Source organism: Lithobates pipiens, unplaced genomic scaffold, assembly GCF_037356315.1.
Source record: "Lithobates pipiens isolate NorthernLeopardFrog02 unplaced genomic scaffold, aLitPip1_a1.2 Scaffold_8, whole genome shotgun sequence".
Lineage (NCBI taxonomy): Eukaryota > Metazoa > Chordata > Amphibia > Anura > Ranidae > Lithobates > Lithobates pipiens.
The window spans coordinates 686,229,124-686,295,881 of record NW_027507903.1 but is presented as its reverse complement, the minus strand read 5'-3'; the positions used below and the strand labels follow the sequence as shown (position 1 = coordinate 686,295,881).

The following is a 66,758-nucleotide window of genomic DNA, read 5'->3' as shown; positions in this document are numbered from 1 at the left end:
CCGCACCTATCCTTCTCAAAACCCTCCCCTGCAGTGCACCTATCCTTCTCAAAACCCTCCCCTGCAGTGCACCTATCCTTCTCAAAACCCTCCCCTGCAGTGCACCTATCCTTCTCACTCCCCTCCCCTGCAGTGCACCAATCCTTTTTGAGAACCTTCCCCTGTAGTGCACCTATCCTTCTCCCCCCACCACTGCAGTGCACCTATCCTTTTCCCCCTCCACTGCAGTGCACCTATCCTTCTCATTTCCCTCCCCTGCAGTGCACCTATCCTTCTCCCCCCTCCACTGCAATGCACCTATCTTTCTCCCCCCTGCACTGCAGTGCACCTATCCTACTCACTCCCCTCCCCTGCAGTGCACCTATCCTTCTCAGAACCCTCCCCTGCAGTGCACCTATCCTTCTCCCCCTCCACTGCAATGCACCTATCCTTCTCCCCCCTGCACTGCAGTGCACATATCCTACTCACTTCCCTCCCCTGCAGTGCACCTATCCTTCCCAGAACCCTCCCCTGCAGTGCACCTATTCTTTTCAGAACCCTCCCCTGCAGTGCACTGATCCTTCTCAGATCCCTCCTCTGCAGTGCACCTATTCGACTCAGAACCTCCTCTGCAGTGCACATATCCTTCTCAGAACCCTCCCCTGCAGTGCACCTATTATTTTCAGAACCCTCCTCTGCAGTGCACCTTTCCTTCTTAGAACCCTCCTCTGCAGCGCACCTATCCTTCTCAGAACCCTCCCCTGCAGTGCACCTATCCTTCTCAGAACCCTCCCCTGCAGTGCACCTATGCTTCTCAGAACCCTCCCCTGCAGTGCACCTATCCTTCTCAGAACCCTCCCTTACAGTGCACCTATCCTTCTCAGAACCCTCCCTTACAGTGCACCTATCCTTCTTACTCCCCTCCCCTGCAGTGCACCTATCCTTCTCAGAACCCTCCCCTGCAGTGCACTGATCCTTCTCAGAACCCTCCTCTGCAGTGCACCTATCCTTCTCAGAACCCTCCCTTACAGTGCACCTATCCTTCTTACTCCCCTCCCCTTCAGTGCACCTATCCTTCCCAGAACCCCTTCCCTGCAGTGCACCTATCCTTCTCACTCCCCTCCCCTGCAGTGCACCAATCCTTTTTGAGAACCCTCCCCTGTAGTGCACCTATCCTTCTCCCCCCACCACTGCAGTGCACCTATCCTTCTCCCCCTACCACTGCAGTGCACCTATCCTTCTCATTCCCCTCCCCTGCAGTGCACCTATTCTTCTCAGAACCCTCACCTGCAGTGCACCTATCCTTCTCCCCCTCCACTGTAATGCACCTATCCTTCTCCCCCCTGCACTGCAGTGCACCCATCCTTCTCCCCCCTGCACTGCAGTGCACCTATCCTACTCACTCCCCTCCCCTGCAGTGCACCTATCCTTCTCCCCCCTCCACTGCAATGCACCTATCCTTCTCCCCCTCCACTGCAATGCACCTATCATTCTCCCCCCTGCACTGCAGTGCACCTATCCTACTCACTCCCCTCCCCTGCAGTGCACCTATCCTCAGAACCCTCCCCTGCAGTGCACCTATCCTTCTCCCCCCTCCACTGCAATGCACCTATCCTTCTCCCCCCTGCACTGCAGTGCACCCATCCTTCTCCTTCCTGCAGTGCACCTATCCTACTCACTCCCCTCCCCTGCAGTGCACCTATCCTTCTCCCCCCTCCACTGCAATGCACCTATCCTTCTCCCCCTCCACTGCAATGCACCTATCCTTCTCCCCCCTGCACCGCAGTGCACCTATCCTTGCCAGAACCCTCCCCTGCAGTGCACCTATTCTTTTCAGAACCCTCCCCTGCAGTACACTGATCCTTCTCAGAACCCTCCTCTGCAGTGCACCTATCCTTCTCAGAACCCTCCCCTGCAGTGCACCTATCCTCCCCAGAACCCTCCTATGCAGTGCACCTATCCTTCTCAGAACCCTCCCCTGCAGTGCACCTATTATTTTCAGAACCCTCCTCTGCAGTGCACCTATCCTTCTCAGAACCCTCCTCTGCAGTGCACCTATCCTTCTCAGAACCCTCCCCTGCAGTGCACCTATCCTTCCCAGAACCCTCCTCTGCAGTACACCTATCCTTCTCAGACCCCTCCCCTGCAGTGGACATATCCTTCTCAGAACCCTCCCCTGCAGTGCACCTATCCTTCTCAGAACCCCTTCCCTGCAGTGCACCCAATTGTATTCCATTCCTCCTCTGCAGTGCTCCTACCTTACTTAGATCCCTCTCCTTCAGTGCACCCCATGTCAGGACAAGGTAATCGCAGTGCCCAGGGTAAAATTGACAAACTGTGCACCCCCTTCCCCAGCAGTTTTGAAATGTATGTAGTGGTTCTAGCATGTGCTGCAATATTACATATGGAAGAATAAGAAATGTGTTTTTTTTTATTTGTGTTGTAAATGATGACATCTATAGTTTTGGATTTAGACGTATGCCGCGTACACACAACCGGACTTTTTGACAGCAAAGGTCCAACGGAACGAATCCACCGGACAATTCGATCGTGTGTGGGCTTCATCGGACCTTTGCTGTTGAAAAATCTGACGGATTTTAGAAATAGAACATGTTTCAAATCCGCTGAGAAATCCGCTCGTCTGTATGCTAGTCCTACGGACAAAAAATGACGCGAGGGCAGCTATTGGCTACATTGGCTATAAAAATGAAATATTCCTTTAAATATTGTGCCTGGGGGGTGTCTATAGTATGCCTGTAAAGTAGCACATTTGTCCTGTGTTTAGAACAATAACACAGAAAAATTACATTTCTAAAGGAAACAAGGTCATTTAAAATTGCTTGTAATGTATTGTTGGGTCCCGGTAATATACATGAAAATCATTGAGAAAAATGGCATGGGTTCCCCCCCAGTCCATTACCAGGCTCTTTGGGTCTGTTATGGATATTAAGGGGAACCCCGCACCCAAATTTAAAAAAATTCGAATGGGCAGCCCCCAGGCACTATATACTCTGAAAAGAAGTATATATACTATACGGCCTGCCCTATATACTCGTAGAAAATTAGGCCTTAGGTGTTGGTGGTACCAGAACACTGTAAGCCCTCACAGTTACTCTTGACAAGCGCAGGAACGGGCCCTGCTGTGAAATATTAGATCAAAAATTGTAATTACGCTCCCCTGTTAAACAGGGGCAGAACAATTGGGCCTTTGGTGGTGGTGCCACAACACTGAAACCCCTCACAGGTTCTCTTGTTGAGCGCAGGTATGAGCCCTGCTGTGAAATATTAGAGCAAAAATTGTAATTAGATGCCCCTGTTAAACAAGTTCTGTCCAGTGGTTCATCCTCAAGACCCAGTAACCCAGTGGATGGTCTGTTGGAAAGGTATCCAAGTCTGCTCTTGCCCCTAGATATTTCTGCACCATGTAATGCAGACGCTGGCAGTGGTTGCTTGAACCAATCAGACCTTGCCGCTGAGGACTGAAAAATTGTCTGAAGGCATTGGTCAGCCAGCCACCTTCTCCAACGCTCTTCCTCTGACTGAACGAAGCCTCAGCAACACGTTGTCCAGCACCAGGAAATCCTAACCTCCCAGGGTCTGGAAACGCATTGCACAAACCTTTCTTCAAGGCCTCCTGAAGATGTTTCATCCTCTGCTCCCTCTGCGAAGGCAGGATGAGTTCTGCTACCTTACCCTTGTAATGTGGATCAAGAAGTGTTGCCAGCCAGTAATGATCCCTCTCCTTGATACCACGAATCCTTTCGCAGGCTTTGCAGAATCAGGGAGGCCATGCAGCGTACGTTTGCAGAGGCATTCAATTCTGAGTTCTCTGGGTCACTGAGGATCACATGATCCGTAACAACATCCTCCCAGCCACCTACAACTCCTTGGGTTTCTGGAGACTGAAAACCATCCCTTGAAGACTTATATAAAAAGGGGTTAACTAATGCGCACAACCTCACTATAGGAAATAATGGGAAGCTGCCAACATATAAAGTGATCTCACACAGTAAAGTAAAATTATTTAAAGTAGTATGTGGCACCACCCACTCAGGAGAGACCCCCGAATAGAAATATCAAGACTAGATATATAAAATCTATGGAATAAATAAATAAATAAACGTTCTAAATCAATCTTGCAAATCAATCTTCAAAATATTAAATAATTAATAATGCAAATATATTATAAAATGCAAAATATGATGTGCAATAATCCATAAAATGTGCAATATTCACAATGTAATTCATCCAATATGTACCATAAAGTGCAAAACTCTTCTAATAAATTCCTCCAATATGTATCATAAAGTGCAAAACTCCTCTAATAAAGTACAATGATGTTCTAATTCATATAAACACAATATAGTGCAAAGAACATGAATTAATGTGCAAATGATCCAAAATGTGCACTTTATTAGAGGATTTTTTCACTTTATGGTACATATTGGAGGAATTTATTTTAGAAGAGTTTTGCACTTTATGGTACATATTGGAGGAATTACAGTGTGAATGTTGCACATTTTACAGATTATTGCACATCATATTTTGCACTTTATATCATATTTGTATTATTAATTATTTAATATTTGAAAGATTGGTTCGCAAGATTGGCTTAGAACATTTATTTATTTATTTATTTTATATATCTAGTCTTGATATTTCTATTCGGGGTCTCTACTGGGTGGGTAGCGCCACATACTACTTTAAATAATCCCTTGAAGACTGCTGCTGAGTGTTATCCTCCACGTCCATACTGACACACACGGACTACTATCTGGATAAAGGGGGCCTTGAGAGGCAAGGAAGTCCTCCTCTTCCTCCCACTGTTCCGCCTCAAGTGCCCTGTCCATTATTCCACGAAGCCTGTGCTCCAACAGGAAGACAAGAGGGACAGTATCACTGATGCATGCATTGTCACTGCTCACCATCCTTGTGGCCTCCTAAAATGGTGACAGGACAGTGCATGCATCCCTGATCAGTAGCCACTGGTGTGGCAAAAAAAAAAAGCCAAGCTCCTCTGACCCTGTCCTGGTGCCATAATCACACAGGTACTCGTTGATGGCCCTCTGTTGTGAGTGCAGCCGCTGCAGCATTGCCAACATTGAGTTCCACCTGGAGGGCATGTCACAAATGAGGCAGTTGTTGGGCAGGTTGCATTCCCTTTGAATGTCAGCCAGCCAAGCACTGGCATTGTATGACCGGCGGAAATGACCACAGACTTTCTGGCCTGCCTCAGGACATCCTGTAAGCGTGGGTACCTGCTCAAGAACCGCTGCAGCACCAAATTCAGGATGTGTGGCAAACATGGGAGATGGGTCAAGTGTCCTTGTTGGAGAGCGGAGAGAAGGTTGGTGCCATTGCCACATACATTCCTGGCTGAAGCTGGTGTGGCGTCAAACCACCTCTCAGCCTGCCCCTGCAGAGCTGATAGAATCTCTGCCCCAGTGTGGCTCCTCTCCCCTAAGCAGACCAACTCAAGCACCGTATGGCATCTTTTTGCCTGAGTGCTTGCGTAGGCCCTTGAATGCTTACGGAGCACCACTGTTTCAGAGGACAAATCTGCAGAAGAGGCCATAGAGGAAGAAAAAGAGGAGGGGGTGGAGCAGAGAGCTGTGGCAGAATCCCCACTAGCATTTTGGTGGCGTGGTGGCGGAACAATCTCTAACAATACTGAACCCTGTCCTGCATCCTTCTCAGCTGCCAGCAGAGTTACCCAGTGCACCATGAAGGAAAGGTAACGTCCCTGCTCATGCTTGCTAGACCATGAGTTAGCAGTAGTGTGCACCTTACTGCTGACCGCCCTGTCTAATGAGGCCAAAACATTGCCTTCCACATGCTGGTAGAGAGCCGGAATGGCCTTCCATGAAAAGAAATTGCGTTTTGGCACCTGCCACTGAAGTACAGCACATTCCTCAAATTCACAAAAGGGGGCAGAGTCCACCAGCTGAAAAGGCAGCAGTTGCAGTGCTAGCAATTTGGCCAAGCTAGCATTCAGACGCTGAGCATGTGGATGGCTGGGACCAAATTTCTTTTTACGGTTTAGCAACTGGGTTAGGGAAATTTGCCTGCTAAAATCAGATGGAGGTGTACTGATAGAAGATTGGCTGTAAGTATTTGTGACACCTATTGCTACATCTTCATTCCTCCAAGTTCAGGTTTTTGAGAGGACTGGAGGTATAGTGGGGTTGGAGATCCCAGATGAGGAGCAAGGAGAAGTCCACCTTTTTCTTTGAAGTGGGTATTTCAAAAGCTGTTGCCACGGACTGCATGGGAGGTCATCATATGTCTGGTCAAGCATGTGGTGCCCAAGTGGCTGCTGTTCTGGCCACACTTGATCCGCTTCAGACATCGGTTGCAAACAGCAACGGTGCGATCTGCTACACACGTATCAAAAAAGGCTCACACCAAGGAACTTTTAAAAATCAGTGGGGAGTCAGCAGTGCCCTGCACCTGCGGAGCTCTGTGGTGTGATGCAGTAGGGTGACTGCCCTTAAGCTGCCCCCTAGAGGACTTTCTGCCTTATTGGAGTTGTGCCTCTTCCTCTATTCTATCAGGCACCCAAGTAGAGTCAGTGACCTCATCATCCCCTCACTGGAGCAAACTTGGCAGTATGCTGAGGCTGGGGGAACATGACTGCTGTTTTCTTGTCCTTCTTGGCCACCCCCCTCTCTCTAGGCTCACGTTACTCCCTTCCTCAACCTGTGAACCAACATCGGAGCCTTCTAATCACTGTGAATCCTCCAGCAGCATGTACCTGACACCGTGGTCGAATAGTTTGGGGGACTCCTCCTTGCATGATGGTGGGGCTACGGAAGGAGTGACTGTGGACAAGGAGTTGGAGGAAATGGCCCACATTGGCAGCTGCATTGGAAGGCAAACTACTCTGAGCCTGGGTGACAGAGGATGAGGAGGATGAGGATGGCTTTGTTATCCACTCCACCAACTCTTCTGCATGTTGTGGCTCAATAACATGTCCAGCTGCAGAAAAAAAGGACAAGTGTGTCCCACGGCCACCTGCACTATGGCTGCAATGTATTGTGAAAATGTTCAAAAAAATTACAGCCCTAATCTACTAAATAACACAAGTAAAGCAGCTACATACGAATGTTACAAAATTCCTAAATGTGAAAGAGCAAAAAAATGTAGCACTAGATAAAAAAAGGTAAGACTGTATAATAAAGTGCATAAATCACAAGTGATAATACCAAATATTATGTGAAAATATATGAATAAACATCGGCATATGACAACCGAACTAAAAAAACACGAGTCTGTGAGGAACTATATAGACATAAAACAGTCCCGAAAAAAGAGATCAGTCCAAATAATCAATAATCAGTCCAAATAATCAATAAATCTGTCTCAACCACGATGATGCAATTAGAGCCAGAAACGATTAGTGGATCTCTGAAGAAACGACTTTGATGGTATAAAGAAAAAATGGGTACTCTTACCAGAGCCAATGGACCTACGTGTCAGCGACAGCAGGTCAAACGAGTGTAACTGGATAAACACACGATGAGGTAGAGGCAATGCAGCAGGCCACCAGGGGTCCCCCAATCGATGTGGAATGGTCCACAATGACTTCAGGGAATCCAGTCTTCTCTTGGTGAAATCAGGATGGTGGAAAGAAGGCCGCCAACCAATGAATCACCCACCGAGGGTCCAAAACCAGCTCATAAGAAGGTGATATATAAAACAAAAGGAAGAATGCTTCCAATGGTGTAGGTCAAAAAAGGGTGGCCATTTGATTGCATAAAAACCACATACAAATAAAACAAAAAAATAAAATAGTGATCACAATGTATAAAAAAGGCAATATGAAGAGCGGAGAAACCAAGCCCTATGCGTTTCGTCCACAAAGGACTTCTACTGTGGCATCATGTATGATGATGTTTTTTTGTATCATGTTTTTTTTTTTTAGTTCGGTTGTAATATACGCCGATGTTTATTCATATATTTTCACATAATATTTGGTATTATCACTTGTGAGTTATGCACTTTATTATACAGTCTTACCTTTTTTTTTATTTAGCACTACATTTTTTGCTTTTGCACTGTATTGTGTTCCCAGGAACGCCCCATAATGTTCGTTCTTTCGGCGAACGGGCAAACATCCGATGTTCGAGTCAAACTTATGTTTGACCCAAACATCGAGCTCATCCCTAAGTCCATGTACACCATGCTGGACTTGTTATCTGTCTATGGGGCTGTAATAAAGAATACGGTACACCCTCTGGAATATAAACAAGGTTGCCTACAACTTGCTTGAAGATGACATTCTCCGTCCTTTTGCCGTTCTACAGTTCTATACTTCACAACACTGATCATGTGACCAGTGACACAGACCGGGGGGGGGGGCTGCAGATTATTTAGACAAACCATCCCCACATATTGCACAACAAGACATTCCAAGGACAGGAAACCACAAGTGATACTAATAACACATTTCTGCACAGTCCTTCTAATACATAATCCTGATATTATATAAAGAAGATAAAAATAAAATAACACAGAAAATCATAGTTAAAGGGAGAAGGGGGAAGAAGGAGTTAATTAGAGTTGGGCAGGTTAAAAAAATAAGGTTAATAAGGGTTTAGCTAGGAACAAATGTTAAAAAGACAAGTATGTTTTTTTCATTATTATATTTTTTATTTAATCGTACTTACCTAGGTGGATGCAGCATCGATCAGATGCTGCCTCTGTCCCCCGCCACTTTTAAGACAGTGATAGTTAATTTCTCAGCCTTCACTGAACAGAGAGACAGTGACTGTCAATCGGCGGCTCTCTGCTCTGACCCTCCAGCATTCCAATGGAGCGCCAGGCTGTGAAGGGGGTGGAAGTGGCTGGCTCAGGCTCTCAGTGGCTCGCTGACAGGAGGAGCTAGTTGCCAGTCCAGGCACCTGAGTGGATCTTGACTTTAAAGTAAGGATCTTTCCACAGCCTGGACCAGCTGAGTGACGTCATCTGACATAAGGCTTTAACCCGCTGTCAGCTGCAAAATGGGTCACAGGAGTGAAGAACGAACTGAACTACTGTTATCCACAAGAGAAGAACAACCAACCAAGCTATATCTATAATTCTCCTTTAATAATAAAAAAAAACTTTTTTGCTTTAGCTAACATCATATGAAGATAGAAGATAATATCTCTATCTGATCAATGTTTATAAACAATATTACTTTGTATCTCTATCTCCTGTCTTATTAATGTTTATAAACAATGTTACTTTGTATCTCTCTATCTCCTCTCTGATCAATGTTTATAAACAATGTTACTTTGTATCTCTCTATCTCCTCTCTGATCAATGTTTATAAACAATGTTACTTTGCATCTCTCTATCGCTCATCTGATCAATGTTTATAAATAGTGTGATGCTGCGTCCACACGACCGGTTTTGCCATTGGCGGAAAAGAATTTTCAACGGAAAAAGTCAGAAGGGGCATACACACGGTCGGAATATATACGATGAAAAGTTCCCGTCTGACTTTTTCTGTTGGAATGTCCAAAGGTGTGTATAGTAGGTGACTACAATATTGTCTATATCTCACCACTTTTATCGGTGAGAATGACACCCTGCAAGCCCTGTCGCGGGAGCCAGTGTCGAGCCGGCTTGCATCAGGAGTGGAAAAAATTGTTTTTTCCTTTCCCAATGAGCGGCAAGCATTGCTGACATTGATGCCAGGTTCACACTGCTGCGGTGATCCGACTTGGATTCCCGCCAATACCAGGCACTGTGTTTGGTATGAATCTTGAGGGAGAACTCCACACAAAACCAGCATGGGTTCCCCTCCAGGAGCATACCAGGCCCTTAGGTCTGGTATGGATTTTAAGAAGAACCCCAATATGCCGAAAAAACGGCATGGGGTCCCCCAGAAATCCATACCAGACCCCTATCTGAGCACGCAGCCCGGCCGGTCAGGAAAGGGGGTGGGGACAAGTGGACGCCCCACTCCTGAACCATACCAGGCCGTGTGCCCTCAACATGGGGGGTGGGTGCTTTGGCCAAGGGGGGCACCCTGCGGCCCCCCCCACCCCAAAGCACCTTGTCCCCATGCTGATGAGGACAAGGGCCTCTTGCCGACAACCCTGGCCTTTGGTTGTTGGGGTCTGTGGGCAGGGGGCTTATCGGAATCTGGGAGCCCCCTTTAATAAGGGGGCCCCAGATCCCGGGCCCCCCACCCTATGTGAATGCTTTTGGGGTACATCGTACCCCTACCCATTCACCTGGGGAAAACACACAACACAGGTTTTCAAAGTAATTTATTAGCTTCAGGGATCTTCTTCCAACTCCTTCGCACTCTCCGGTTCTTCTCTCGCTCTCCAGCGTCTTCTTCCGCTCTCCGGTTCTTCTGCCGGCTCCTCCACTATTTTCTTTCAGCTCTTTTACTAGCGGTGGCCCGGTCTTCTGCGCCCCTTTTCCCTCTTCTCTTCTTCCGATGTTGACACGATGCTCTCTCCTGCTGTAATGCCGTGTAAGCGGTGCGCAAACACTTATATAGGCACGGGGTGTGGTCACGTGCCTATATAACGAAAATGTGACATTTTCCTATTGCAGCCAGGGCAAGATGTACAGTGCCCTGTCGCCGAGAACACAATCTCGCGGTCTGGTACTGTACACGGCATGACTTTGTATCTCTCTATCTCCCGTCTGATCAATGTTTATAAACAACATTACTCATTACTTTGTATCTCTCTATCGTCTGTCTGATCAATGTTTATAAACAACATTACTTTGTATCTCTCTATCGTCTGTCTGAATAATGTTTATAAACAATGTTACTTTGTATCTTTCTATCGTCTGTCTGAATAATGTTTTAAACAGTGTACATTGGGGTTGATATCCTAAAGAGAAATGCACTGTGCACTTGGAAGTTGCTCTAGATCTGCGGGGAAGCTGTGTTGATTTCTATCATTCAATCATGTAAAAGCAAAAATTCAGCTTTTTATTTTCTGTACATGTTCCCCTCAGAACTACTGCACTTGCAGTGCACAGACTATTTACCTTAACAAATCAACCCCATTGTATCTCTCTTTCCTGGTAATTCTCGGTATCTGTTCTTATTCTGTATGTATGGACTCTGCACAGTACCACTTCTCTTGTCCTGTATGTCGGGTGTAATTCTCGGTATCTGTTCTTATTCTGTATGTATGGACTCTGCACAGTACCACTTCTCTTGTCCTGTATCCCGGGTGTAATTCTTGGTATCTGTTCTTATTCTGTATGTATGGACTCTGCACAGTACCACTTCTCTTGTCCTGTATGTCGGGTGTAATTCTCGGTATCTGTTCTTATTCTGTATGTATGGACTCTGCACAGTACCACTTCTCTTGTCCTGTATGTCGGGTGTAATTCTCGGTATCTGTTCTTATTCTGTATGTATGGACTCTGCACAGTACCACTTCTCTTGTCCTGTATGTCGGGTCTAATTCTCGGTATCTGTTCTTATTCTGTATGTATGGACTCTGCACAGTACCACTTCTCTTGTCCTGTATGTCGGGTGTAATTCTCGGTATCTGTTCTTATTCTGTATGTATGGACTCTGCACAGTACTACTTCTCCTGTCCTGTATGTCGGGTGTAATTCTCGGTATCTGTTCTTATTCTGTATGTATGGACTCTGCACAGTACTACTTCTCTTGTCCTGTATGTCGGGTGTAATTCTCGGTATCTGTTCTTATTCTGTATGTATGGACTCTGCACAGTACCACTTCTCTTGTCCTGTATGTCGGGTGTAATTCTCGGTATCTGTTCTTATTCTGTATGTATGGACTCTGCACAGTACCACTTCTCTTGTCCTGTATCCCGGGTGTAATTCTTGGTATCTGTTCTTATTCTGTATGTATGGACTCTGCACAGTACCACTTCTCTTGTCCTGTATGTCGGGTGTAATTCTCGGTATCTGTTCTTATTCTGTATGTATGGACTCTGCACAGTACCACTTCTCTTGTCCTGTATGTCGGGTGTAATTCTCGGTATCTGTTCTTATTCTGTATGTATGGACTCTGCACAGTACCACTTCTCTTGTCCTGTATGTCGGGTCTAATTCTCGGTATCTGTTCTTATTCTGTATGTATGGACTCTGCACAGTACCACTTCTCTTGTCCTGTATGTCGGGTGTAATTCTCGGTATCTGTTCTTATTCTGTATGTATGGACTCTGCACAGTACTACTTCTCCTGTCCTGTATGTCGGGTGTAATTCTCGGTATCTGTTCTTATTCTGTATGTATGGACTCTGCACAGTACTACTTCTCTTGTCCTGTATGTCAGGTGTAATTCTCGGTATCTGTTCTTATTCTGTATGTATGGACTCTGCACAGTACCACTTCTCTTGTCCTGTATGTCGGGTGTAATTCTCGGTATCTGTTCTTATTCTGTATGTATGGACTCTGCACAGTACCACTTCTCTTGTCCTGTATCCCGGGTGTAATTCTTGGTATCTGTTCTTATTCTGTATGTATGGACTCTGCACAGTACCACTTCTCTTGTCCTGTATGTCGGGTGTAATTCTCGGTATCTGTTCTTATTCTGTATGTATGGACTCTGCACAGTACCACTTCTCTTGTCCTGTATGTCGGGTGTAATTCTCGGTATCTGTTCTTATTCTGTATGTATGGACTCTGCACAGTACCACTTCTCTTGTCCTGTATGTCGGGTCTAATTCTCGGTATCTGTTCTTATTCTGTATGTATGGACTCTGCACAGTACCACTTCTCTTGTCCTGTATGTCGGGTGTAATTCTCGGTATCTGTTCTTATTCTGTATGTATGGACTCTGCACAGTACTACTTCTCCTGTCCTGTATGTCGGGTGTAATTCTCGGTATCTGTTCTTATTCTGTATGTATGGACTCTGCACAGTACTACTTCTCTTGTCCTGTATGTCGGGTGTAATTCTCGGTATCTGTTCTTATTCTGTATGTATGGACTCTGCACAGTACCACTTCTCTTGTCCTGTATGTCGGGTGTAATTCTCGGTATCTGTTCTTATTCTGTATGTATGGACTCTGCACAGTACTACTTGTCCTGTCCTGTATGTCGGGTGTAATTCTCGGTATCTGTTCTTATTCTGTATGTATGGACTCTGCACAGTACTACTTCTCTTGTCCTGTATGTCGGGTGTAATTCTCGGTATCTGTTCTTATTCTGTATGTATGGACTCTGCACAGTACTACTTCTCTTGTCCTGTATGTTGGGTGTAATTCTCGGTATCTGTTCTTATTCTGTATGTGTGGACTCTGCACAGTACTACTTCTCCTGTCCTGTATGTCGGGTGTAATTCTCGGTATCTGTTCTTATTCTGTATGTATGGACTCTGCACAGTACCACTTCTCTTGTCCTGTATGTCGGGTCTAATTCTCGGTATCTGTTCTTATTCTGTATGTATGGACTCTGCACAGTACCACTTCTCTTGTCCTGTATGTCGGGTCTAATTCTCGGTATCTGTTCTTATTCTGTATGTATGGACTCTGCACAGTACCACTTCTCTTGTCCTGTATGTCGGGTGTAATTCTCGGTATCTGTTCTTATTCTGTATGTATGGACTCTGCGCAGTACTACTTCTCTTGTCCTGTATGTCGGGTGTAATTCTCGGTATCTGTTCTTATTCTGTATGTATGGACTCTGCACAGTACTACTTCTCCTGTCCTGTATGTCGGGTGTAATTCTCGGTATCTGTTCTTATTCTGTATGTATGGACTCTGCACAGTACCACTTCTCTTGTCCTGTATGTCGGGTCTAATTCTCGGTATCTGTTCTTATTCTGTATGTATGGACTCTGCACAGTACCACTTCTCTTGTCCTGTATGTCGGGTCTAATTCTCGGTATCTGTTCTTATTCTGTATGTATGGACTCTGCACAGTACCACTTCTCTTGTCCTGTATGTCGGGTGTAATTCTCGGTATCTGTTCTTATTCTGTATGTATGGACTCTGCACAGTACTACTTGTCTTGTCCTGTATGTCGGGTGTAATTCTCGGTATCTGTTCTTATTCTGTATGTATGGGCTCTGCACAGTACCACTTCTCTTGTCCTGTATGTCGGGTGTAATTCTCGGTATCTGTTCTTATTCTGTATGTATGGACTCTGCACAGTACTACTTGTCTTGTCCTGTATGTCAGGTGTAATTCCCGGTATCTGTTCTTATTCAGTATGTATGGACTCTGCACAGTACCACTTCTCTTGTCCTGTATGTCGGGTGTAATTCTCGGTATCTGTTCTTATTCTGTATGTATGGACTCTGCACAGTACTACTTGTCTTGTCCTGTATGTCAGGTGTAATTCCCGGTATCTGTTCTTATTCAGTATGTATGGACTCTGCACAGTACCACTTCTCTTGCCCCGTGCTCTGGGTATAACTGATGTTTTCCATCAGGAAGTTGTAGTAATGTAATTAGTTAAAATGTTACTTTGCAGCAATAGGGAGGAGAATCGTTGTATGTTACGTCACTCACATTCTTCACATTCTTCGTTCTATTTCATTAACTTGGCTCGACATGGGGGAAGAGGAAGAGAAACTCCACTAATATAGTATATCAGACCACAGAGGAGAGACAGCAGAGAGCGGAGGAGACTCCACCAGGAGACATCAGACCACAGAGGAGAGACAGCAGAGAGCGGAGGAGACTCCACCAGGAGACATCGGACCACAGAGGAGAGACAGCAGAGAGGGGAGGAGACTTCACCAGGAGACATCAGACCACAGAGGAGAGACAGCAGAGAGCGGAGGAGATTCCACCAGGAGACATCAGACCACAGAGGAGAGACAGCAGAGAGCGGAGGAGACTCCACCAGGAGACATCAGACCACAGAGGAGAGACAGCAGAGAGCGGAGGAGATTCCACCAGGAGACATCAGACCGCACAGGAGAGACAGCAGAGAGGGGAGGAGATTCCACCAGGAGACATCAGACCACAGAGGAGAGACAGCAGAGAGCGGAGGAGACTCCACCAGGAGACATCAGACCACAGAGGAGAGACAGCAGAGAGCGGAGGAGACTCCACCAGGAGACATCAGACCACAGAGGAGAGACAGCAGAGAGCGGAGGAGACTCCACCAGGAGACATCAGACCACAGAGGAGAGACAGCAGAGAGCGGAGGAGACTCCACCAGGAGACATCAGACCACAGAGGAGAGACAGCAGAGAGCGGAGGAGACTCTACCAGGAGACATCAGACCACAGAGGAGAGACAGCAGAGAGCGGAAGAGACTCCACCAGGAGACATCAGACCACAGAGGAGAGACAGCAGAGAGCGGAGGAGATTCCACCAGGAGACATCAGACCACAGAGGAGAGACAGCAGAGAGCGGAGGAGACTCCACCAGGAGACATCAGACCACAGAGGAGAGACAGCAGAGAGCGGAGGAGACTCCACCAGGAGACATCAGACCACAGAGGAGAGACAGCAGAGAGCGGAGGAGATTCCACCAGGAGACATCAGACCACAGAGGAGAGACAGCAGAGAGCGGAGGAGACTCCACCAGGAGACATCGGACCACAGAGGAGAGACAGCAGAGAGGGGGGGACACTCCACCAGGAGACATCAGACCGCACAGGAGAGACAGCAGAGAGCGGAGGAGACTCCACCAGGAGACATCAGACCACAGAGGAGAGACAGCAGAGAAAGGAGGAGACTCCACCAGGAGACATCAGACCACAGAGGAGAGACAGCAGACCACAGAGGAGACTTCACCAGGAGACATCAGACCACAGAGGAGAGACAGCAGACCACAGAGGAGACTTCACCAGGAGACATCAGACCACAGAGGAGAGACAGCAGAGAGCGGAGGAGACTCCACCAGGAGACATCAGACCACAGAGGAGAGACAGCAGAGAGCGGAGGAGACTCCACCAGGAGACATCAGACCACAGAGGAGAGACAGCAGAGAAAGGAGGGGTAGGTTGCCCCAATACATCAGAGAGGTAGGATGGAGTAGCCCTATGAATTATTCTACATGTCAGGCACTTTATAGGGCTGAAATGTATTGTATTTTGTGGGTTGGGATGTATAGCATGGATGGGGGAATCTATTAGACTTCTTTTGTTTAGCCTGGAGGGTATGTATGGCCCCCGTTAGGTGTAGAAATCATTCCGTTGAACGATACAATTAAAAACAAATAAATAAATAAAATCAAAGTTTAGGGAAAAACATCAGAAGGTTGAAAATGATTCCAGGTTAAAGGGGACCTGTCATCAGGTCAACCTCCTTCTGCTTTCAAAATTGTTAAGGAATATGGTCCACACCCTTAGCAACACGGGATGCCACCCAGCTCCACTCATTTGCTAGCCAGGGATCTCTGGCCATGTAAGAAAATCAGCTTAGATAGTTATGGAAAAAAAAATGGCGTGCCACCCAATTTATACCCTTCAGATATGGTATGAATTTTACTGGGGGACCCCATGAGAAAAGTGTTTTATAACCCCCCCCCCCCCCACCAGACTCTATACCAGATCCTTCGGGTTTTGTATAGATTTTATAGGGGAACCTCAAAAAGAAAACAAAGCATGGGCACCCCCCAAAATCCATACTAAATACAAGCATGCAGCCTAGGTGCAATCCGCCTCCTGATCCATGCAAGGCCAACGCATGCCCTCAACATGGGAGTTATCTTGCCAGGAGGGGTATCCCTGGCAAAGCAGCCTGTGCCCATGTTGTTGAGGACAAGGGACTCTTCCCCACAACCCTGGACATTGTGCGGAGGAGTGAGTGAGGAGTGGGTGAGGAGCTCTTATCTGAATCTTGAAGACCCCTATAACAGTCAGGGGGTTCCCCAGATACTGCCCCACCAAACTCATTTCCAAAAAAAAAAAAAAAAAATTTAAAGTGACACGTACGCTTTCTGACAAGTCCTTCCTTGAAAATTAACCCCCCCCTCCCACTCCCAAAAAAAAGTCCCAAAATGTAAATCCACCATCAATCACATTGCCCAGTGATGTCGATCGAATGGCAATCACAAGGAACAACTTTCATGAATCCATACCGAAAATTTCGAGAAAAAAATATATTTTCTATTTTTTGTTATAAGAAAAATCGAATAAACTCAATTTTACTTATACATTGAGGGCAAAATGTATTCAGCCACATGTCTTTAGTAAAAAAATGTCTAAGTGTATATTTTTTGGTTTGCGCAAAAGTTATAGCGTCTACAAACTAGAGGACATTTTCTGGAATTTACACAGCTTTTAATTTATGACTGCCTATCTCATTTCTTGAGGTGCTAAAATGACAGGGCAGTACAAACCCCCCCAAATTACCCCATTTTGGAAAGTAGACACCCCAAGGAAATTGCTGAGGGGCATGTTGAGCCCATTGAATATTTTTTTTTTGTCCCAAGTGATTGAATAATGACACAAAAAAAAAAAAAAAAAGTTGTCACTAAATGATATATTGCTCACACATGCCATAGTTATATGTGGAATTGCACCCCAAAATATATTCTGCTGCTTCTCCCGAGTATGGGGATACCACATGTGTGGGACTTTTTGGGAGTCTAGTCGCGCACGGCACCCCGAAAACCAATCACTGCCTTCAGGATTTCTAAGGGCGCAAATTTTTGATTTCACTCCTCACTACTTATCACAGTTTCGAAGGCCATAAAATGCCAAAATAGCACAAAACCCCCCCAAATGACCCCATTTTGGAAAGTAGACACCCCAAGGAAATTGCTGAGGGGCATGTTGAGCCCATTGAATATTTTTTTTTTGTCCCAAGTGATTGAATAATGACACAAAAAAAAAAAAAAAAAAGTTGTCACTAAATGATATATTGCTCACACATGCCATAGTTATATGTGGAATTGCACCCCAAAATATATTCTGCTGCTTCTCCTGAGTATGGGGATACCACATGTGTGGGACTTTTTGGGAGTCTAGTCGCGCACGGCACCCCGAAAACCAATCACTGCCTTCAGGATTTCTAAGGGCGCAAATTTTTGATTTCACTCCTCACTACTTATCACAGTTTCGAAGGCCATAAAATGCCAAAATAGCACAAAACCCCCCCAAATGACCCCATTTTGGAAAGTAGACACCCCAAGGAAATTGCTGAGGGGCATGTTGAGCCCATTGAATATTTTTTTTTTGTCCCAAGTGATTGAATAATGACACAAAAAAAAAAAAAAAAAAGTTGTCACTAAATGATATATTGCTCACACATGCCATAGTTATATGTGGAATTGCACCCCAAAATATATTCTGCTGCTTCTCCTGAGTATGGGGATACCACATGTGTGGGACTTTTTGGGAGTCTAGTCGCGCACGGCACCCCGAAAACCAATCACTGCCTTCAGGATTTCTAAGGGTGTAAATTTTTGATTTCACTCCTCACTACCTATCACAGTTTCGAAGGCCATAAAATGCCAAAATAACACAAAACCCCCCACAAATGACCCCATTTTGGAAAGTAGACACCCCAAGCTATTTACTGAGAGGCATGTTGAGTCCATGAAATATTTTATATTTTGCCACAAGTTGCAGGAATATTACAATTTTTTTTTTTTTTTTGCACAAAGTTGTCACTAAATGATATATTGCTCACACATGCTGTGGGCATAAGTCAAATTAAACCCCAAAATAAATTCTGCTGCTTCTTCTGAGTACGGGGATACCACATGTGGGGGAATTTTTGGGAGCCTAGCCACGTACGGGACCCCGAAAACCAAGCACTGCCTTCCGGATTTAAATATAAAACGCTACCAAAAAAAACTGTTAGGGATCGCAGGGATCAGGCCTGACTCTGCGATCGCTGCAGTTATGTGTTTAGTGTTTTGTAAGTGACAGTGATCGATCGATACTGCACTTGGGTGGGCTGGGCGGAGGGGCAAAACGCAGGTGCTAGCAGGTATCTGGGCTGATCCCGCTAACAATGCGTTTTCTTGGAACCCTAAACTGCTGGGGACGCTAGTATAGATCTGATCAGATCAGATATTGATCTGTTCAGATTCTATACCACTACGGGAGGTTTATGCTTTGCGTGTGGGTGTTAGCGGTACTGGCACTAACCTAGCGCTGCCTGGGGTGACGCAGACCCTGACCCTAAAACCTAATTGATATCACCCGCCAGGTGATCAGGGGGTTAAACCTTTATTGGGTAATAAATGGTGGGTGCCCTGATGCTATAAAAAGCAAACTAACCAGAGTCACCCGGGGGGCGATCGGGGGGGGGGGGGGATTTGTGTGCCTGTGTGTACCTACGTGTCAGTGTAGTGTTTGGTGCACTTACTTTCACTTCTCCTCGTAGTCCGGTCAAAAAGACCGCCCCGAGGAGAATGACATCACTTCCTCCCTGCCTGTGTTTACTATGCACAGTGGGAGGAAGCTTCTCATTCGCCAGGAGCGATCGAGAGGGGATGGCCAGAAACCAACGGCCATCCCCTCATCCCGGATCGCTCCTGAAGCGAAACGGACCACCGCATCCAGCGGGAGGGGGTCCAATCGGACCCTCCACCCACTGGAAGGCGAGCACGTACATGTACGTGCTTGTGCCTGTCGGTGCCATTGAGCCAACGTACATTGCCATGCTGCGGTCCTTAAGTGGTTAATGAGATATGGAAAGCCCGGGTCTTTCACCCAATAGTTTATTGACCTCATTAAATCGGTGTTCCCATTATAAAAATAAATAAATAAAACTTATAAATACTTAAAAACACTGCAGCTGCTGACTTTTAATAATCGGACACTTACCTGTCCCAGGGTCCAGGGATGCGGTGGATGGAAGCCCCGCTCGTCCCTCCACTCGGCAGCACCAGCATTGTAACTGTGGGTGCCCGGCTGTGGCTTCACCCACTGTGCATGCGAGAGCGGTGCCGCACGTCGTGATTGGCCACGCAATCATCTGGGACCGGTCACATGTCCCAGATGACTGACAGGAGGGAGGGGGGAGAGCTGAGCCCTTCCTGCACTGAGGGGAAGTGATGTCACCAGCCCAGGCACTGAAGGGGGCAGACTACGAGGGAACCCCTAGCAACAGCCATTTAGAGGGGAGTAAAAAAAAAACATTTCCAAATGTTTTTTTTTTTTTGTTTTTTTTAGGCACACTCATGAATTTTTTTTTTTAGGGTCTAACCCCACTTTAACACACCTTTGTCTCCTAGCAAACTATTGGGGGATGTGTTTATAACAACCATGATAATAATAATAATAATAATATTATCATGGTTGTTAATTTGTATTATTATTATTATTATTATTATTATTATTATTATCATTGTTGTTAAAGCGGGACTGCACTGTGGAAAAAAATATTAAAAGCCAGCAGCTACAAATACTGCAGCTTCTGACTTTTAATAAATGGACACTTACCTGTCCCCGGTTCCAGCGATGCCGGCAGCCGAGACCGATCGATCGCTCGGCTCTCGGCTGCTGCCGCCACCATTCTAGGTGAGGGAATCAGGAAGTGAAGTGCTGCGGCTTCACTTCCCGTTTCCCTACTGCGCATGCGCGTGTCGCACAGAGTAATAGGAATGGTCCGCGCTGTCTCTGGGACCCGTGTGTGTCCGAGCAGACAGCGCGCAGGGACAGGAAGATGCATAGACTCCTGTGGGAGTCTATGCCCGTAAGTAGGTGTAAATACCTGTCTTTGACAGGTATCTGCACCCACCTCCCCCCTGAAAGGTGGCAGTTGTGACACCGGAGGGGGGGAGGGTTCCGATCAGCGGAAGTTCCACTTTAGGGTGGAACCCCGCTTTAATTTGTATTATTAACATAGAAAAAATATAATAATAAAATAATAATAGTATTAATTAATAATAATAATAATAATGATAATAATACAAATTACCAACAATAATAATAATAATAATAATAATAATAATAATATAAATTACCAACAATAATAATAATAATAATAATAATAATAATAATAAATAATAATAATTGTTATATAGCAGTTATTATTATGATTATTATTATCATTGTTGGTAATTCGTATTAGTAATATAAAGATAATAATAAAATAATAATAATAATAATAATAATAATAATAATAATAATAATACAAATTACCAACAATGATAATAATAATAATAATAATATTTTTTTATATAACAGTTATTATTATTATTATTATTATTATTATTATTATTATTATTATTATTATTATTATTATTATTATCATTGTTGTTAATTTGTATTATTAAAATAATAATAATAATAATCATTATTATTATTATTTTTATTATCATCATTGATGTTAATTTGTATTATGAATATAGAAAATAATAATAATCATAATAATACAAACTAACAACCATGATAATAATAATAATAATAATAATAATAGTTTTTATATAACAGTTATTATTATTATTATTCTGTGTATACTGTGTTGGACTTGTCATTAATAATACAGAACCCTTTCTGGAAAACAACCAAGGATACATAGAAGTTACATGAAGATTGTTCTACATCCTCTTCTGAATGTACAATCCTATATTTCACAACGCTTGTCAAGTGATGGGTGACGGGGACCTGTGCTTCAGAGAATGACTCTCCCCTCCCCCCCTACACATTGCACAACAAGACATTCCACAGACAGGAAACCAGAACTTGTACTGATAACACATTATTGTCAGGTGATCCCAGCTCATAAACCTGATATTATTATATAGAGAAATAATACAAAAAATCCTGAGGGAAATCATAGAGAACTAGTTCAGCTCTTTGGGTGTGTCTGGCACCTCCAAAGCGTGAAGAAGTCACCTACAAGCAAGGGGCAGCCATGGGATTGTTTTCATTTTATTCTTCTGACTCCTGACTTTTATATGAATATGGTCTGGAGCCGCAAGATTGCTTTTACATGACCTGTGAGTGTTTTGTATCTCTCTATCTCCCATCTGATCAATGTTTATAAACATTGTTACTTTGTATCTCTCTATCTCCCATCTGATCAATGTTTATAAACATTGTTACTTTGTATCTCTCTATCTCCCATCTGATCAATGTTTATAAACAATGTTACTTTGAGGACAGGACATAACAATTACCACATACATACAGATTTGTAAAGCAGATCAATGAAGGGGTTTGTCTCACTGAAGATAATAAATCCAGTGTTGAAGTATAAGACAATATTGTACAGGGGGATCAATACCAATGTGGAGGATTTATTGGCCATGAAGAGGACAATTAAAGTGCTGGGAGGTCATCTGAGGCTAGAAAGTCCCAACATGGATGAGTCAGAGGGATATGACGACACTGAACAGTCCATTGCCTTGCAGGAAAAAAAAAAAGATAAACACGAGACTGTCAGAGGCAAACCAGAGATCCAGATTATAATGAAAAAAAAAAAAAAACGGATAGAGGACCCTCTGTGGGATCTTCAGATTGGAGAGGGTGGGAGACCATAAATCGGCCGAGTCTGACCACACACACCAGATCTTCACCAGATCCTCACCAGATCTTCACCAGATCCTCACCAGATCCTCACCAGATCTTCACCAGAGCACCCCGGCAACTAAGACATTAGATGGTGGGTGTGCCAGGATACGGCACTCAGTCACAGTTGGCAGCTGGACAGGAACAGAACACAGTACAGAGTCAACAGGCGATCCCAGGAACAGGAACAGGCGGGAGGTGAGGGCCGGCCATGGACAAGCATAGTCAGATACAAGCTGTAGTCAGTAACAGGAACACCGATCCAGCAATCACACATCACCCAACTTCTTTCTAAGTAGATATCAGCGAGGCGCCAATAATCCTTTCCACACAAACATCAAAATGCGCCTTTTTTGGCCTTACGATATAATGAACCCCCCGCCTGCCAAAACCTGAAATGTTTTCTGAAAGCAGAAGCCCAGTAGACATCAAGAAATTTGTTTAGTTTCGTATTAGAATCAATTTGTATTTCGTGATTCGTGTCCACCATCCCTGTACTGTAATCATTATGAGGGGCTCCCACCATCCCTGTGCTGTGCCCATTATGAGGGGCTCCCACCATCCCTGTGCTATGCCCATTATGAGGGGCTCCCCCCATCCCTGTGGTGTGATCATTATGAGGGGCTCCCCCATCCCTGTGCTGTGCTCATTATGAGGGGCCCCCACCATCCATGTGCTGTGCTCATTATGAGGGGCCCCCACCATCCATGTGCTGTGCTCATTATGAGGGGCTCCCCCCATCCATGTGCTGTGCTCATTATGAGGGGCTCCCCCCATCCATGTGCTGTGCTCATTATGAGGGGCTCCCCCCATCCCTGTGCTGTGCTCATTATGAGGGGCTCCCCCCATCCATGTGCTGTGCTCATTATGAGGGGCTCCCACCATCCCTGTGCTGTGCTCATTATGAGGGGCTCCCCCATCCCTGTGCTGTGATCATTATGAAGGGCTCCCACCATCCCTGTGCTGTGCTCATTATGAGGGGCTCCCCCATCCCTGTGCTGTGATCATTATGAAGGGCTCCCACCATCTCTGTGCTGTGCTCATTATGAGGGGCTCCCACCATCCCTGTGCTAACTTCCTGGGGTTTTAACTTTTAGGTTCGTTAACTTTTCGTAACAATTACTAATGTTCAAAATTTCGTATTTCGTACAGAATTTGGAAGCATAGCAATTCCTATTTTCGATTCCTATGAAACTAATCACACGTGTCTAAAGCTCAGTAAAAAAAAAATAATAATTCAGAGTTGCAAATTTTAATGTTACATAATATTTGCACAGCTGAGGATCAAATCCATATTTTCAGTAAAAGATTCACCAAAACTCATTTTTTTTGCAGACAAACACAATAAACTCCACAGAGATAGAGATGAGGTTTTGTTGAGTAAGTAGATAACAGAACATGTCAAGCCTAGAAATCGTGTGCAATCGCCCAGTGACTTTTTATGAGCCTTTTTTATCCTGTACTTCCCGTTTCGGTGACCACCAGAGCATTGCTGCAATCATAATTTCCTGCCAGTGTTATCCATAAAACTATTGATCTTTATTATATGTTGCAGAGTATTATGGCCGGAGTTCCTGTTGCTCCACCTGGACTGGAATATCTTCTTCAGGTGAGATATGTAAAGAGCACCTGTCTGGAGGGTGGATTATAGCCCAGACATTGCATTTCAGGCAACAGAAGATTTCATCACCCTGGACACCCATCTACTTAACCCTGAAGCCCATCCATCAACCCAGATTCCCATTGCATCACCCTACGAGCGCATCTTGTTAATCCTGACACCCATCATCCCAGATTCCCATTCCCTCACCCTAGGCGCCCATCTAGTTATTCCTGACACCCATCATCCCAGACTCCCATTCCATGACCCTAGGAGTTCATCTACTCAACCCTGACACCCACCCATCACCCCAGACTCCCATTCCCTCACCCTAGGCACCCATCTAGTTAATCCTGACACCCATCACCCCAGACTCCCATTCCATCACCCTAGGCGCCCATCTTGTTAATCCTGACACCCATCACCCAAGATTCTCATTCCCTCACCCTACGAGCGCATCTTGTTAATCCTGACACCCATCACCCTAGATTCCCATTCCCTCACCCTAGGCGCCCATCTAGTTAATCCTGACACCCATCATCCCAGACTCCCATTCCATGACCCTAGGAGCTCAACGTGGTGCCTATATTTAAAAAGGGATCAAAGTCTTTACCAAGTAACTATAGACCTGTTAGCTTAACTTCTATAGCTGGGAAGATACTGGATCATTTAATAAAAGACCACATCGACGAGTTCTTGCTGAACAAAAACACTTTAAGCAACAGACAACATGGATTCATGAAAGACAGAAGTTGTCAGACAAATCTGATTTCTTTCTATGAGGAGGTAATTAAAACCTTGGACAGAGGGGTGGTGGTGGACATGGTATACTTGGACAGAGGGGTGGTGGTGGACGTGGTATACTTGGACAGAGGGGTGGCGGTGGACGTGGTATACTTGGACAGAGGGGTGGCGGTGGATGTGGTATACTTGGACAGAGGGGTGGCGGTGGACGTGGTATACTTGGACAGAGGGGTGGCGGTGGAGGTGGTATACTTGGACAGAGGGGTGGCGGTGGACGTGGTATACTTGGATTTTGCAAAAGCGTTCGATACAGTTCCACACACACGGCTCATGTGTAAGGTAAAGTCTACAGGTTTGGAAATATCAGTTTGTAAATGGATAGAAAATTGGCTAAAAGACAGAATTCAGAGAGTCGTGGTTAATGATTCTGATGCCGCGTACACACGATCAAACAAGCGGGTGGAAAAGTCCGGCAAACTCAAGTCCGCCGGACAATCCCCCCGTGTGTAGCCTCCGGCATACTTTTTTGCCCCGAAAGTACGGCGGACTTGGAAAGTAGTTTTGCACTCCAATCTTCCCGCCGGACTCGCATTTCGGCGGACAATCAGGCCGTGTGTATGCCAGTCCGCCGTACTTTTGAAATTAAGGGACTTTTCCCGCCCCGGAGAAAAGTCCGCTCATTTCGAGCGGGTCTCCAGGTAGGCGGGGCCCGCGAAGGAGACGTCGCTGGCCCCGCCACCTGGTATGGACTTAAAGGGGAACCCCAACGCCGAAAAAAATCGGCGTGGAGGTCCCCCCCAAGTCCACAACAGACCCTTGTCCGAGCACGCTACCCGGCCGGCCAGGAAGGGAGGGGCAAGCGAGCGCCCCCCCCCCCCCTCCTGAGCCGTACCAGGCCGCGTGCCCTCAACATGGGTCCTCTGGGACTGTGACATCATAATGGGCGGGGACATCATCCGTGATGTTCCTATATAAGTCGCCGCATGCCCGGTCAGAGCCATTATGAGCGGAGGACTCGACGAGGCAACATCTGAAGAAGAAGAAGAGAAGAAGAACAGAAGGCGGCGGCGGCAGAAGAACCGAAGAGGGGGGACAAGACCCCCGAAGTCGGAAGAAGAGGCCGTGGCGAGAAAGAAAGCCGGACTCCTCCGCTAGCAAAAGAGCTACAAGAAGATAGTGGAGGAGTCCGATGAGAAGACCCCCGAAGCCGGAAGACCCCCGGAGCTGTGCAATAAACTATTTTATCTTGTGTGTTGTGTTTTTTTTGTACTTTATTTTACAGGTGAATGGGTAGGGGTACATTGTACCCCATACTCATTCCCATAGGGTGGGGGGCCGGTATCCGGGGGCCCCCTTGTTAAAGGGGGCTCCCGGATTCCGATAAGCCCCTCGCCCGCAGACCCCGACAACCAACTGCCAGGGTTGTCGGGAAGAGGCCCTTGTCCTCATCAACATGGGGACAAGGTGCTTTGGGGTGGGGGGGCCGCGCGCCCCCCACTTCCCCAAGGCACCCCCCATGTTGAGGGCACGCGGCCTGGTACGGCTCAGGAGGGGGGCGCTCGCTCGCCCCACCCTTCCTGGCCGGCCGGGTAGCGTGCTCGGACAAGGGTCTGTTGTGGACTTGGGGGGGACCTCCACGCCGTTTTTTTTCGGCGTTGGGGTTCCCCTTTAAGTCCATACCAGGTGGCGGGGCCAGCGACGTCTCCTTCGCGGGCCCCGCCTACCTGGAGACGCGCTCGAAATGAGTGGACTTTCCTCCGCGTGTGTGGGCGAGTCTGTTCAGTAGGGCGGATAGTATGGCGGACTTAGTACGCCGTATTAGTCCGCTGAAAAAGTGCCGTGTGTGGGCAAGTAGCCCGTTCGGAAAGTCCGGCAGACATTCTGGTGGGAAGTCCGCCAGCAGTCTGGCAGGAAGTCCGGCAGACTAAGTCTGTCGGATAGACGGCTACGTGTGTATGCGGCATTACTCTGAATGATCTGAGGTTATCAGTGGTGTACCCCAAGGTTCAGTGCTGGGACCCTTATTTTTTAATATCTTTATAAATGATATTGGGTCTGGGATCAAAAGTAACATTTCTGTCTTTGCAGATGACACCGAGCTATGCAGTGGAATAATGTCCTCACAGGATGTCACCAATTTACTGTACAAGCCGACCTCAATGCTCTGTCTAATTGGGCGACTATGTGGCAGATGAGGTTTAATGTTGATAAATGTAAAGTTCTGCACTTGGGGGCTAAGAATATGCATGCATCATACATGCTAGGGGGAGTACAACTGGGGGGATCCATAGTGGAGAAGGATCTGGGGGGGTCCATAGTGGAGAAGGATCTGGGGGTTTTGGTAGATCATAAGCTCAATAATAGCATGCAATGCCAAGCTGCTGTTTCCAAAGTGAGCAAAGTCATTTCCTGTATTAAGAGAGGTATGGACTCCAGAGAGAGAGATATCATTTTGTCCCTGTACAAATCATTAGTAAGACCTCATCTGGAATATGCAGTTCAGTTTTGGGCACCAGTTCTCAAAAAGGATATCGGGGAACTGGAGAAAGTGCAGAGAAGGGCAACCAAATTGATAAGAGGCATGGAGGAGCTCAGCTATGAGGACAATAAGGGGGGATATGATCAACATGTTCAAATATATTAGGGGTCCATATAGTGAACTTGGTGTTGAGTTGTTCTCTGTACGGTCAACCCAGAGGACAAGGGGGCACTCTTTACGTCTAGAGGAAAAGAGATTTCATCTTCAAGTCCGGAAAGGTTTCTTCACAGTTAGAGCTGTGAAAATGTGGAATAGACCCCGCCAGAGGTGGTTCTGGCCAGCTCAGTAGATTGCTTTAAGAAAGGCCTGGATACTTTCCTGAATGTACATAATATAACTGGGTACTAACATAGGTAAAGTTAATCCAGGGAAAATCCGATTGCCTCTTGGGGGATCAGGAAGGATTTTTTTCCCCTGCTGCCGCAAATTGGAGCATGCTCTGCTGGGGTTTTTTCTCGCCTTCCTCTGGATCAATTGTGGGCATAAAATTGGGTATTTGGATTGTACGATTATTTTTTATTTTATTTATTTGTTTTTAAGGTTGAACTGGATGGACTTGTGTCTTTTTTCAACCTGACTAACTATGTAACTATGTAACTATCTACTCAACCCTGACACCCATCCATCACCTCAGACTCCCATTCCCTCACCCTAGGCACCCATCTTGTTAATCCTGACACCCATCATCCCAGATTCCCATTCCATCACCGTACACACCCATCTTGTTAATCCTGACACCCATCACCCCAGACTCCCATTCCATCACCCTAGGAACTCATCTACTCAACCCTGATACCCATCACCCCAGACTCCCATTCCATCACCCTAGGCACCCATCTACTTAACCTGGAAACCCATCCATCACCCCAGACTCCCATTCCCTCACCCTAGGCACCCATCTAGTTAACCCTGACACCCATCACCCCAGACTCCCATTCCATCACCCTATGCACCCATCTACTTAAATCTGATGCCCACCCATCACCCCAGGCACTCATCCCATCATTCTAGGCACTTATCTACTTAACCCTGACACCCATCCATCATCCCAGACTCCCATTCCCTCACCCTATGCACCCATCTACTTAAATCTGATGCCCACCCATCACCCCAGGCTCGATCACCCTAGGCACTTATCTACTTAACCCTGAGACCCATCCATAACCCCAGGCTCTCATCCCATCACCCTAGGAACCCATTTACTCATCCCTGACACCTATCCATCACCCCAGACTCCAATTCCATCACCCCAGGCACCTGTCTACTCCTCTCTGCGACTCTTACCCTCAGGATTCCCCACACACCTATTAGACATGGAGGTATTGATGAATATGGGAGTGTTGGTTATGGTAACTAAGAATATGCCGTTGAATCATCTTTGTTCTGTTTAACAGGTCAATGGACTCTTCATGAAAGAGACAAGTAAGTTCTGTTATTTTTTTATTTGTAAAACTTGAATATTTCCATCTTCCACTTTTCCTTCCTTTGCTCCCGGTCTCAATTATGCCGCGTACACACGAGCGGACTGTATGGCGTACTTAGTCCGTCGAAACACATTTCAGCGGACAATCCGCTCGTGTGTGGGCTTCAGCGGACTTTTTCAGCGTGCAGTCTGGAGTACTAAGTATTTCGGTTTTTTCGAAATTTTGTCCGTCGTACTTTGGTTTCAGCGGACAATACGATCGTCAGTAGGCTAGTTCGACGGACTAAGAATGGCGCATGTCCAGAAAGGATTTACACGGCGGAAGGGTGCTTTGCTGTGTCTTGGACTTGCTATTTCTAGTCCCGTCGTACGTGCTGTACACGTCATCGCGCAAGATTTCGACGGACTGTTTGTGTATCCGTGTGTGGTCAAGTCCGTTCAGTGGAAAGTACGACGGACTGTCCGTCGGATTGTATGACGGACTAAGTACGCCATACAGTCCGCTCGTGTGTACGCGGCATAAGTCTTCCACCAATTACCAGGATCCTCTACAAGTGTAGCCAATTTTCCTATTGTATAATGAAATTATCAGTTTAACTGAGAACGTTTACTGCTGCTCTTATTGGCAGAGCTGATTAGATCACCAGATATAACCCATTAACAATTTTGTTTTAAGTATAAATTTTCTCTTATTACAGTAAATAGTTCACATTCCACTTTATATTGATTATTTAAAGACCCTGCCAGTAGTTGGAGCCGTAGTGTTCATTTCTTACTTAGCTCCTCCCATTAGTCAGATGTATTACCAAAGAAGGACATAACATTTGCTATAGTTTGTTCAGATATTTGGATTATAGAAACAGTAGATGGGAAACATTTTGTCTAATTTAGTTTATTGTTGCAGAGTCCCAGAGACATTTGATCTCATTCTATAATTTCTTCTTATAATTCTGTCATTGTAGGGAGCGGTATATTCCAGAGCTATAATACGTATGATTTTTTTGGCACTGATGGCCAACTTGTGTACCAAGCCGCTGAGCAGCGGGAGTGTTGTGGTCCTCGGATGGATTGCAGGGTTACCAACACCCAAGGATATAATGTCCTCAACCTTCTCGTGCCTTCAGAGTGCTGTAGCTGTGACACCAAGGTATGAAAAACTGACTTGCCATACAGAGGGGACCTGTGAAATGAGTGACAACCCTTTAAGAACCATCAATTGTAATCTCCATGTCTAGGCCCATTTCCTACACTACAACCCTCTAATAGCATAAAAGACATGGAGCTCTAGGACTAGATCCATCCACTGGGCTATAAATGTGGTGATGAGGCTCTTGTCTCAAACAACATGGGGACAAGGTGCCTTGCCACAGACCTTCACTGTCCACCTTTCCTGGCTGCTGTAGCTGTGGCACTAAGGTATGAAACACTGATTAGCTGTACAGAGTGGACATGTGAGATAAGTGACAACCCTTTTAGTCTATGTCCATTTCTTATATGCTACACCCTACGGTAACATACAAGGGATGGACCTCTTGGATTAGTTGCAGATCTCTTTATCCACTGGGCTAGGGATGTGGTAATGAAGCCCTTATCCCCAAGAACATGGGAACAAGATGCCTTGTCACAGGCCTCTTTCCTGGCAAGGTACCCTCCTAATGTTAAGGGCATGTTGCCTAGTATGGTATGGCCTAGTATGGTACCAGAGGAAGGGGGTACACAATCACTGTCCCCTTTTCCTGGCCAGTACGACGCATGCCTAGATAAGGGACTCCTCTAGATCTTTAAGAGATTCCACACGTTTTTTTTGTTGTATGTGTGTGTGGGCTACCCATTAAAATCCATATCCTATTTAGAATAGGAGCCTGGTATAGATTTTGAGGACCCACACAATTTTTTTAATCAGCAGGGCCTGGTATGTTTCACAAAAGGGGTCCTCATGCTTGTCTCTCCCCCCCCCCTTTCCAGGTGATCTGGGCTGTATGCCTTGATAGGGGTATGGATTTTGGTTCAAGGCATTGACCTCTAGGACTGGTGAGATACAAGACATTGCCCTCTAGGACTGGTGAGGTACAAAACATGGCCCTCTAGGATTTGTGAGATACAAGACATGACCCTCTAGGAAAGGGCAGATACAAGACATGGACCTCTAGGACAGGTGAAATATACGACATGGACCTCTACGACTGGTGAGATACAAGACATAGGCCTCTACGACTGGTGAGATACAATACATGGACCGCTAGGACTGGTCAAATACAAGACATGGGCCTCTAGGACTGGCGAGATACATGACATGGACCTCTAGGATTGGTGAGATACAAGACATGGACCTCCTAGGACTGGTGAAATACAAGACATTGCCCTTCCAAGACATGGCCTTGTAGGACTGGTAAGATACAAGATATGGCCCCCTGGGATTGGTGAGATACAAGACATGTCCCTCTAGGACTGGTGAGGTACAAGACATGGCCCTCTAGGATTTATGAGATACAAGACATGGCCCTCTAGGAAAGGGGAGATACAAGACATGGACCTCTACGACTGGTGAGATACAATACATGGACCTCTAGGACTGGCGAGATACAAGACATGCGCCTCTAGGACTGGCGAGATACAAGACATGGACCTCTAGGACTGGCAAGATACAAGACATGGACCTCTAGGACTGTTGAAATACAAGACATTGCCCTTCCAGGACTGGTGAGATACAAGACATGGCCCCTAGGACTGGTGAGATACAAGGCATGGCCCTCTAGGATTATTGAGATAGAAGACATGGCCCTCTAGGACTGGTGAGACACAAGACATGGCCCTCTATGATTGGGGAGGTACAAGGCATGGCTTTCTAAGACTGATGACATTTAAGACATGACAGCTGATATCCAGGGTTTTGGGAAATACAAGACATTTACTTCTTCATGGTCAAGAATTTCATGTTATTGAGAAAAATAAGCATGGTACAAACTATTATACAAGTAGTATTAGATACAGAGTAGTGCAAGATTATTTAAACAAGGTACACCAGCGGACCAATACCAAGATGGCCACCCAATAATATACCTGGAAATTTGGCAATGCCAACCCTCTGCACCTCACCAGTAGACGTAGGGTAGATCTTGCCAATCGGGGAGTAGAGCCCCCCAGAGAAAGGCCCCAACAAATCTATCCAGGTCCTTAAAAGAAGGCACCCAGGGGAAAAAGTACTGATTTTGTCCAATTAATGCAGACCCCTGAAAAACGACCAAACTCGTTAAAGAGGAGTAAGGCAGCCCGCAAGGAGGAATCTGCATCATGTAGGTATAACAGGGTGTCATCGGCATATAGTGGCACTTTTTCCTCCAGGGAGCCAAACTGTAGTCCTTCCACCTACTGGGAGGCCCTAAGCAATATGGCCAATGGTTCTAACACCAAGGCAAAGGAAGGGGGAGAGGGGGCACCCCTGGCACGTACCCCGCTGCAGCAGGAACCCATCTGAGACCCTACCGTTAGTCCTTATACATGCCTTAGGGGCCTGATAGAGCATTTTCAACCAGAGTAGAAATTGAGGGCCAAACCCATATCTGCCCAGCACCTCCCAAATGTAACCCCACTCAATGGGGTCAAATGCCTTTTTAGCATCTAAAGACTCTGGTTCCCCCATTGTCGTGGACAGTAGACATGTTGGAGTAAAGCCTTCTTAGATTGATATCAGTGCCTTTACTGGGCATGAACCCCGTCTGATCCATGTGGATGAGCTCTTCCAGAACCTGTGCTAGGCCGTTGGCCAAAACCTTGGCCAATAGCTTCGCGTCAACGTTTATTAGGGAAATTGGGTGATATGATGCACAGTCCTCAGGGTCCTTACCCAGCTTGGGCACCAACACAATAATAGCCTCAGACATAGATTCTGGCAGGGATCCTATCTGGGTGAATTGAGCAAACAACTAATGCTGCATACACATGATCAGAAATTCGGCCAGCAAAAGACTGATGAGAGCTTTTGGTCAGAAAATGCGACTGTGTGTATGCTCCATCTGATTTTTGCTGGCTGAATTCCAGCCAGAAAAAGATTAAGAGCATGTGGCATGTGACGTACAACACTATGACGAGCTGAGAAAATGAAGTTCAATGCTTCTGAGCATGCGTCAAATTGTTTCCGAGCATGCGTAGGAATTTTGGCTGGAATTCAGCAAACTTTTGTGTGACTGTGTGTACGCAAGCCAAGCTTGAGCGGAATTCTATCGGAAAAAACATCCAAGATTTTTTTGATGGAAAATCCGCTTGTGTGTACACGGCATTAGTGAGCCTGGGGGCAAGGAGCTCCTGATACGTGGAATAGAATTCCACAGGAATTCCATCAGCCCCAGGAGTCTTGCCAGGCTGTAATTGGGGCATAGCAAGCTGGACCTCCTCCAAGGTTATATTCCGGGCTAACTGGGCCCTAGTTTTTTGGGACAGAGTAGAGAAGTCCACCCCTGATAAGTAGGTCTCAAGTTTCAGCGTAACATAATCTAGTGGAGTATAGGGAGCCAGAGTACTGCTTGAACCTGTCATTGATTTTGTCTGGACTAGTAAGGAGGTTCCCTAGCTCATCTCTGATCCTCCCAACATGGGTACTAGAAGAATGCCCTCGGCACAACCACGCCAACAGCTTACCGTTTTTATCACCATATTCGAACACCCGCTGGGCTGTATTGAGCATGGACTTTTTAGTCATGTCCACTCTATGCAGTTCCCCCGCCCTGAACGCATACTGCCATGAACCATAATTAAAGGGAGTTGGAGCTGCCACATAACTAGCCTCAGGAGACTTTCCTTGTGGGTTCTAGAGGCTTGGCCCTTAAAAAGACATGGGTGGGCTGGCATTATCACGCTACCTACTCTAGCTATTCTAGGGGGGTAAGCATACCACATTGTCCACAGATCCCTCCCATTCCAACTACAAAATGTCAGGACAGACCCGGTCAGAAGATACGTCATACTGCATGCTATTATTGCAAATGTGGAATATGTGCTGGTGGGTCTCTACCTGCCCCCACATGCTGATGCTTCCCTCCTGCATGACATTATGCAACATGTCATACAGTATAGAACACAAAATGTTATGCTGTTGGGGGACTTTAATTTGGCTCCGTGTCTCACTGCCCCAACGGGCAAATCCCCATATATGACGGCATGGGAATCTGATCTTCAGACCTCGGGCAGTCTTGAAACCTGGCAGCTGGCCCTAGCCAGATCCTTTCGTGGGATCCAAAACACCTCACTTATGGAGGCTAGCATCAAATTGATAACCAGGTGGTACCTCACTCCAGCCAGGCTAGCCAAAATCTACCCCACGGCAAACCCCTTATGTTTTAGGGGGTGCCAACTTCGTGGCTCCATGATCCACATCTGGTGGGAATGCCCTAGGCTTCGATCGTTCTGAACTAAAATCTTTAACTTGATTTACATGGTCACAGGCTGCCGGGTTCCAAAAACTCCTGAGGTTGCATTACTCAATGCCCCTGCTCCTTTGTTGCCTGGTTACACTCAGAAACTAACCTATTTTATCCTCTTAGGAGCCAAAATTGCGATCGCCTCCGCCTGGAAGCAACCCAGACCCTCCTTCCTCGCAGTTAAGAGGAAGATATCCTGGATAATGTCCCAAGAAAAACTGTCAGGCATTCTGTCAGATACCACGCCTAAATTTAGAAAGGTGTGGGACCCTTGGGCCCGTTACATAGGAATATCCTTGCTGCCTGGAATGCCCCCAGGCTCTTCCTTAGTGACCGGACCTCACCCCTAAAGCTCCCCCTCTTACATTGAGTGCCAAGCATTCTACCACTGTACCCCTCCACCCGTCTCGGGAATAGCTTACCTCCCTTTACCCCTCTGTCCTCCTCTTTTCTTCCTCTCTTCTCTCCTCTGTCCCTCTAGATGTTCAGTTTTTGTGGTTTGCTCAACAGAGCTATAATCGACAGTTACACTGTACAGTCCAATTGAATGTTGAGGTGCCCACTGTGGACGGCCCATCGAATACTCTCTCCCTTTGAGAGGGGAGGACCCGGGAGGGTACTCCCTCACCCTGACACAGCAAGTTCCCTCTTAGGGGTGTCAGGGTGGGGGCTCCTGGTTGCTACCCCTTACAGATATCTTGGATGGGTTCCCCACGGGGGGTGACCCCTTGTTTTTCTTTTTTTTTGTTTAGCCCCTCGCTGAGGCAGAGCAAGATGTCTGTACCTATTTGATATTGTCTGTCTTCCACAACTGTCTCCTGTTTTCAATACTTACACTGTGACAGCGGGCCCTCCCTGCTGAAGATTGTTTATTATACTGGTATATTTTTGTAAGTGCCTTTATCATAAAATAAAATCTTTTGAAAGTTAATTTGGCTCCGTGTCCGGAGCTGGACAGGCTCCACCCGTCCTCTCGAAGGTCTCCTTATCTCCTGCAGTGGGCTGATAGTTTTGAGCTCACGGATGACTGGCGGCATTATCACTTGTCAGACAGGGGGTATACATGTCACTCCTCTACGTTTCGGACCCTCTCCCGCATTGACTTGGGCTTTGTTTCCCGGACGTTGCTGCAGGGGGTGTCGAAAGTGCAAATTCTCTCCAGAGGCATTTCAGATCACGCCCCCCCCCGCCTCATGGTAACCATATTAGCGGGGCCTCCCTTTGGATGGAAAATATGGAGACTGTCTAGTCACTGGATCATGGACCCAAAAGTACAGAAGGATATGCCGGAGGCGATATGTAATTATTGGTTGGCAAATGCAGATTCAACAGATTCCTTGATACTCTGGTACACCTTTAGGGGTGGTTGAGGGGGGAATATATTTCCCGCATTGCTAGCACTAGGAAGCAGCCTGTGCAGTCGCTGAAAGAGCTGGAGAGAGAGCTTAGTGTCAAGACATTTACTTCTTAGGTAAGATTCAAGGCATGATCCTCCAACTGGTGTTATATTGGTACGGTCTTCTAGGACTACTTAGATATGATGTATGGTTAGCTAGGTAGATGATCTTCAACAACTGGTGAGATAAGACCCGATGCAATAAAGTTTTGATGATAAAAGTCTTGGTCTTTTAGGACTGGTTAGATATAAAGCACAAACTTATAGAACTGGTAATATGAAAGCCATTGGCCTTCTAGGACCAGTAGGGAGTACAAGACACGGGCCTCTAGGACTGTTGTAATACAAATGGTCATCTACTGTAGGTAGAGTTGGTTACAAGATTTAGTCCACTAAAGCTGGTTATATATGTTTCTTTTCTTTAGGACTGGTAATTAATGACAAGTAATGGGCCCAAATACACCTTCTGTAAAGTCCAAGTACAGTTTTGGATATAGTGACCAAACTCATTAGACAACCTCTTGTGACAATGTATTATTATAGTTGCAGGTCTCTTGTTCCACTGGACAGCTCCTCGGATACATAATCAAAGAGTGGACAAGTTTTACTTTAAGCTTCGACATCTTGGATCCATCAGGACTTGTTTGTCTTAAAGTGAAAGGTCCAGGATGGGGGGAAGGCTTTATGTCTGATCTCCATTATAAGGTCAGTCTATCAGCACATATGAAATACTTTTTTCTTTATTAATAATAATTGTAGAAAATTTCATCAGGTTGCCTATGGCATGTGGTGGAGGTGTGAATATCTGTCATGCTCTTTGCCCACTGTGAACTTCTCTTGGTTTTTTTGTCCATGGAAAGGAGGAGACAAATCTTCACCATTGACTTTCCGCACAAATCCCCCATTATTTTAACAACTTCATTTTTAAGAACATTCGTAGCCTTAGCTGGGAAGTCAAGAACAAGTCGATTATTCTTGAAATGTTATAGTGCAAGGTGGCAACCAACAGCAGCTAGTGGACATGAGTTGTTCTGCAAGAGCTCATTCTGTTGCATTAATAGAGCAATCTGTGTACTACTGTAGACTATGCACTGCAGCCTGCATTTTATGAATGGGCTGGAAAATTTTGGCTGTGGTGTACCTAGCCCTGCAGAGAATATGGGATCCACTCTCCATTATAAATAGCTTTCCAAGTCCAGATGGCGTCTCCATGCAGCTGGCTGAAAAACATTAATTCTGACTTGATTCTGACTACTGGGAGACTATATAACACCACCCAGCCTTGCTGTCGGGGCTTTAGCATTTAAAGAGGAAGTAAACTCTGATGGGTTTACTTCCTCTTTGTTTCCCTGCAAAGGCAAAGCATAATGGACTACTATGCATCGCATAGTAGCCCATTATGTGTCACTTACCTGACACAGGAGCCAGCGATGTCCCCGATTTCCTCGCCGGCTGGAAGCGTCCATCTTCCTTCCAGAGTCACGGACTCTGGCTCTGTGACTGAGTCGCGTGATGTCACAGGAGCTGCCAGTCAGGGTATGTAGTTTAATGAAAACGGCACGCCATGACGCATGCGCCGAGTACATCGGCGCATGCGCAGAATAAATCCTCATACAGGGAATTGTAAATATCTACAGCCCCTACAGGTAAGCCTTAAAGAGGAAGTAAACCCTGATGAGTTTACTTCCTCTTTTTTTCCCTGCAAAGGTAAAGCATAATGGACTACTATGCATCGACACAGGAGCCAGCGAAGTCGCGCTGTCCCCTGTAGTCCGCCGCAGCCATCTTGCTGGTGGCGTCTTGCATGCGCACGGGAGTCGACAAATGCGGCAGCTCCATTTTTGGAACTGCCGCGTTCAGTGCGCCTGCGCGCCACTGTCTACGGCGCATGCGCCGTAGACAGCGGTGCCCGTTTTCGGGCAAATATCTCCTAAACCATATAGGTTTAGGAGATATTGCTTGGACCTACAGGTAAGCCTTAATCTAGGCTTACCTGTAGGTCAAAGTGGTTTGTAAGGGTTTACAACCACTTTAATCTAGGCTTACCTGTAGGTGAAAGTGTGTTGTAAGGGTTTACAACCACTTTAAATCAAGTTCCCGACCTGTCCCACCACCCACTGTTGTCTTTTGTTACCTGTTATCTCAACAATTGTGTTCCAGTCCATCCCTGTTCCCCATTGCATGTATATTATATGGTCAGTTGTACATGGAACCTCTTTAAATGATTGCGTTCCGGTGTCTCCAGTGAAGGGTCCTGTTAATAATACATCATAAAAAGCACTGTAAACAATTGTGTTCTTCCAACCTTGTGTTAACAGTTTGGGAAAGACCCTCTTACAGTCCAGTATGACTGTGCAACTTTGTACAAAGCCAGCTCCATAAAGATGCAGTTTGACCAGTTTGGTGTGGAGGAACGCAAGCCCTGAACTCAACCCTACTGAACACCTTTGGGGTGAATTGGAACACTGATAGTGAGCCAGGTTATCTCATCCAATATCATGGTCTGACTTTACCAACAGGCACAAATTCCCACAAAAACCCTACAAAATGTTGTGAAAATATTTCTCAGAAAAGTAGAGGGGTTATAGCCACAAATGGGCAACTCCATATTACTGGTCAAGGAGAGAGTGGGATAATTCCATATCAATGATAGGTGAAAGGAACACAAGTGTCCAGTACAGAGCCCTGACCTCAACCCTACTAAACACCTTTGGAATTAATTGGAACACTAACTGTGAGCTAGATCTTTGCATTCAACGTCACTACCTGCCCTCACAAATGGGCAGAAATTCTTACAGATACCCTCCAAAATCTTGTAAGAAAAGTGGAGGATGTTAAAGCCACAGATGGACAAAGCCATATTAATAGCTATGGTTTTGGAATGGGATGTCCAACAAGATCATATAGGTGTGGTGGTCAGGGATCCACAAATATTTTTCTATATAGTATAGTTATATTGAATTGTCAGAATGCACATTCTGGTCACCTATAAATCTCCAGGATTCCAACATTTGGTATTTTCTATAATGATGTCCATTGAAGCTAATCAGTACATAATTGCAAAGTCACCTCCACCGCCAAGGACATTCCTCTAGACAGGATACATCTAAATGGAAAAGTCATGAAAATGTTATGAATACCAACAATTTGAGTTGAGTCCCCAGAACAGAAATAGAGGGAAAATCTTCCAAAATGAAATGTTTTGACTTTAGATGTACCTTAACCCACCAGCTTGGACCTTCTTCTCCAAACCTACAATGTCCTTTGTTGTATGAAAGGGAGTAGAAGGAAGTATGGATTCCTAGGTGGAAGCAGTCTGACTCATGAAAATTGCTCTAAGAAATATTTTATAGAAGAGATATTAATGCCAAATTGGGGGAGTGGCTCTATAAAACCGAATGTGTCTCCCCAATAATTATGAGGTATGGGAATCATTTAAGGGAAGTTTCACACTTGGTCCAGTATAAGCAGATTCAGTAATATTTGGAGAGTTTACTGAGAAAAGGAACTGTAATATTTAAACCTTTATATAGGAAAATTGTAATGTCCTTTCCTCTTATGATTAATGTTTTCCATGTAGACACTCTGGTGGTCATCTCGATTCCCTCTCTTCTCCATCTAGGTTCTATCTGCTGACAGAACAACACAAATTGGTGTCATCACACGTGTGTGGCGGGGGTTAAGCAAGGAGATGTTCAGCTATAAAGACAACTATTCTATCAATTTCCCAATAGACCTCCATGTCTCCATGAAAGCTGTGCTGATGGCCTGCGCCTTGTTCATTGTGAGTCTAAGAACAATGCAATGTGTGTGAGGATAGAGAAAATACTGCAATTTGGGGAATAATCTGTACTGAATATGCATCTCATCTTTATGTCCTCTGTACACTTCTTGTGTTATCTGTCCCATGCTTGCTGTACACTTTCTGTATTATCTGTCCCGTGTCCTCTGTACACTTCCTGTGTTACCTGTCCCATATCTTCTGTACACTTCCTGTGTTATCTGTCCTGTGTCCTCTGTACACTTCCTGTTATCTGTCCTGTGTCCTCTGTACACTTCCTGTGTTATCTGTCTGTTAAGATCATCATTGGAAGTCATGAGACATTCATTTGGGGTGACCAAAACTCCTCTGTTTTTTTCAGGACCTTCTAAATGAAGAGCGCAGGCGCCAACAACAGTCCCAAGCTGCGAGCCAAAACTGATTGGAGGATATTCCAGCCAATCCGCAGACTCGTCTCTAATAAAGGGGTTACAAGTGTTCTGTACATGTCATACATAGAATGAATGGGATGTATAAAGATCTTCTGGTTTTAATTTTCTTAATAATAAAAAAACCTACAAGAAGAAAAAGGAGGCAGGGCCAATATTATTTATATGATATCATATGATATAGGACCCTCAGAGCTCTGTGTCTTAGCTTAAGAGACCACACGGTACAACTGCAAACTTCCTATCCAGCCATGTGATAAGGGCGGAGTCAGTGCTGTGACAAAGGCGGCGTCATTGCTGGGATAAGGGCGGAGTCACTGCTATGATGAAAATTGTGTAAATAACAGGCGCTTTCTGCAGCACAGCTGAGAAGGATGGAACACTTACAAGTGAAAAGAAGACTAGCGCCCCACCTACTGGCTGAAAATAAAAATAAAATCTTAATCTACGATGTGTCATAGTGATCTGATGGATGAAGGAGATATATGTATGTAGCACTAACCCCCGAAGGAGCTGCTGGTTATTTTTGGGCTTACCGTTACCTTCCGTTCTCCTTGTTTCCCGTCTAGGGGGTGTCCCGTGGTAGGTGGCCCAGTAACTTGAGACTGACAACAGATCCACTTGAATGGATTTTATTTGAAAAAAAACTCGAAACATTGAACAGTCTTTCAACTTGGGATCAGAGGGTTGGAAAGGGAAGTTCAGGTCCTCTCAATGTCAAAGTCCAAAAACTTTGAAGAACTTGTTTACTTTGATTGCATCCAGAGAATAGCCAATCACAGCTGGAGGATCACTCAGGTTGGACAGTCCCTCTCTCACAAGGCCGAGCAGCCAACAAGGTGCTTCCTCAGGAACAAAGTCTTTGTCACAGACATTGTCGCAGGACACGTAGGGAATCTAAGCTTTAGAAAACTTGTAGGATTCCTGGATCTTTCAGCCCACTTGGCGATATCCACAAGACCGGATTCTCTTGGTTACTTCGGCCCTTCCAGGCTCTTGTTAAGAAAACCAACCCGTACGTGGTGTTCTTCTAAAGAGTCCTTCCCTGGAAAGCTCGAAGTTCAATGGATCTCTCCCGAACCGGAGACGACACCCAACCACCTCAGAATCCTCCTTTAGTTCCCTTGCCTTGGGCTAGCCAGCCCCGAGGCATTAAAGTCGGGTGGATCTGCACCCCAGGCCATAGCCTTCCTGGGGGGCTGGTCAGGAGGACCAGGACCATGTAATCAGCACAGCATACTGGACCGGAACCCCAAACCATGTGACGTCCGCATCTTAAATCTTTACCTGTACCATTTCTCTTTTTAGAGAGCTGGACCCTGGGATCCAGTATTTTTTTTTTTTTCAGCCATATTCCTGACGGGGTGCTTTACAGGCCCAGAACTCCGGATCCCCACTGTCACGGATCATGCCCGCCCACAGCGACTAGCTAACCGCGACACGTGCGTTCCACGACCGGGGTATATGAGGAACTAACGGAATAAGGGGGAACTTATACTGAGCATGTGATACTTTCACAGCCCGCACTACCTTTGGCCACCACTAGAGGGAGACTCCACTCCAATCCAGCTAGTTGACCACAACATAGGCAGATACGAATCTTACATACGTGCATTCTAAGCCCTTGTACACACGATCGGAGATTCCGACAGAATGTGTCCGATCGGAGCGTTTTGTCGGATATTCTGACTGTGTGTGGTCTGCATCGGACTGTTTCCGTTGGAATATCCGTCCGACCAAATTTTCCAACTTGCCGGAAATATTTTCCGACAAAATGCTCCAACCGGACATACTCCGATCATGTGTAGAGAATTCCGATCGGACAAAGTGCCACGGATGCTCAGATCAAATTCCTACACCAAAGCTATTGGCTACTAGCCTGAACATAGTCCCGTCGTAACGAAATAACGTCATCACGTTCTGAACGATCGGATTGTACGACAACTTTGTTCCGACCGTGTGTATGCAACAGTTTCGGACAAAATCCGTCGGACAAAATCCAACGGATTTGGTTGTCGGAATCTCCGACCGTGTGTACAAGGGCTAAGGGTTGGGGAGCAGTCTAGCAATTAGCACACGCTTCTAGGGTTCCTCCAGCTATCCTGCAAGCTTGAACCCCGGTGTTAATCACTCTTCCCACTGTCCCCACACACCAGACACACAATAAACGATAGCCGGCCACCACCCAACAGTTTGTCCACCACAGCCACCACACACACAGATCTCCGTCCGGCAGATCTGTTAGCTTAAAATCTGCCAACACGCAATGCAATTGCATACCGATTGGCACGTAACTTAGAGCGAGTACTTAGGCACTAAAATACAACAACCTCTCCAGATTTTCCTAGCTTAGTACACAGAAATCACTTATTAATTTTATCATTTAATATCCCGAAAGTGGGCAGCACATAAATGATCTACAAAGAAGAAGGAGTTACCAAAAAGATACAAAAAAAAATGCAGAAAGACACACAAATTGTCAATTTGCTATAAAAATAAAAGGGCATAAAAATAGAAATAAACTTTACCAAAATCTAACCGTTAGTAGTAGAAGCACTACTGGAACATGTGGGAACTCCACAGTTTCCAACTGGCTTCATGGAACAACCATGTCCATATCCCAGGCTACCCAATTTATTGAAATATGGATGTGGGCTGGACTTTAGCCCTTGGCCAATCAACCCCCCGGGGGCAGGGGCGGACTGACCATTCGGCCACTCGGGCACTGCCCAAGGCCCCTGGGCCACTAGGGGGCCCCATCAGGGTTGCCAGCCTCAGTAAAACCAGGAACAGTATGTAAAAATCTGTGTTTTTTTTTACATCTGTCTCTGAAACCGACATCCTTTTGGTCTAAAATTCCAGAGATTATAGCTGCCCCACCTCTCCAGTACCTTCTCAGCCAATAGAAATTTGTCTGTGTATACTGTGTGTGTACATGTATTTGTGTGTGTGTTTGTTTATACTGTGTGGCCCCATAATCTCTGATTGCCTAGGGGCCCCATGAGTTGTCAGTCCGCCCCTGTTTTCCCGTCTCAACCCACAGGATGTTTTGTGTTCTGAAATGACCAGAGCAGTGGCGGCTGGTGAAGTTTTTGGATGGGGGGGTACCAGACCCCGCCCATCATGACCCCGCCCATCATTTTGGCCCCTCCCACTTCTCATAAACCACGCCCCTTATGTAATCTGAAAAAAAAATTGGCGTGGGTTCCCCCCTCCGAGAGCATACCAGGCCCTTAGGTCTGGTATGGATTCCAAGGGGAACCCCCTACGCCGAAAAAACTGCGTGGGGGTCCCCCCCAGATCCACACCAGACCCTTATCCGAGCACGCTACCCGGCCGGCCAGGAAAGGGGGTGGGGACGAGCGGGCGCCCCCCCCCCCGAGCCGTACCAGGTGTGCCCTCAACATGGGGGGTGCCTTGGGGGAGGGGGGGCGTGCGGCCCCCCCCACCCCAAAGCACCTTGTCCCCATGTTGATGAGGACAAGGGCCTCTTCCCGAAAACCCTGGCCGTTGGTTGTCGGGGTCTGCGGGCGGGGGGCTTATCGGAATCCGGCGCCACAGTACGCTATGTTAAATTGTTTAATTACATTTTTTTTTTTTTTTTTTTAATGTCTTAAAGGGCCCGTTTTTTTTTTTTTACTTTTTTTTTTTTACTTTTTTTTTTTACACCTAGGGAGAGGGGGGCGGCGCCCGGGCGCCCCCTATGGGCGGGCCGCCACTGGACCAGAGTGGAATTGGCCCAAAACGGCGCTGATCGCTGGGTCATGGATAGGATTTCTGATACCAGCGCATCAGTTCCGTTCGCGACAGTACCAATCACTGCCTGCCTGTCGCAATCAGGCGCCATATAGCGGTTTTGTGTGGGTCTCTGGGATTCCACACATGCTAAAAACACAGAGTCACATGTACACGTAACCCACTGTGAGAGGTGAAGATTGGGTCTGTTACACAGAACCCTGCAGCTGGATAAGGTAAGGAAAACTCCTCGAGAATTTTTCTAGTGAGTTTCTCCTTTAAAGAGGAAGTAAACCCCTGATGAGTTTACTTCCTCTTTGTCTCCCTGCAAAGGTAACCCTTTCATGACTAAGCCTATTTTTGGCATTTGGTGTTTACACCAAAAATTCATATTTTTTGCTAGAAAATTACTTGGAACCCCCAAACATTTTATATATATATATATATATATATATATATATATATATATATATATATTAGCAGAGACTCTAGAGAATAAAACGGCGATTGTTGCAATATTTTATGTCACACGGTATTTGCGCAGCTGTGTTTTAAACGCAACTTTTTGGGAAAAGGGACAATTTCATTAATTTAAAAAAAAAACGAAAAACAGTTAAAAAATATTTTTTTCATAATGTGAAAGATGATGTTACGCCGAGTAAATAGATACCAAACATGTCACACTTTATAAAATTGTACGCACTCGTGGAATGACGACAAACTACAGTACCTAAAAATCTCCATAGGCGACGCTTTTAAAAAAAAATAAAAATCCCAGTTACCAGGTTAGAGATACAGAGGAGGTCTAGGGCGGAAATTATTGCTCTCACTCTGATGATCGCGGACGATACCTCACGATCGCCCGCTCTGAAAAATGGTACCGGGACAATGCCTGCAGGTGCGGGCATCATCCCGGTATAACCCCCGGAAGCCGAGTACGCACATCTGTGTACGCTCGGCGGGAAGGGAGTAAAGCATAATGGGCTCCTATGCACCGCACAGTAGCCCATTATGTGTGACTTACCTGACACAGGAGCCAGCGATGTTACCAATGTCCCCTGTAGCATGAAGCGTCCATCTTCTTCCGGGTATCGCTGCTCCAGCCACTCACAGGACTGGAGCAGAGATGACGTCATTCTCGCGCATGCGCACGGGAGCCGCCACTAACGGCATATTGCTCAGTGCGCCTGCGTGCCACTGTCTACTGCGCCTTAGACAGTGGTGCCTGTCTTTTTGCAAATGTCTCCTAAACCTACATGGACCTACAGGTAAGCCTTAATCTAGGCTTACCTGTAGGTAAAAGTGGTCTGTAAAGCCGCGTACACACGGGCGGACTGTCTGGCCAACTAAGTCCGTTAGACAATCCAACAGACAGTCCGTCCTACTTTTGAATGAACGGACTTGACCACACACGATGAACAGACAGTCCGTTGAAAACTTGCGCGATGACGTGTACAGCACGTACGACGGGACTAGAAATAGGACGTCCAATACACAGCAATGCAACCTTCCGCCGTGTAAATCCTTTCTGAGCATGCGCCATACTTAGTCCGTCCAACTAGCCTACTCACGCGCGGACTGTCCGCTGAAACCAAAGTTGGACGGACAATATTACGGAAATTCCGAAAGACTTAGTCCGCCAGACTGTCCACTGAAAAAGTCCGCTGAAGCCCACACACGAGCGGACTGTCCGCTGAAATGTGTTTCAGCGGACTAAGTTGGACAGACAGTCCGCCCGTGTGTACGCGGCTTTAGAGTTTACAACCACTTTAAGTAAATGTATGCTATGCCTATAGTCACCATCGGGGGCTGTCAAGAGCACATACCATTCATGCTTGATCTGTCTGCTTAGTGTCCACGCTCTACGCTCCTCCAGGTACGATGAGGGAAGGGTTTTTTTTCCTTCTGGGATTCCCCCCCACGGCTTAGGGGGCTGAGTTAAGCCTGAGCAGTGAGCCATAGCATATCGCACCACCCGCCGCCGCCATGGCCGCCACCGCCATTTCAGCGGCTTCCCATCCACCGTCCCTTCTCTTTCCTCCGCCCCAGCCTCCACTCCATGCTTACCCAGGAGTTCAGAGCCTCGCCTCGCGTGGGAAATGCTTGTTTTTTTTAAAAAACTAGGGGGGGGTGGAAGAGGGGGTCGGAAGAGGGGGGGGGGGGGGTGGAGCGTGAATGCGACGTTGGCATGGTTAGACGCCCACATCGCTGGCTACACAGGCTTTAAAATGCACTCTCTTTCAGATGCACACAGTCTATGAAGGGACACAGAGCAGACAGGCGCATGTGAGTGTGGAGGACACAGGCATTCTCAGGCATTTACTTAGGCACCAGACTGAGTCTTGGTAGCAGCGGCAATTGCTGAACTACATGAATTTTTGGTGGTACAGAGGACAGAGGAGGACTCCCCCTCTGCAGCACCTTCCCCTCCGAAGGACTAGGGGAAGCTGGCCAGGTTGAACCGTCGGGGTCAGTGGCTGCAATCGCTTCTGGCACTTCAGCCCCTGTATACATTACACAGGAGTTTTTTTTCCTCAACCATTAATGGATTAGAGGAAAGATTAATGGCCTTAATCGCATCTTCATTGAGTGGAAGAAAACGCACTAGGTCCCCCTCTTCCGTCCAGGACCCTCAGACTGAGGAACTCTGGGAAAAAGGAGAGGAATCCCCCTTAGAGGATCAGGAGGAGACTGATGAATCTATTCGAGAAGGGCCCTCTTCAGCTTCTCGGGATGAGAAGATGTTGGTGCAAATTCTTGCTGGATTGGTCCGCTTCACATTTAAGTTACCTGTATCTGAGTCCGTTAAAGAACCCTCCTCTTGTTTGGGTTCACTGAAGCCTCCTAAAACTGCACATGCCTTTGCTGTTCATGGTTTACTGGAAAAGCTTATCTATTCTGAGTGGGATCACCCAGATAAACATTTTTTTCCTCCTAAAAAGTTTTCAACACTTTATCCTATGGAGGAAAAATTTACTAAGATATGGGGTATACCGGCAATTGACGCCGCCATTTCCTCTGTAAATAAATGCCTTACTTGTCCTGTTGAAACGCTCAGATGCTTAGGGATCCAACTGATAAAAAATTGGAATACCTATTAAAAATGTTTTGTCCTTGGCAGGTTCAGTAGTTCAACTTGCAGTGGCAGCAATTAGAGTCTGTTAATAATTGAGAGACCGTGTTAAACAGGTGCTCAAAGTTCTACCTGAACAGCGAGCCCGGGGGTTGGCCAACCTACCAGCGGCTTTGGGTTTTGCGGTCGATGCTATCAGAGATTCTATCCTCCAGACCTCTCGCCTTACGCTTGGGTTGGTACACATGCGTAGAATTTTATGGTTGAAAAATTGGTCAGCAGAATCACCATGTAAGAAACTCCTGGCTGGATTTCCCTTTCATGGTGCAAGACTGTTTGGGGAGGATTTGGACAATTATATCCAAAAGATCTCTAGTGCTAAAAGCACCCTTTTGTCAGTTAAGAAAAGGAGTCCCTCTTTCTCCAGTGCCAGGGGCATCAGCTTCCAAGCAGTCATGACAGCCTCCTTCGTCAGGCTCAAAGGTTAAAACACAGAGTCAACCCCAGGGACAAAAGAAGTCCTGGGGGAGGAAGTCTACAAGACAAAATACCAAAGCCTCCTTATGAAGGGGCGCCCTCGTTCACTCAAGTGGGGGGAAGATACCTAAAATTCTCAAGGCTCTGGCAGGAATTTCAGGACAGATGGGTGATCTCCACAGTAACTCTAGGAATTCCGAGAACTCCCCTCTCCTCCTTTCCTCAAATGTACCCAGAGACCCAGAGAAAAAGAAGGCTCTCTTTCTAATGTTGGAGCGACTATTGCCGCAAAAAGTTATTGTGGTATTTCCCACACAAGAGCAGGGATTGGGGTTTTATTCAAACCTTTTCATGGTACCAAAGCCAAATGGAGATGTCAGACCCATTCTAGATCTCAAAGATCTAAACCGATTTCTAGAGATACGGTCCTTTCTCATGGAATCGATCCGATCGGTAGTCTCCATCCTACAAGGAGGAGAACTTCTGGCGTCAATAGACATCAAGGATGCGTATCTGCATGTACCTATTTTCCCTGCTCATCAAAAGTTCCTGCGCTTCGAAGTAGAAAAACACCACTTTCAGTTTGTATCTCTGCCTTTCGGGCTAGCTACTGCACTTTGGGTGTTTACAAAATCTTGGCCCCTCCTCTGGCCAGATTAATGGCCCAAGGTATAATGGTAGTAGCATACCTGGACGACCTGCTTGTGATTGACCGGTCGGTAGCCCGCTAGGACCAAAACTTGGTCACCACAATCAACTACCTGGAATACCTAGGTTGGGTCCTCAACTTAGAGAAGTCTTCTTTAAAACCAGTAAGAAGACTGGAGTATTTGGGTATGGTCATAGATACAGCCCAGAAGAGGGTATTTCTACCCTAAGCAAAGATCAGTGCTATAAAAGAACTGATTCAGGTAGTCAGGGCAAAGAAGGGTCCTTCTATTCGTCTTTGTATGAGGTTGCTGGGGAAGATGGTGGCTTCATTCGAAGCAGTTCCCTACGCTCAGTTTCACTGGAGGCTGCTGCAAAACAGTATCCTGGACGCCTGGAACGATGTACCTCAAAATAAAAGATTTTACAGGTAAGCTTTTATAAAAATCCTATTTTTAGTTCTGATCAAAATCAATCAATAAATTAAATCTGTAATTTCTGCTTCACCTGATGGAAAGAAAAACATGTTGCCCTCTGTCCTGCAGTGTGCAGGCATGCCAGGGACCCAAACCAAGCAGGGGATTGGAAGGGGGGTCTTCTTTGTACAAGAAAAAAATGGGTCTTTCCGGGAGCAATATATAGAGATTGGTGCAGCCTCCTTATGGGTCAGTGAAGCCACCTGTCATATTAATGAACCAATAGGGAGGACTGGGAAGTTGTAAGAGGTGGGTATAGGTATGGTCTGGATGTGGCTTCGGCTTTCTGTTCATCTGGATCTACAGAACACATCCACCGAAAGAGGTATCCGGTTATTGCACTGTATACTTAGATGGGACTTTATGGCTTTGTGACAAGTTCATCTTTCCAAGTCCCCTCCCCTTCTGATCACCCATCTTACACAGTCCCCTCCCCTACAGTTCATCTATACTTCTCACTCCCCTCTCTGCAGTGCACCTATCCTTCTCAGAACCCTCCTCTGCAGTGCACCTATTCTTCTCAGAACCCTCCTCTGCAGTGCACCAATCCTTCCCAGAACCCTCCTCTGCAGTGCACTTATCCTTCCCAGAACTGTCCCCCTGCAGTGCACCTATCCTTCCCAGAACCATCCCCTGCAGTACACTTATCCTTCCCAGAACTGTCCCCTTCAGTGCACCTATCCTTCCCAGAACTGTCCCCTGCAGTGCACCTATCCTTCCCAGAACCCTCCCCTGCAGTGCACTTATCCTTCCCAGAACTGTCCCCCTGCAGTGCACCTATCCTTCCCAGAACCCTCCCCTGCAGTGCACCTATCCTTCCCAGAACCCTCCCCTGCAGTGCACTTATCCTTCCCAGAACTGTCCCCCTGCAGTGCACCTATCCTTCCCAGAACCCTCCCCCCCCTGCAGTGCACCTATCCTTCCCAGAACCCCCCCCCCCCCCTGCAGTGCACTTATCCTTCCCAGAACCCTCCTCTGCAGAACAACAATACTTCTCAGAACTCTCCCCTGTAGTGCAGGGGCTTTAACAGAAAGAGATGAAGTTCCCTGCAGAACCTCTGGTTTGGTTACAATTAGATAGAGGAAACGCTGTCCAAGAGAAGGAGAGGGAACTATGGTGGCAACATGGTGTACAGACCCAGGTACTCAGCACAGGGATGGTGAGAACCCCTCCTAATGGACACAGCAGATGTACAGACCTGGGAACTCAGCACAGGGATGGTGGGAACTCCTCATAATGGGCACAGCGGGTGTACAGACCTGGGAACTCAGCACAGGGATGGTGGGAACTCCTCATAATGGGCACAGCGGGTGTACAGACCTGGGAACTCAGCACAGGGATGGTGGGAACTCCTCATAATGGGCACAGCGGGTGTACAGACCTGGGAACTCAGCACAGGGGAGGTGGGAACTCCTCATAATGGGCACAGCCGTTGTACAGAACTGGGAACTCAGCACAGGGATGGTGGGAACCCCTCATAATGGGTACAGCAGGTGTACAGAAACTCAGCACAGGGATGGTGGGAACCCCTCATAATGGGCCCAGCAGGTTTACACACCCAGGAATTCAGCACAGGGATAGTGGGAACCCCTCATAATGGGCAAAGCAGATGTACAGACCCGGGAACTCAGCACAGGGATGGTGGGAACCCTTCACAATGGGCACAGCAGGTGTACAGACCTGGGAACTCAGCACAGGGATGATGGGAACCCCTTATAATGGGTACAGCAGGTGTACATACCCAGCAACTCAGCACAGGGATGGTGGGGACCCCTCATAATAGTTGCAGCAGGTTTACAGACCCAGGAACTCAGCACATGGATGGTGAGAACCCCTCATAATGGGCAAAGCAGGTGTACAGACACAGAAACTCAGCACAGGGGTGGTGGGAACCCCTCATAACACAGCAGATGTACAGGCCTGTGAGGGGTTCCCACCATCCCTGTACTGAGTTCCCGCATATGTACACCTGCTGTGCCTATTATGAGGGATTCGCCACCATCCCTGTGCTTCTGAGCCCTATAATAAATCTCTCCTTCTGACATGAGTGACACTAGTAGTATGGTGTAGTATCAGTTGTATGTGATTCAATCATTGTACATCCTTGTGAGAATCCTCTCCTCCATGCAGCTTGTGTAGCACACTCCATGTAGACCTGTCTCTCCCATCTGATTTCAGTATGACTTTAGTCCTATTCTTCGGGGGATCTTCAGAGGGATGAGGTGACCTCCATTAGTGTTTCATCCATCATGTATAGTCCCAGCCATTGGGTGTGGTGATGATTGGCCCCCAGCTGGGGAAATTAGTGGTGGATGGGGGGAGGTATAAAGGACAGCTCTCTCTCCCTCATCTTTATTGTGTTGTGTCTCTTATGGACAGGATGGATTTTCTGGTGAAAGGTGGTTGGGTGCTGCTCCTGGCTGTGGTCTATTGGTCAGAGTTTGGCTGTGATGGAGTCTTGGTGAGACATGGCCGCCAGTCAGATTGGTGGAGGAGCAACCAGCGAGCTCTACCTGGTCAGGGCTCTTCTAGATGGGGCTCCAGAGACTGGAATGCTAATCGCCCTGTTGTGGGGGTTGGAGCATCTAGAGGTGGGGTCCCTAGAGGGTCAATTGCTGGACGTGTTGGTGGGGTTCTACGAGATCTGCTGCAGCCTGGGAGCTCCCCTATCGCCATCCTGTGTGGAGAGGACAACATGGTGGTCAACGTCCAGAGGGATTTCTATGGGATTGGAAAGCTGATCCGACCATCTGACCTGAGCCTGGGGCCCCAAGGCTGCAAACCCAACCCCCAGAGTACAGACACCACTGTCACCTTCCAGATCAACCTCCAGGACTGCGGCAACATAGTGCAGGTAATCTTCAAATATTTCCCCCCCCTCCCAAATATGCCCACACCAAGGATCTGAGATGGTTTCTTGGAGTCACAGGACACCATGTTGAGGCACAGTGTGCTGGTAACCCCTGTAGTTGCCTTACTGATGGTGTTCACACTTCTGCCCAACCATGATGTTTGGCAGGATCCTGAAACTTCTATCTGGAACACTGTGTACAGATGGATAACCACCAGGAGTGTCTGATGAAGGACTACTCTTACGCGAGACCTCTTTAATAGCATGAAGTTAAAGAACTAGTCATACAAGAGGTCTGATATTCTAAAAATGGCTTGATGTGGCTGTCCTGAGAACCTTATGAATCCTGAAGGGTAAAACCTTCTCAACATGGCAGCTTGGTTCCTGCTCTTCCCAGACACGGGCCAAGCAAGGGTGGGCTTGGGGCCTATTCCCAGATGTGGGTTAAAAATTAGATTTGTGTCTGGTCTCAGAAATGGGCCAAACAATGGCAGCTTCCATGTTCCCAGGTTTATAAGTCTACTATGTTGTATCATTCTTCTCTTCTTTGCACAGATGACTCAAGACTGGCTAATCTACACCACCAACCTGACCTACAGCCCAACCTCCTCCATTCCAATCATCAGAACCAACTCAGCTGTGGTCCCTATAATGTGTTTCTACTACCGGTGAGTCAACACTACTGGATGAGCTTGGGGCACCATGCATGTCCCATCAGGTATTCTACATCTGGTCAATATCTAAGTTTGGATGGAGTGGGGAAGGTTCAGAGCCGATCCGCCCTATAAGCTAATTACGCAAGCTGCGTAAGGCCCCGATGCTGGGGGGGCAGGCCCACAAGGGCAGATCAGCTCTGCTCAGGGACAGATCGGCTGCCCCTGGGGCCGCAGCTGCTGTGAGGGCAGCAGTGCCTGGGGAAAAAAAATTGGCATCTGGGCCTAGATGCGCCAGTGCTGTACACGCTCGCAAATTTTCGGAAAGGCGGGTGCATCGACGCGATGGTGCCATTTTTAAACATAAGGCCGTGTACTGTACCTCCTGTCTTTCTCTTCCCCCCCCCCCCCCTCGCAGCTTCTGACCTTTTTCTTGCCTTAAATCACATCTGGAGAGAAGTCAAGAGTGGGAGTGCTGCCAGGATGGGGGTCATGGGAGAAGTCAGACATGTATGGATTGTGGAGAGGAAACTATGGGATAAAACCAGCTCCACCGAGCCCCGCACGGGGCATCTGAGAGGAGGTCAGGGGGGGGGGGGGTGAAGTCAATACAATATTGTAAGGGGCACTGATATAAAGGTTTCCCCCTTATGAATAAACCCCCTTTTTATCTTGATGATCTTTCTGTGGAAGGTGGTCTCTGGTGACCAGAGTCCTCCCCACATTCCCAGAGTTCCCCTTTACATCATAGTCTGCAGGATTCCACCTTTACATCAGAGTTCCCCCTTGCACTGTAAAGGGCAATGCTGCAGACCCCGATGTAAGTGAGAACTCTGATGTAAAGGGGAATGCAGTGGGGTCTCTGGTCACCAGTGCCCCCCTTTTATATCGGAGATCCTGCTTAGATCATGAGCTGTACTGTAAGGCCCCTTTCACACGGACGGCTGTTCTGCTGCAGTTTAGCTTTTTTTTTTCTCCTCTCTGAAATTCAAGACTCCGGGCATAGCGATCAGCTGCATTTGTACAGTGCAATTACCTGCGTTTATGTGCATTTCTATGCAGTTGCGTTCAGCTGCAGTTATCTAATATAGTCGTTCCCATAGCGACCCATATTTTTTTCCCTTGAATCCCTTCTCGCGCTGCTATCTGCAGTTGACACAAGACTGCGGTTATGTGCATATAGCTGCGCTACATTGCACCTGGACGCATTCAATTCTATTTCTATTTGCACGAAATGGCAGCTAAACGCTGTGTGTGAATGGAGCCATAGGAAAGCATTGTGTGCTTTTAGCTGTGGTAGAAAACGAGAAAATCCGCAGCTAAAAGCATCATTCTATCCATCCGTGTGAAAGGGGCCTAAATGGGGAAATCCTGCTTACTCCTGATGTAAGGGAGAACTCTGTGCTGAGTTATATTAATCTGACCTTCATGTAAATGGAGAAATATGGTTTTTGACTTTTAACTTAAACACATTGCTAATGGCTTTAGCTATATGTTTATAGCTTAAATACTGATATTTGCAGTGTCAGTAAAAAGTGTGTGCCAGTAAAAAAATTGGTGCTGTTTGTAAATTGCAAGTCTTGCGCATATCTATCTATCCCTGTTGGGTTCTTCTGCCATCTGTCCTTGCCAAGACACTCCTAAGTATCTCCTTTCCTGGTTGGAGCGTTGGCAGCCTGTTTTGACATTATGGGCTCAAGACCTTTTTTTAAGGTAATTTTTAGCTACTTTTAACTACTCTTGACATCTGCGGACTTGGAGTTTGTGCCTACAACTTGACCCTTCTACTGCACTAATGACCAATTTTCTTACAAAGAGTCTGATAGTAGGAGGATCTACATTGACTTTGATAAGGGTAAGTTTCTGTACTTAAGAGGAGCTCTTCGTCAAGATGGTGGGGCTCTCGTTCTTGACCCTGGAATCTTTACAATGCTCAAGGTTTTTTGGGGGCGTTTATGGAGATGTATTGGCCCAACAAGGGTTGTAAAGAGAATCTTGGGACAAATGTGTCGTAGCTGCTCCTGGTCACTTTTAAAGGTTCAGGAATCGTGTCCTGATTAAGGCTTCACCTAACTGGTTGAGTTCATACCTGTTGGACAGTGACAAAATGAAGCCAGACAGCCATTCTTTATAACTAGCTGAATAGTGGGTGGCTGTATCCAGGGTTTGTCCCTGCACCCAACAAGTCAGTGATGGCCAGGAGAAATTAATATTAATTTGGTATTAAATGACTTTTGTTGACTCGTTACTGACCTTGATTCTGTTCTCTGTAGGCACGGTAATGTGAGCAGCCAGGCCATTAAACCAACGTGGGTTCCATTCAGCACCACTGTGTCTTCAGAAGAGAGGTTGTCCTTCTCTTTGGTCCTGATGACTGGTGAGGAAGATGGGTGATCAGGAGGGAGGGGTTATTGTTGGACCTATTAATAATCCCCTTTCCTTATGTATACAGAGGACTGGAGTGGGCCCAGAAGTTCCCCCATCTATCAGTTGGGGGATATTCTCTACATACAGGCCTCTGTGGATACTCTCAACCAAATTGCTATGATCCTGTATGTGGACCGCTGTGTGGCCACCATATCTCCTGATGCCACCTCTTCTCCAAGTTATGACCTCATTACAGACAATGGGTATGTTCTGCCTGGGGGGGGGGGGGGGGGGGGGGTTGGGTTGCCATGTGACAGTTTTAAGTGACCATCTTCTGCAGGTGTCTGGTGGATGGAACACAAGCTGACTCCTCCTCGGCCTTCATCGCTCCAAGGGTCCAGACAAACACTCTACAGTTCACGGTGGATGCCTTCCGGTTCCTAGGAAATGATGCATCTCTGGTGAGGACTGTTTGCATGGATTGCACAGATTGGTGCCTTGTAGGAATGTTTAACCTACTAACATTTCTCTATTCCAGATCTACATAACCTGTTACCTGAGAGCTGCTGCTGCCACCCAGGTCCCAGATCCCATTAACAAGGCCTGTTCCTATAGTAAAGCCACAAACAGGTGAGAATATTAAATGATTGAGTGTCCAGGGATTCATGATCTCTTCCCATAGACAAACACTATCTGTAATATTCCCTTCTGCATGGATCTAGTAACCAGTGACTGGAACAAACTTTGTGGCCTTAACATGGTATATTTCCAAAACTATGGTGAAAATATTGATGAACCATAATGGTACACAGGCATCCTCTGTAGGGTCCTTACCATAGCATGCACATTGGCATTATTAAAATAAATGGCTGGCCAGGTAAGCAACCTCATGGGGCTGAAAGTTGGTCTAATCTCTGGTGCTGGCATGATCAGAATTATGGGTATGGTGCAATAATTCTGCTGGGCAGACACAAGGGTAGGAGCAGGACAGCGGCGCCTGGGAAAATGCTGACATGCAGGTGCCAGCGCTGTACATGCTTGGCAATTTTCATAAAGGCAGGCGCATGTACAGATTAAGCCCGAGCTGTACTGGCTTCAGGCATTGAATGTCACGCGAGGCATGAATGACTGAAGCCAGCCTTCTGGACAGTTGGCAACCCTGCTAAGGGTGTGCTACTCTGGTTACTGCTGTCTGGTATGGCCAAATATGATTGTGTACATTAGACCTAGGGTCTCATTCTCACAGGTGGGGCAGTACAAGCGTGCATTTTACTACCCACCTGAACAAGGAGATGCAGCCACTTGGTGCTGTTCAATGGCAAAGATATATTAATGGCATGTCAACATGAATGGGGCTGCAACACAACTGCCCTGCAAGTGCATGCAATGAGCATGATTGGGGTGTTTGTGGATCAGGGTTGGCACAGGCCGTGGTGACCTATTGCCCCCTTGCCAAACAATGATGGCCATAGTACTTGTCTTCCGGGCCAATTATCCCACTGACTTAAAGTAGATACCAGTCATCAGACTGACACCAGTGACACAGTAAAAAATTTCTGCCACTGTTGCCCCACTTGTGTACCCAATTTTAACTTGCGTTCACTGCAGTATACCACAATTGATATTTAAGCACATGTCACAAATATTACAAGCCTCACACCACTATTGGCCCCATCCACTCCTACACCTGGGTGCAGGGGTGGTGTGGTTTGGCTTATTAGCCCTTGGTGCTGGATGACCTTGTCCTGGCACTGACCTTGAGCCCCAGGCTGAGAGTACTTTCTACGCCTCTATCCTAATAGAAGTGATGTGGCATCCATGTACTGCTAGCAGGCAACTGAACGCTGTAGCTTCCATGTGCATTTGGAGTGATGAGCTCCATGTCCTTTCATAACCAGGTTAATGTCTAACTACTTATACAGTGTTGGCTTTCCCCCATGCTTCCAGTGTATCTTCAAAAAAAAAAAAATTTTGATACTGACATCTGCTTGTTTTCTCTAGCTGGTCTGCAGTTGAGGGCCCAAGCAGTGTCTGCCAGTGTTGTGGGACACCAGGCACCTGCAACAACCCTACTGTTCTGACAGGAGGAAGGAGCCGATTTAGAAGACCGAGAGACCTTGGAAAGAGGGAAGTCTTGGATGGTGAGTTTTAATCATGCAGCTGCCATGTATAAAGGGAGTATGGCCATATGGGGCTCTAATCTAAAAACTGACTTCCTGTAATGCATCTCCCCAGGGTACAGTTATGGGGTTGGGAAAATCCAGTCTGGTGTTGGTATAACCTGGCCCAGACTTCAAACAATGGGACATGTGACTAGGGATCTGATGGCCACAGGTGGCAATTTAGGAGGAAGCCTAGAACCTAGATGTCTTCATATTCCCAATTGTCGTCCCCTCCTAGTTGTAAAACTAAGACCTCCTCCTAAAGGGGTCAGATGGCAATGAAAATCTGAAGGTTTCAAACCATCCCCTCAACATTCTGTATAGTTGTTGGTTGACATGACAATTTGAAACCCTAATGGAGGGTCTACACTGGACTGCCCATTCTAAGTAGGACCTAATTTCTCACCTGACAGGCTTTAGTTGCATTGGTAGAAGTGTTTAGCTGTCTCCTGACCCTCGCTTGCTTTTCTCCTGCTGCAGAACCTATCATGGAGGAACAGTCAGTGACCACCTTGGGACCTCTGCTTGTGATTGGGCCAAAACAAAGTGACATTGCGGCTGCAGTGATGAAGGAAGAGGCCGCCCCCTTAGAACTCTGGTGGTTGGTGGCTGTTGGGTGTCTCAGTCTTCTTGTAGTCACTGTGTGTACAGTGTTCATTGTGAAGTCTCTGAAAAAGCCACAATATGTACTGTCTGTGGAAAAATAAAAACAATTCTCATTTAATCCTGGTCTATTGCTCTTATTTTATTAGCAGTCTATATTTATATTATAATTTTATGTTGCAGGGGGAAAGTGGGTTAGGGCCAGGACATGCTTAATTTGTAGCAATTTCAATAGGACAACGTATAGGGGAAAGGCCCCAGCAGGGTGTCACTTAATGTGTAGGTTTACTGTCTCCTATGGCAACAGTATTTAACAGTTCCTAATTCAAATTTTAACAGTTCTCTTAACTTCACTACAACTATTTGTAGTGCTTCAGTCCCTTGAGCTCCTAGTCACTCACTGGACTCTGAGTCACTGAATCCCATGAGCTCCTCAAGGTTTTTGCAGTGGTATCTCCAAGCGTCGCCCACGCTTCCATGATGGGTCCCTAGCTTGGCACTCCAGATGGCTTCATCCCTGCTCAGTCCCTGGCTTGACTCTCACAAGGCTGCTCTGCAAATGTCGCCTCTGCTGGTTGGTTCCCTGACTTAATCACTGCCTGAAGTTTTTCATGATTTATTTTATTTTTTCGACAATGGTAACGTCTCTCCATGCTGGCAGGCCCGTCATGTACACCTTTATTTCATATGCTAATTGGTTACGGCAACAACGCAAGGGGTGAATGTTTCAATTATGAGTTATTATCATTGATTTATTACTAGTGGTTAATCTTGTGTTTCCCATTTCCCCTTTTTCTCCTATCGTCTTCAAGGACAGCCTCTGAGATATAGGGCTCCTCCCTCCGGGACAGAACGCATCAACCCAATTGGATAAAAAGGGTGGTCCTCCAGGCAGGGGCATACCTAGACTATTTGGCACCCGGGGCGGATCCTATATCTTACATTGCATAGCCCCCATTAACACCAATGCTGTGGGGGTAATTATAACATCCACTGACATCATTGCTTGGGGTTATTAACAAATGGGCTTATTTTACTCCTGCTCTGCCTTGCTGCAAACAAAATTACATTTTACAGCCTATTATGCATCTGCAGAACAGAAATAAAATAAAATTATGGGAGCATTGGAACTACTAAAATACTGTTAAAATTTGTGAGTGATATCTAATTTGAAATTTAAAGGTTTTAAACCTTCTTTTTTTTTTTTTTTTTTTCTCTCCCTCCTTAATGCATCCTATGCATTAAGGTGAAAAAGAAAAAAAAAAACACCTGGCAGTCACCGGCCCCCAACCCCCCCCCCCTTTACTTACCTGAGCCCCTTCATCTCCTCAGCGGGGACACGATGTCCTCCTCTCCACGGAGTCCGGCTTTGATTGGATAGATTGATAGCAGCACAGCCATCGTCTCCCGCTGCTTTCAATCAAATCCAATGATGTGGGTGCTGGGGAGCGGGGCCAAGTTATAAACTTGGCGTATGTGGACGCCAAATGAATGAATCAGGAGTGAGTCAGTAAAATAACCCCCTCGGGAGAGCGCTTCTCCTAGGGCGTTATCTAATTCGGGGAGGAGCCGCGAGAGCCACCGAGGGACCCCAGAAGACGAGGTTCAGGGTCACTCTGTGCAAAATGAGCCACACAGTGGAGGTAAGTATATGTTTGTTTTTACTTTTTTTTTTTTTTTTTTTTTTTTTTTTTTTTAAAACCTTTAGTACCACTTTAAGAGCTCGTTTATACCAGCAGGTGGTGCAGGAAATACATGTTCTTTGTGCGTTTCCCCCACTGCGTTCAAAACGCACTGGGTACGTGATCTCCTGCAGGTGTATATATATTTTTCTAAGTACACCTTTAACACAGATCACAATTGCAGTGCTTTTACCTGCTCCAGATGTCATGGTACCACAGGATCATGCAATTTGGTGCAGTACGCTTTTGAAAAATGAGTGTGCGTTACATTTTTGTGATTCAATTTGATTTCATCTCAGTTAAAGTTGAAAATTGCACCACATGAAGTTACACAGGAATCCAGCAGGCATTTCTAAAGCTGCATTGGAAAAACAAGCAAAATATGGAACAGCATGCAAGTAAAGTCCAATCAAAAAATGACTCTCAGGTAAAATTTTATTGAAAATGATTGCACTCCAATCACTGAATCGCCCTTTAAACTAAAAGCAGTGAGCACATTAGTCAATGGTGGACACAGCAGCCTACCCCCTTCCCCCTTATTAGACCAGGTCAGGGAGGCAGAAACAAACACCCCACCCTCTTCTCACAGCACACCAGCTGAGGGTAGCGAACATCATGCCAACCCACACCCCCTTACAGGGCCGGATTAACATAGGGGCTATTGGAGCTGCAGCTCCAGGCCCCTTTCTCAAGATAGGCCCATTTGCTCAAAAAAGATAGACTTGTACGAGGATTGTAGCTCGGCGATCAGTCACAGAGACCCCACATTTGGGGAGTAGGTAGCTAAAGACCCACTCCAGCACTGGTTAAAATATGGGGCTGCTATCATCTATGGATACTGGGCTCCTTGCGCAGACTGTCAGAAGCTACATACAGAGCGGCAGTATAAATACAGCTGGAACACTCTGCAGCAGACGGAGAGGATGACCTCACAGTGCTTATAATAATTATTTTTATATTACTTATGATAATTAACCCCTTGCCACCCAGGCCCATTCTGAGACTTCTCTCCTACATGTAAAAATCATCATTTTTTTTATGCTACAAAATGACTCAGAACCCTCAAGCATTATATATTGTTTTAACGGACACCCTATGGAATAAAATGGTGGTCTTTGCAATGTTACACGATATTTGCGCAGCAATTTTTCAAACGTTTCATTCATTAAAAAAAACGCTAAAGTTAGCACGATTTTTTGTTGTATACTAAGCGATGCTTTACATTTTTTTACAGGTTACATGTTTAGAGTTACAGAGGAGGTCTAGTGCTAGAATTCTTGCTCTCACAGTAACGATGGTGGCGTATGTAACCTGTGTGTATCTGGCTCTGATACTAACCAGTGCCTACCCAGGGACTGACTAGTATCTCTCCCCAGCTTGTCCCCACACACCCTCTCACCTGCTGACCTGTGAATGGGGCGATCACTCCCGCAGTGTTATTGTGTTCTGCCAGTGAATACAATGATTAGTGTTTCTAACTATAGCTGGTAGCACTGATTGTTTTGGGGAAAACCTGACAGGCTGGTTGTACTCAAGTCGGTTAATAGGTTGACTTGTGTAAAACCAGCTAGCCCATACATAGATCAACTATGGCTGGTCTCTGCTTAATTGGTGTAATTTCAATCCATGTATGGCCCGTTTAAGCACTACGCAGTCCCTAAACATCTTTCCAAAAACCTTTACATTTTTCATTCCCAGATTACTTCATCCTCCTCTCCTATACATAGTGCCCGCTGTCATATCCTCCACACTACTCTCCTATACATAGTGCCCACTGCCATACCTCCAACACTTCTCTCCTATACATAGTGCCCACTGCCATACCCTCCACACTCCTCTCCTGTACATACTACTCACTGTCATACCCTCCATACGCCTCTCCTATACATAGTGCCCACCGTCCTACCCTCCCTCCACACTCCTCACCTGTAATTACTGCTTACTGTCCTACTCTCCACACTTCTCTCTTGTACATAGGGCCCACTGTCATATCCTCTACACTCCTGTAGATATTGCTCACTGTCATACCCTCCACACTCCTCTCCTATACATAGTGCCTTCTGCCATACCCTCTGCACTCCTCTCCTGTACATAGTGCCTTCTGCCATACCCTCTGCACTCCTCTCCTGTACATAGTGCCCACTGTTAGACCCTCCACATTCCTCTCCCTCACCTGCACATACTTCCCACTTTTATACCATCCATACTCCTCCCCTATGCCTCTTACCCACAAAAACTGTTCTTTAAAATTATACTGAATATCCTCAATGTTACCAGCTCTAGAATGGGCACTTTTGTCAGTTCAACTAAAGGAAATCTCACAGTCCTCATATTTGTTCTGTCCCATTATTAGTACTTATTTAATTTTGTAATTACTATTGTGATGTATAGAGGAACACGGGGGATGTCAGCTACTCCAGATATAGCACTTGTAAAAAAAGCGTCCCTGAAAATATTTTTGAAATGTTGACAACTATGCACTTAGGCACTACCCAAGGGCCACAGGTAGGGGGCCCCATGACAGGCGCCTGTGATATTAAAGCGGTAGTAAACTTTTCTAACATTACTACTTTTTAGAGGTCCTGGGGTAGGTTATGCCACAATGTACAATTATGCCCAGCATATTAGCACATTAGGGTACACTTACCTGTCAGACTGAGCCCTCCAGTGCTGTGCTGTGATCAATCTGGCGGGGCCCGAGCACTTCCATCTTCACCCGGACTTCCTTCTGGGTTCTGTGCCTTCGGACACTTGCCTTGGCCAGGCTGCTTTGATGTCATTCCCACACATGCTCATTTGCATCCTCTCTCTCTCACCCCCCCTTTCTCTCTCATCCTCCCTCCCTTACCCCTCACACCTCTTTCATCCCCTTTCTCCCTCTCTCCCTCTAATTTAATTTGTTATAACAAAAATAGTTTGCATTTTTATTTATTTATTGTTTATAAAAGGCCCCACAAAAATCTTCCGCACCAGGCCCACAAAGTTCTTAATCTGGCCCTGCCCCCTTATCACAAGCTCACCTCGGAGAACACTGGCAGGGAGGGCAGCTGGCTCAGCCTCAGGTACACCAGGGCAGCAGCTAGGAAGGTCTGGAAAACAGTGTGCGGTAGCAGCTGCACCGCTCGGGCGGAGAATAGTAACAGGCTTGGCTCGGCAGCGCAGCAGTGGTGGGAGGAGCAAGGAGGAAAGCAAAGACTAGACCATTGCTGCCGCAGCATGGGGGTGATCTGGCTGAAAAAAATAAAAATAAATGAGCTGCCAGGGCTTTCCCAACCTTCTGTAACTGGTGTCACCCGACTCGGGTGTGGACTGCACCCCCATTAGATACGCTACTGATGCCCTCCCAATGCGTGGCACCCGGGGCGGACCGCACCCCCCGCCCCACCGTTGGTACGCCCCTGCCTCCAGGACCTCCTCAGTTTTTGTGTTTCCTGCCGGATGGGAAGGAGCATGTCGGAACTAGTAGGGGAGCTCCTTTTCTCAGGGGATGTCCTGGGGGAGAACCTGGTGGACCTTGCCCATAGCACCCCTCGGTCCGATCAGAGGGAGGAGAGGGTAGATATCAGTCCCCACTGCCATGAAACGTTTGGAGAGAACGGGACCCCAATGTGCGGCAATCTCCCCACTATCTCGCTAACCGTTCGTATCTGGCTGGTCGGATGGCGGGCGAGAGACGTTTGGATCCACTGGTTGGCGTTCGGGTACTGCATGGAGCAGTGTGGTCGTAAGGAATGAACGGCGTGAGTGGGTGGAGTTTTTGCGTTCGGAATTGCAAGAGACGCACTTCCGCTGGAATCGCGTCATCAGGGGGCACCGCGGGACCTGTTCCAGTCCTCTGGGTGTGGCTACAGAGCCACCTGGAGCGGTGTAAAGGCTCAGGGAGACTGAGTGAACACAGGAACCATGGAGGGCACAGTGGTGTAGGAGGACTCCGGTTCGGCAGGCTCCAGCACCAAATAAGCTTGGTGAGGGCAGACCAGGACTTATACTGGGGGGGTTGAGGGGTCACTTTGACCGTAGTACCCTCCCAGGGTAGGGAACCTGCTGGTGAGGGGGGCACTTCCTAGGCAGACCCTAGAAGCACAGTGGTGTGGGTCAGGGGTGGTATTCTAATGGGACCCTGTTTTTCTTTTTTTAGGTCAAGCAGGACAGGGCCCAGATACCTTTGCCCAGAAGGAAATGTGCCGTGTGTGGGGCTAAGTTAGGCACTGGTTGGGAGAAGCCGCTTTGCCAAGACTGTGTCAGCCTTGTGAAGTAGGACTCGGTGGCAGCTTGTCGCAAAGTCTTGACATCCGTAAAGGATGAGATTGCATCCACTTTCCAGACGTTTAAGAGTATGAGGGATAGGATGCAGGATCTTTGTCTCCTTACCCAGGGCCATGAGCATGCCTTCCTTGTCTGAGCCAAGTCAGGAGGAAGAGGTGGATAAGGAGAGGCTACCAAGGTCGCTAGCTTCCTCTCGAACAGAGTCTACTTCTGAGCCAGAGGGGAAGGAAGAGTCCTCTAGGTCGTCCAGATACAAGTTATCTTTGGACGATGTGGGTGACCTTCTTAAAGTGTTAGGACACGCTGGAAATCGGGGAAGAACAGGTCCAACTTTCAATGCACGACTTGATGTATCAGGGGTCAAGTGCACTGAAAGACAGGGTATTCCCCGTTCATAAATCGCTGATTGAGGCGATTCTGCTGGAGTGGGAGCAGCCGAAAAAGAGGCCGTTTTTTTTTTTTTTTTTTCAAGCGGCCTTAAATGGAGGTTCCCTTTTGAGACGGATGCGGCGCATCCCTGGAACAAGGTCCTCAAGCTTGATGCCCCCTTGGCTAAAGTCTCTAAAAAGACGGGTTTGGCCTTTGATGATATAGGTTCACTCAGGGACCCCATGGACAAGAGGGGAGACATGCTACTTAAGAGGGCTTGGGATGCCTCTTTGATTGGGCTTAAACCAGCCCTAGCAGCCACCTGTGTGGCCAGGAATTTAGAGTGTTGGCTTACACAGTTGCAGTCACATATTTCAGTGGGCACTTCCAGGCAACAACTGTTTAAGTCCTTCCTGTTACTGTTCAAGGCAGTGGGGATTTTGGCCGACGCCTCTGCGGAGTCAGTCAAATTAGCCGCTAGGTCTGCTGCGTTGGTGAATGCAGCCAGAAGGGCCATATGGCTTAAGACCTGGGCGGGGGAAGCAGTTTCAAAATTAAGGCTGTGCGCATTACCTTTTTCAGGGCACCACTTTTTCGGGCCCGGCCTGCAAGAGGCGTTAGAGCGCACGCAGGATAAGAAGAAAGCTTTCCCAGAGAAGAAAAGGCTGAATGAAAGCATTTTTTTTCGAGGCTCTAGGCAGCAGAACCTGCAGGAAAGGGAGGTTCGCCCCAAAAAACATTAGTCGGGTCACAAGGGGAGGGGCAGAGGAGGAATCTTATTCAATCCTCCTCTAAAACCCAGTGACGCCTGTGTCCCGGTGGGGGGAAGGCTGGGGAAGTTCCTCCCACTATGAGTCGCTTCAACCGAAAGTCCGTTCATACGAGATGTAATAAGGAACGGCTACAGGTTGGAGTTTGGTTCAGTTCCCCTCCGAATTTTCAGGTAACCAGGTTACCAAGGGACCAAGAGAAGGCGAAGGCTCTGGGTCTTCTTTTGGGAGACCTGGTAGACCAAGAGGTACTGGTACAGGTACCCCTGGAGGAACGAAGCTTGGGGGTTTACTCCCATGTCTTCGTGGTAAAGAAGCCTTCGGGGAAATTCAGGTTGATCCTGAATCTCCGCCCCTTGAACAGGTTCATAAAATATAAACGGTTCTGGATGGAGTCCATCTTTTCGGTAACCAAGTTTGTTTCGGGGTTGTTACATGGCCACGGTGGACCTCAGGGATGCATATTTACACATATTCATCCAGAGGTTTCTCAGGTTAGCAGTCCAGATGAGCACAGGAGTGGTTCACCTCCAGTTCCTAGCTCTTCCTTTCGGGCGCTCGGCCTCACCAAGGATCTTTACGAAGGTACTGGCAGAGGCGCTGGCTCCGTTAAGGCTCAGGGCTATAACAGTGATTCCATATCTGGACGATCTACTGTTTAAAGCCCAGTTGGCCCAACAGCTGGAGTAAGACGTGCAGGAGGCATTGGTTTCCTGCATTCACTGGGGTGGCTGATCAACCAGGAAAAATCCCAGTTGACCCCCTCACAGGAGGTCCTGTATCTAGGGTACAGGATCTCTTCAGTGGAGATGAGGGGGTTTCTTCCAGCAGAGAAGATCAGGAAGTTAGAGCAGCCGGAAGCCCAGATCAGGGAGGTTGAGAGTCCTGGGGCTGATAACATCATGTTTTCCAGCGGTGGCCTGGGCAAGGCATCATCAGCGCCCGTTGCAGAGCCTTATGCTCCGTTATTGGGATGGCAAGGAGCAGAGCCTGGATCAAGTTATGCCCCTATCCTCTGCCGTCAGGAGGTCTCTGTGGTGGGCCTTGGTCAACCTGGACAAGGGTCTTCCCTGGTCCCGATGGATCGCGGTGGTGGTCGCGACCGATGCCAGTGCATTTGGTTGGGGTGCCCACCTAGGGGGCGTCTTGGCCTCATCCCCACAACCCTGGCCGGTGGTTGTGGGGGTCTGCCGGCGGGGGCTTATCAGAGTCTGGAAGCCCCCTTTAACAAGGTGACCCCCAGATTCCGCCCCCCCCCGTTTGAAATGATAAGGGGGTACAAAAGTAGCCCTACCATTTCAGAAAGAAAGTGTAAAAATGGTTAAATAAGACAAACACACTTTTGAAAAATTCCTTTATTAAAAATAAAAAAAAAATAAAAAAGTTTCCAGCGGTGGTAATCCACTCTTGCTATCCAGCGACGGATAATCATCTCTCCGGGGTCCAGCGATGGCTGATCTGATCCAGCGACGGGTGATTTTCAGTCCAGCGCTGTCATACATCTGTCTTTTGTCGACACTGCGGGGATCCCAGCGCTGACGTTTCTTATATTAGGAGGGCGGGGCCACCCGTCACCCGACCCCACCCCCTCTGACGCTGATGAGGGAAGCCATGGGGTTCCCCAGTGACGTGTGGGTGACCCCCGCCCCCCTCTGATGTAACGCACCTGCACCCGCTGGACCCCGGAGAGATGATCATCCATCGCTGGATAGCAAGAGTGGATTACCACCGCTGGAATCTCTTTTTTATTTTTAATAAAGGAATTTTTCAAAAGTGTGTTTGTCTTATTTAACCACTTTTCCACTTTCTTTGTGAAATGGTAGGGGTACTTTTGTACCCCCTTACCATTTCAAACGGGGGGGCACGGGATCTGGGGGTCCCCTTGTCAAAGGGGGCTTCCAGATTCTGATAAGCCCCCCGCCCGCAGACCCCCACAACCACCGGCCAGGGTTGTGGGGATGAGGCCCTTCTCCACATCAACATGGGGACATGGTGCTTTGAGGGGTCACAGACCCCCAAAGCATCCTCCTAATGTTGAGGGCATGTGGCCTGGTACGGTTCAGGAGGGGGGGCGCTCTCTCGTCCCCCCCTCTTTTCCTGCGGCCTGCCAGTTTGCGTGCTCGGATAAAGGGTCTGGTATGGATTTTTAATTTGACACGGGGTTCCCCTTAATATCCATACCAGACCTGAAGGGCCTGGTAATTGAATTTAGGGGAACCCCACACTTTTTTTTTTTTTAATCAATGAATGAATTGTCGGCTAATACAGAGAACACTCATTGAGTGTTCTCTGTATTACGGGGAGCCGACAATGGAAAGTGATTTTAAAAGACTTTTTTTCCTTGCAAAATGACACTTTGTGCAGGGACAGTTCTAAGCACGGGAAACATGCGCCCCTTCACAGGCATACTATAGACACCCCCCAGGTACGAAATTTAAATTAATATTACACTTTTATTGTTTCACTTTAATCATTATTAAAATCACTGCTCCTGAAAAAACGGTCGTTTTTAAAACTTTTTTTTGCATTGATCCATGTCCCCTGGGGCAGGACCCAGGTCCCCAAACACTTTTTAGGACAATAACTTGCATATTAGCCTTTAAAATTGGCACTTTAGATTTCTCCCATAGACTTGTACAGGGTGTTCCGGCTTTTCAAATTTGTCGCAAACACCCCAAATTGTTCACTGTTTGCTGAACAGGGGAACAGGTAATGTTCGAGTCGAACTCGAAGCTCATCCTTAGCCACATCCTATAAAACAGTTTTAGATCAAAAAGCACATAAAGAAAAAAATGGGCTTTATAGGCACCAATTATAAAAATAACAATCGTTTATTACATACAAAAGGGAATTTTACACTAAAACGTTATTTTGCACAGTCAATACATGCAAAACTTTGTTGCTTTTTCTCTCTAAAACAGCAGAAAAATGATACCAAACATCATATTAGTC

The 66,758-nt window shown here is 46.7% G+C and overlaps 2 protein-coding genes across 3 annotated transcripts; both read left to right on the top strand.

The window, feature by feature from the left end:
- Nucleotides 1–14,462: 14,462 nt before the first annotated feature.
- Nucleotides 14,463–39,817, top strand: LOC143962209 (phospholipid scramblase 3-like). Of its 2 annotated transcripts, none has more exons than XM_077471544.1 (7): nucleotides 14,463–15,898; nucleotides 23,904–23,957; nucleotides 28,626–28,653; nucleotides 29,617–29,801; nucleotides 36,008–36,169; nucleotides 39,087–39,248; nucleotides 39,607–39,817. In XM_077471544.1, the coding sequence occupies exons 2-7, from the start codon at nucleotides 23,910–23,912 to the stop codon at nucleotides 39,664–39,666; spliced, it is 645 nt and encodes a 214-aa protein (XP_077327670.1). In that variant the 5' UTR covers nucleotides 14,463–15,898; nucleotides 23,904–23,909; the 3' UTR covers nucleotides 39,667–39,817. The 2 variants fall into 2 exon arrangements, with proteins under 2 accessions (XP_077327670.1, XP_077327672.1); XM_077471546.1 differs by having other exon boundaries at nucleotides 14,512–15,872.
- Nucleotides 39,818–50,076: 10,259 nt separating this feature from the next.
- On the top strand, nucleotides 50,077–56,840 carry LOC143962202 (zona pellucida sperm-binding protein 3-like). The gene is made up of 8 exons (XM_077471535.1): nucleotides 50,077–50,937; nucleotides 51,490–51,602; nucleotides 53,861–53,964; nucleotides 54,040–54,217; nucleotides 54,295–54,415; nucleotides 54,493–54,584; nucleotides 55,956–56,095; nucleotides 56,597–56,840. The coding sequence occupies exons 1-8, from the start codon at nucleotides 50,362–50,364 to the stop codon at nucleotides 56,821–56,823; spliced, it is 1,551 nt and encodes a 516-aa protein (XP_077327661.1). The 5' UTR covers nucleotides 50,077–50,361; the 3' UTR covers nucleotides 56,824–56,840.
- The last annotated feature ends 9,918 nt before the right edge of the window (nucleotides 56,841–66,758 follow it).

What these genes read in the sequence shown, in the direction of transcription:
- LOC143962209 (XM_077471544.1), top strand. Translation starts at nt 23,910, where the DNA reads ATGGCCGGAGTTCCTGTTGCTCCACCTGGACTGGAATATCTTCTTCAG. An exon ending in GACTGGAATATCTTCTTCAG is followed by an intron (nt 23,958 to 28,625) that starts GTGAGATATGTA and finishes TCTGTTTAACAG; the next exon opens with GTCAATGGACTCTTCATGAA. An exon ending in GCTGTAGCTGTGACACCAAG is followed by an intron (nt 29,802 to 36,007) that starts GTATGAAAAACT and finishes GTATTATTATAG; the next exon opens with TTGCAGGTCTCTTGTTCCAC.
- LOC143962202 (XM_077471535.1), top strand. Translation starts at nt 50,362, where the DNA reads ATGATTGGCCCCCAGCTGGGGAAATTAGTGGTGGATGGGGGGAGGTAT. An exon ending in ACTGCGGCAACATAGTGCAG is followed by an intron (nt 50,938 to 51,489) that starts GTAATCTTCAAA and finishes TTCTTTGCACAG; the next exon opens with ATGACTCAAGACTGGCTAAT. An exon ending in GACCTCATTACAGACAATGG is followed by an intron (nt 54,218 to 54,294) that starts GTATGTTCTGCC and finishes CATCTTCTGCAG; the next exon opens with GTGTCTGGTGGATGGAACAC.